At 48.6% G+C, this 71,868-nt stretch overlaps 1 long non-coding RNA gene across 1 annotated transcript; it reads right to left on the bottom strand.

Annotated features, from left to right (window-relative positions):
- Window positions 1-51,502: 51,502 nt before the first annotated feature.
- LOC115341899 lies at window positions 51,503-63,533 on the bottom strand. Its single transcript, XR_003923566.1, has 4 exons — window positions 63,490-63,533; window positions 58,102-58,110; window positions 54,086-54,098; window positions 51,503-51,557 (listed from the first exon to the last, which is right to left on the bottom strand). It is a non-coding gene; the product is annotated as an uncharacterized LOC115341899 (long non-coding RNA).
- Window positions 63,534-71,868: the final 8,335 nt, after the last annotated feature.

Below are 71,868 nucleotides of genomic sequence, written 5' to 3'. Positions count from 1 at the left end.
AGCACTGCAGGTGAGACCTTCCCTGGAGAGGCTGAAAGGTTAAATACACAGAAAATTAACTTCTAATGGGAGTGTTATGTACAAATTGGAAAGGAAAGCTTGCTGCTGTGGCCAAGGATGTGCCCACCCTGTGTGCTACAGTGGGATGCAGAGTTCCCTCATCCAAAGTGGCTCTAAAGCAGACATGGGGTAAATTTGATGGAGGTGAGCTCCAGTCTCCCGGAAAGAAGACCACTCCTTATGCCCAGAGTATCTCCAAAGAGGCTGCTCAGCATCTCTCTGCCAGCCCACTCTGCACCAGGTGGAATGGCAATGCAGAAGGTCTTCCCTGGAAACCTGTGCGGTATGTAATTTAGAAGAAGGACAGACATCACAAAGGCTGGTGTAGCTCACTACCCTGTGCTGCTGTATTTTGACCACCATGGTGAATGTAGGAGATCTTGGAGGTTTTGTACCGAGTGGCTACAGAACCAGAGAGAGCTCAGAGATGTGAGGTTTGGGCCAGGTGAGAGGGATCTGCCCAACCCTGATCTGCAGCATCTGAACTGCACAGCAACACGGAAAAGGGACCCAAAAAAATTGTTGCCTCCAGAGCTTGTGAGCACCCTGCTCAGGAGTCCCATCCACACCCTGCACAGACACTGTCTGACCTTTAATCCAGGTGCTGTGCAAAGGGATGTCTGAGCATGTCAAGGGAAATGACAGTTGGAGATCTGGGGACTCTCTTGAGCCCACAAAAGCCATAGACTACCATTGCAGGGAAAAGGTTTGAAATGCTGGAGCTTTCTATGAAGTCTCTGTGCACTCAGACTGTGTTATTGCAATGCTATAAGGGATTTCTGCTAAAGAAGAACCAGACCCTGAGGGTCTTTAGTAGGACAAGGACCAAGGCCTTTGAGATGTCTGTTGGCTACAGTATGCAAGAACCAAAATCCATATCCTGGATGTTACTGGGATTAGCTATACTGAGAAGAGAAGTGAACTAGAGGGTTGGGAGTTGGGAAAGAAAGGAGGAAAAATGGGAGGAGACGGGGATATTTGGCTCCTTTCTACAGGATCTAGGCTCTTGTGCTTTCAAGCAAGCCATCCAAACACTGCTGTTCCACCACAGCCTTAGCTATGGCCACCGAGCTGCTCTGGCAGGAGATGCAAGTCCCTTCAGCATCTCCTCTATTAAGACGTGGTCCTGGGGCTTGAGTGCTTCTGACAGGTCCTCACGCCAGTAATGCACAGCAGCTGCCTGGTTCTGCCTGGCTGCACACTGGGGATGGCTGGAGGAGAGTAGAGATGTTCCCTTTCACACCTGAAGGGACATGCTGGGCACCGCATGCTTCTTCTGACAGCTGCTTCCCCTGCCTCTCTCCCTGCTCCCCCTTTTCCCCCTCTTTCCATGGGGAAAAGCTTTGCAAGGTACGGGATACTGTGCTGTGGAAGATGACATTTGCTGGACTTAAATAGGTTGTCACATCAACAGGGCATGGGGGAAAGGAGCCTGCACCTTCCAAGCAGGGCTGCTCTCTTCAGTAGCATGAAAGGGCTCCTTTCTGGGGGATTGGTCTGCGAAGGTCAACGGGGAAGCAAAAAGGGGGAGAGCTTATTGGTTGGCTGCTTTGCCCAAATACTTCAGTTAATGAGGTCACTGTCTTGTTTTATTTAGAAATGGGGCTTGAGGAGGCTACTTTCTGCAGTATCACCAGACAGTGCATTGTGTTACTGTGAGTTTTGTTGGGTATCTTCACCCCTTCCTCCTTATCAAGTACGGGAGACAATTTCTCAGAGAAGAGTTTATTTCCATTTTGTAGAAATTGAGGCTTATCCCTCCTTTTAGTACAAAGGACTTAACTCATACCTGGTCGGTGCCTAAACACTGCTCTGGGGAACAGATAATTTAGAGTTATCACCTGCAGGTGACACCTCCCCATTTGAACACAGAAGCATGATACCCTACCGAAAAGCCACCATCCGCAAAGCTCACCTTCTCTCCAAAGGATGCTGAAAGCTGTGAGAGAGTGCCTCCGTTGAGGGCTGCCACTCAGGTTTTAGCGATGAGCAAATGCTGCCCTCCCTCCGCAGCTGGGAAACTGGGATGTGCAAGTAAAGTCACTTTACCCAAGTTTCAGAGCGGAGTCAGGAATAGAAGTGATGTCCCTTGGCCCTTTTTGGGATGAATCATCCTTGTAAATCCGCTTGCCTTGACTGATCTGGTAAATATAGGGTGTGAGAAAGGGTGATTAAGTGACTTATCTGAAGTCACATGTGGCATTTATGGGATTTGAACACAATCCTAAACCAGCTCCACTGCTTTAACCACTATGCTTTCCCTGCTGTAGCTGTGACCCTGAAAGCATGGAAACACCATCGTGTATTACAGCGGCAAAGAATAAATTCGCAGCCAGCCTGGAAAATCAGCTCCCTAAGGAAATACAAGATTAATCCCATACGGGAGAAGATGCAATCTAAAGCAGGCTGTTAATTAATTATTATTATCTTAACCAACCCAAGTATGGAGTCAGGGACACAAGTAAGGTTACAATTTTTGACAGATGCAGATTGATTGCTTAGAGCATCCACACCAGGCAGAGCAGCTAATCCCTTTCACAAAGGTGCAAATTGTTAATCTGATTTGCATGCTTGGCTGGCTGCTTTTGTCCTGCACTGGGCAACAAACAGGAGGAGCTGGAAGCCATTGTGCAGCAGGAAAACTATGAAATAGTTGCCATCACAGAAACACGGTGGGGTAACTCACACAACTGGAGCGCTGCAATGGGTGGCTATAAAAACTTCAGAAGGGATAGGCAAGGAAGGAGAGGCAGTGGGGTAGCCCTGTATGTTAGAGAGTATTTTGTCCAAAGCTTAATGATGGTGATGATAGGGTTGAGTGTTTATGGGTAAGAATCAGGGGGAGGGCGAACAAGGCAGATATCATGGTGAGAGTTTGTTTTAGAGCACCCAACCAGGATGAAGAGGCAGACAAAATATTCTGTAAGCAGCTGGGAGAAGTCTCACAGTAGCTACCCCAAGTGCTCAAACAGGCAGCTCACACAAAGACACCTACAGAGAGACACCTAAATGTGGGTGTCTTCATCTGTGAGCCAAGTCTTAGCCCTAGATATCAAAACTGCAGATGCTTACTGTGGGAAAATAATGGGAGAATGGCAAGGAGGATTGTAAACACACGCAAGTGACTTGCAGCTCGGGTGTAGAAAAACATATATGTCATACTAATCATTGTTTAGTCTTGTGTGCTTGATAAGTAGAACATCTGTGTTTAGATAACATAGGCCTGTGATAGAATCAGAGGCACCTTATTGAACATGCTTGAGATTCCTGCCCTGCTGTGGGAAAGATGAAAGCACAGTGGTAAATCACACCTGCATGAATCCCTGAAAAACAGGTGAAAACAGCAGGTTCAGTGATCCTCTAACACGGACCGAGCTCTGTGGTGCCTGCATTCCTGCTTGTGTGCCTCTGCCTGGGTGCTGCTTTGGGGATCTCCCGGTTGGAGAGGTAACAAAAATAAATTTACTCTTTGTATTTCATCCGTGGTTTTGTGGTTGTTCCTGCGTTCTGCCCGTGTTGGCTGACACACTTACAAATGAGCTTTTCTCCTCAGGCTCCTTCAATAACCAGTCAGATGTGACTTTCTGCCTTCTGGAGTAAATTCCTATTGTTTTTTGGGGTGATCTGAACCCTGCTGGTGATAAAGGGGTCTGAAGGAAACAGATCTGCGAAGCTAGTCTCTTGTGGCTCCTTTGTCAGTGGTGCAGACAGCCCAGGAAAGCACCAAGACCTGACATGGGTAGGGTTTTGATGCTGTATCCAGACAGCTGGATTGCTTGTGCCAGAGCTTCTGCTTTCCTGCATGCTTTTAGCTCTTGGAGAAGAGTGGTACGCTCAAAGAGTTGCCAGCCGGCCATGGAAGTATTTCACTCTAGACCAAGTGTTTGGTGGTCTTGCAGGACTGTGTGTAGTATCTTGGCGGTCATTTTCTCTTGGATGCGATTTGTGTTAAATTCTTCTCTGTGATTCATTCCATCCCCAGGTTGTCAAGGCAGAGGATATCTGGCAGCTATTTGGTGGATATCTGCCCATTCATCCATTTTTCTACCTTTCTGTGACTATCTCCTGGTTCATCCTGTCTCCTTTTGCTTTACTTAGTGTCTTGCTGTCTTCCCATCTCTCTGTCTTTGCCTAGATCTTTTAGTGCTCCTGGTGCTGCTGAATCTGAGCATCTCCCAAAGTATTTAACATCTTAGTCATTCTTTCAAGTAGGTAAAAGCTACTGTCTGTATGTTATAGCTGGACAGCCGTGACACACAGTATGTCTATTCTAGTATATTTAAGAGTTCTGTGCCATGGCTCCCAGCACTAGGAAATTTAAACTGTTGGCATAGGCCAAACACCATTTGTGATAGCCAGTTTGGATGAGGAAACCTTGTTTTGGAAGCTAGGAGAGTAGCAGTACAAACATAGCCCCACAAGTGTTCAGTTAGCATGAAAGTATGAATTTGTCACCACGGTAGTCACAGAGGCATGGGAGGGCAGTTCAGAACTAACCACTACTGTTAACAGGGCGGTCAGCATCAGTTTGGCTGTAGTCTGTCCCTCAGGAGCTGTACATGTGTAATTTCAGGCCAAACTTCCCTGAGGACCGAGTTGCCAGTGGAGGGTTTGCACCCAGTTGGATTTGGGAGTAGGCAGTGACACATCGAAGTCTGGGTGAGCAAAGGTAGGCAGATCCTTTGGAAGTCAAAGCTCCATGAAGTAGAGACACCTTCATGTCTACAGCATCTTTCGAACTGGGAGGAACCTTGCAGACATCAAAACACCTAACACCCAGGGCTTCAATCTGCCCCAGTCCTCATGCAGCCGCAGTTGTGGCACTACGGAAAGGTACAAACGTCTTAATTGATTTGCCCAAGGCTATGCTGGAGGTTGATTGCAGAGCGGAGAATTGAACCAAGTTAAAATCCCAAGCCATGGACTTGCCTTCCTTTCCTATGCAGATCCAAAGTTGATGTCTTTTTGTGATAAAGCAATTAATCCTGTACGACACCTGGTTACTGCAGCAAGTTTGATGGCTGCAGTTGGTGACACTTAGGTACCCAGAAGTGCTATCAGCTCTGTAACACAATTTGCAATAAGTCACCATTAATTAATGCTAAGTTATGAAACACTTCTAGGGAAAGTGACACACCAAATCGACATCAGTGCAAGAAGAGTTCATTAAGGCTAATGTTACGACAATAAAAGACAGAGGAATTAATGATGAATTTCAATGTTAAGTATCACTTTTCTCATGCTTTAATGCATTGACTCAGAGAGGAGGGGGCACTTGGAGAGGAATTGGAAACGGATAGCATAATTGTAGCTTGCAAAAAAAAAAGCCTATTCTTCAGCTTTTCCATATTTCTGCGTACAGTGTCTGAGCTGTGTCCTCTTTATACAGTCACACACCTTTGGATGCGCACACACCCTACTGATACCCAGCCCTGTAAACACATCCCAAAGTGGTCCCTCGCAGTTCACACACTCTCGGGTACGCATCATGCCTCTCCGCATGGAGGAGGTTTGACATTGATAGACCTTCCTCCAACTTACAGCCTTGCTTTGACAGCTTGACTAGTCACTGTTTACTCAAGGGCTGCTTGCACCCATCCTACCCCACTGCAGACAGACCTGTCTTTCTCTCTGTTCCTCCTCTCTTCCCTCCTGCCTTTTCCCCTCCAAAGTTTCTGCTGACTCTTTTGTGCCAAATTCTGGATTGATTATTTGTGAAGCTGCCTGCATGAGTGGAAAACCGAGAAAAAAAGTGATGCTTTTAGGGGGTTTATTATTTTTTTTCAAATCTGTTCTCAGTTGGGTTCACAAGGCAGCATGAACTCCCCCTGCTATATCTCTCTTGATCAGCACACATGCACGCCCAGTCCTCTCTTGATTCCTCTTTCTTTCCATACGTATATGTGTAAAAACACATACACACACCAACTCTTGAAACACACAGTATTTTCTACCTCCATATATACATGTGTTTCTATATCACTCCACCCAAATGTTCCTGGTGACAGCTATGCATGCACAGCACAGATATGAGCACAGACACACAGAGCAACACAGCTGCCCTGCACAGCCATGCTTCTTACCCTTCTCTCAGGGATGACCTCGATGATTTCAAGCCCCCTTTTCTGTCATCAGGCCCTTACGCAGTACAGAAATGGATATTGTTTCTCCCAGTTCTTGTCCCACATGACTTGACCAAGTTGGTGGCAGTTCAGTGGTGCAGTTTGGTTACTCCTGAGCTCTGGACCATCCCTGCTGTTACTCAAAGACCACAGTCACAGAACACCAGACTTAAATAAAACTTCTACTATGCTAGAGTAGCCACGTGGGCTAGTTAGGAAAATATCAAAACAATGAACTCTCAGAAAAAAAACCTCTCTAATGTTTTACTACAGTAAGGCTGGTACTGAACTCATGACAAGTTTATGTCTTCATATGGTTTTAGAAGAAGAAACTAAATCACTTGATGAGTTGAACGTTGACTCACAAACATTTGCAAGATGCACATGCACAAATGACTACACTTATAAACTCTGAAGCTTTCTTATGCCATCAAGAACTCTAGAGAAATTAGTTTTAGGGATTAAAACATCTCAAAATGATAAAGCCATATGTTTTATTTTAAGGAGAGAAGGTTTTGGGGATCTCCCATTTTAAATTCTGGCTAAACTGAGCTTACCTCTATCCCTGCTCCCCCAAAATTGCAAACCAGCATGCGCCCATTGTGTAGAAACTCTTCCACAATGGGCTACAAAGCCATGCCAGAGCGATTCCCTCAGCTAATCAATATACAAAGTGCTGCTGCGGTTCTGATCTCGGTCAAAGCAACACGCGCTCCCCTCATCACAAAGGCCTGCAAGATCAAAACCAGAAATTCAATAAAAAACTCACTCCACTCCTGCGTAGCTGCACTTCTGAGATGAAGCAACATTGATACTGAAGTGCTTGATGCTGGCAGCCCCACTGAGCAACAAATACGCTTGTGTCCTGGGAGCAGGCCCTAAAAATAATAATAAAAATCCAATATGCGTGGTGCTGGGAAGATCAGATTGGAAACAAGAAGTTGGGTTGTAATGGATCTGTGCTCAGATGCCTCACTTCTACAGGCTTTATCTCAACAGTGAAAAACATGACCTCTTCCTTTGTCTTCACCCCAAGGACACAAAACCAGAAACTTGGAGATGAATGACTGTAATGGTCCGTCTCTCAGGAGGAGAGCCTGAAAGAGAAAAATATTTTCCTCTACATTGTTCCAAATCTGGTGAGATATGAAGAAAGCTCCTTTCTCAAATTATCTGAAAGAATAAGAGGGAACAAAATCTCCAGATAAAAGAGAGAAGGAGAAAAAGAGCATTTTTTTTGCAGCAGAGTCAGTGGTAGAAATAGCTGAATTCAAGACTGGATCTCTGTCACTGAATTAGATGGGAATGGTAGGGTTGGATGGGCATCTGGACACCAGTGTTTAATTATATGACTTTGGACAAACTTTCCTTTTTGGCCATCAGATCAATCAAATTATGTTGCCTCTTTCCCTAATAGGTATTCTGGGCATCACACAGAGTGACCCTAACCCCAAACATCTCTCTCCCAAACTCTCAGATGTGCTGTCCTCTGGCCCACTCATATGCCAACACCTTTCCATTCCTGTAGGACACCTCCACAATCCGTAGGTGAACCACCATCCCTGTCTCCAGTGATGATCTTGAAGGTCATTGGACATCGCAATGGGTGATTGTCAGGCAGCCTCGTGCAGGGATTTTTCTCCTGGCAAAACTGGTAGCTGGAAAGGAATTAAAGCTGATAGCGATGTATAAAGTGGTACTGGTGGCTACAGGAAAACATTCAGATGCTATTAGACGTGAGATAATTAAGCCATGGGACTAAGCTCTGTAGGAAACCAAACTTTATGACTTTTGCTCACAGAAGTGCTTGTCAAACTGTATTAAGATTGGAAGCTCAACGACATATCAGGATAGTGATTTACCCAGGCAAATTTGGAAAAGCGATATAAAGTCTTTTCTTTTGTACCCACTCTGAAACCTCCACTCTCCTGTCATCTGAACACACCAGCTCCTTTGGTGCACTTCTGACGTGTGTACTGCTGTCTCCTGCACCTATACAGACACCCATACCCACACTTGCACACTGCTACAGTGGCAATGAGATGGAGATTAAAGCCACTAATTGCACACAAACAAGCAATTATGGGGACAATTGCAAAGCACACCCCACCCCTGCACTAACGCTTCATTCCCTGCATGGAGTAATGCCCTTTTGTTTCCCTGGATAAGTTCCTAATGATGTTAGGGGGCATCCAAAGAACACCGTGGCACCAGGGTGAGCCTGTTAATGAGATTAGCCAAGTTTTAATTTAGATGAAAAGCAAGCAAGGCAGGGAACAAGGCCTGTTACTATTTTGCATTACAAAAGATGGGTTTTGGGAAGCAGAGAGGAATGGAGGCTGCAGGCTGAGGGGTGGGCTGGGGACCTTATGTAGTGAATGACAGCAGATGTCCTGATGAGTCGTTCTCCTACACTCCTGTATGGACTTGCTGACCATCACGTTTTTATTCACACCTTCAGGTTGAGATGAGATGGAGGGAAATTTCTACTTTATTTCTTTTGGGTAGAACTGTGATTTGACTTAGCTTCCCCAAGAAGTTGCTAGGTGTGGGCATGAAGCTGGTCCATATGCTCAATGTGATGCCCATGGTTTTAACCATTCATGGTTTTGACCTGAGGGAGTTTCTGGGGGAGGTTTGCCTTCATGGGTGGGCAGTGACTACTTTCTGCCTGCAGCCTTTTTGCTACCAAGGCCCTAGTGGCAATCCTGATCCCAGTGTCTTGTCTGAAGTCATCACTAGCAAGCTACCCTATGCTCTGTCCCACCACTGTGTAACTTCTGTTTGCCTGTGCCACCATCTCCTTTGAAGGTCTTCTCAGAGTCCCCTTTAGACTGCATTGACATTTGCCTGATGAAATATTATGGAGGAAACCAAATCCCTCCTGCTTCTTCAGCTGGGGCATAGGGTTTATAGTCCAGCCCTGTCTTTAGAGGATACCAGGTGTTGCTTTGAGTGCCCATACTCAGCATGAATGGGGTGAATGGTGGGTTTGTTGGAACAGCAGGTCGAGGAAGGTGTGGAGGAGCTCTGAAGACCTCAACCAAATAGCATCATCCATGTACCCACCTGTGGATGTGCTCTTGTGTATGTTAGATCTCAGACACACTAGCTGAGTCACACGAATCCCAAAGGGAGGTGCATGAGACCCTGCCTACAATGTCTTAGCATAAGCCCCACTCACAGTAGGAGGAAGGATCTAGCCTGAGTCAGGCTGAGCAGAGGGGAACCACAGCTCTTCCTAAGCAGAGTGTGGGTGCTGTGAGCCTTTGGGCAAGGTGAAAAAGATCATGGAGCTTGGTGTAGCTGAGCTCCCTTGTTCTCCAGGATGACGTAGTCATTGAGTATTTGATGGGGAAATGGGTGAAGGAAACATCTCAGCCTGTCCTGTGAGGCACAACCCTGATTTGACCTGATAATTTTAAAAGTCCCCATGTGAACCCAGAACCTTAAAGACTGCAGCTTCTGGTGAAGTTTGGTATGAGGGCCCAGTGGGAAGGAGCAGAGATGAGAAATAGAAATGATTGAAAATGGCTGGCAAATTTCTGAGTCATCACTCATTTCTGGGGCTTTGTTGCAACCAACGCTAGTTTAGTTAGTAAAGCAGCAGGCTGAAGGGTATCTCAGCATGATAAGGAAGGAATCTCAGCCTGTCTGCATAGTTGTGCCAGAGAATCTGGAGTTAGTTGTTTTAGGCTCTAGAACAACTTCCTATTTCTGGTCCCATGAGAGAGAAAACAGTGATGTGTGAAGCCCCCATTTGGAGCAAAAAGGGTGAGGAGAGAACACTCGGTATACTCCCACTCACCATACTGTGCATACCCATTGATCTGCCTTACCCTGCCAAACCCCCTCGATGTTTCATGTTCTCTATTCTCTCTATTCTCCGCACATAATCCCCCCAAAACCCAATTCATCCCTTCCAGCTTTGCTTCTTAGTCCTCCTCTCTGACTGTCCTCTCTCCCTCCTAGTAGGAACTCCTTCCTCTGCCCCTGAAGCTGTTCCCTTCTCCTTACCAGTATTCCTGTTGAGATATTTGCTTTGGCTGCCGGAGGAGCCAGAAAGAGTGTTTGGATGGAAGGCTATAGACAACAGTATATCATGTGGTTCTTCCAAGGTCTAAGCTCAGAGAAAATCCCCATAAAGGGTTTTAGGCAAAAGGTGATGGCTGGTCGCCCCAGGACCTTCCCAGACCTGTGACCTGATAATGAGACAGTGGTTGGCAAAACAAAGAAGTGAGATGATGGGCTGTTGCCTTACCATGAGTTTTGACTGAGCCAGAGCCTCTCTCTGCCTGTTTTCCTAATGCACCTAAATTTCTTCTCCCAAGCCAGCATTGAGGAACATCTCCAGAGCGAGTCTCAATGCCAAATTAACAGAATCTGTCATATCTTCTGCTCTGAGTGAGGGTCTATCTCTGAAGTGTCTGTGGCCAGGGAAGTTGCATTTAACTGCAGCTTACTCACTCCAGGACCTCCATGCCAGCATATCTGAGGGATGTACTGGCCAGCCAAACCTGGTGCACGGGGTCCTGAAGCAGGAAAGAAGCTGTGAACCCTCAGGACAGTATCTTCTTTTAAAAGTATTCCTTAAATGAAGAGGGCAAGACCATCTGCTTTCCTCTCCCGGCTGAAAGACAACTCGACTTCCCAAAACAAACACTCATGGCGCCTTTCCCAGCAGGCTTTGCTCTCTCTATGCCTACCTCCTCATCAGCTGTGGGGACTTGTACCCTTACACAGATCTGGGACGTTTTTTTAAAACATGTTGTCCCCTTTGCTTTGCAGTGCTGAGAGTTTGGACACTAAGGGAAAAGTCCAACCTCTATCAAACTATTCACATTTGACAGATTTCTGAGCAGGTCATGATACTTAGAGCAAAGCAAAAGCAATAAACACTTTGTAGGTGAATAGTGGGACATTTGAGAGACCGACCAGAATCAAAACTCTTGGAAAATGCAGGAGAGAGAGAGAGAGGTGTTAAGGAGTGCCGTTCCTGCACCTGCAAATGATGGATACCAGCAGAAAATGGAAGGAAGTCAGGAGGTGGCTTTATTTCTGTCAATTGCTGGTTGTGAATCATTTGATACTTTTAATGGTTTTCAGTTAGCTCAGGCAGAAGAGGCTAACTACAAAACATTGAGAGAGAAATCTGAAGAGCACTTCTCTCTGTGCAAAAATTAAACCTAGGAGGGAAAGATGAAGCATCGTCTCCCTTTCCTGCCATAAAAAGGGACAAAGAAGAAAAGACTAATGGGGAAAAGACAGTGATTTGCTCTAAAGATGAACAGCTGATTTTGGGAGGATATAAATTAAACAATGGAGGTATATTGCACAGGGATCTGGGACTAAAAAAAACCCTAGGAAGAGCCTCCTGAAAGATCCAGAACCACCCCTGACAAAGCAGCTAGAATTCACTGAGCAAAAGGGATTTTCATGGTCCAAAATGGAGACATTAGATGATTTAAGTGCATCTAAGACCAGAAAGCATGAAGCAGAACATCAGACTCATGCTCAAACAGTTCTAGAGTCAATAAACCTCTGGTTTTGTGCGAGAAGTAGTGCCTGTGAAAACAAGTAGTGGAGTGCCTAAGAAAGATGCACGCATGTATGGAAGGATGATTGGTGACCACCTCCAACCCACCTTTGCTTGTGAGGTTTGGCAAGCCCAGAACTCATCACTTGCTTGTAGGTAATAGGCTACCTCATCCACTGGTGCCAGTGGGATTATGTCCTTTTACACCTGCTGGTTTCTGTGACCAGCAACAATGTTGGAAACACATTCATCCTGGAATTCACCCTATTCCTGCAGGCTGTCATACCCCAGAGGTCACACAGGCCACAGGAGGACTTACAGTGGTCCAGTGACTGGAACTAGACCATGACCAAAAAGGAAAACCTGTCCATCCACAACGAGGGCAAAGGAAATATTGAAATCCCCTTACCAGCCACGTCTTATGTATTCTCCACCTTCCAGCTTGGCTGCAAATCTCATGTACCAAGCTGTGACAGCACTCGAGGTGGACATCAGCTGGCAGCTCTGACACCCTTTGCAGTCAGATTAGCATTAGTAGCTGCTCTAATTACAACCCCTGCTTTCAGCCGTGGGAAGACAATAAAGTCCTGCTAGTCGTTCTGTCCCCTTTGACTCCAAGAGGCTACAGGAACCACAGCATCGCTGCAGTAAGTATGAACTACAGAGACAGGAGAACCATGCTTTGGGGCTGACATTAATTTTAAATAAGCCTCTGTCTCCTTCCTTCTGATCTTACAGACATATTGGTGTTTACAAACTTGATTTCTTTTCTCTTAGAGCCATCTGTTTCACAGGAACAGGGCTATGGGAAGGGCTATCCAGTTTACTGGGAGGTGTCTGTCTCTATTTGCAGGGAGCAGAGCGGGTTGTAAAGGGTGTGTCAGATAAGGGGGGTCAGTGCGGATCTGGAGCTTAAAGGCATGAAGTGCACTGCATTGATTTTTGTGCCTGTCCTAGTTAATGGCACCTATGTGAACATGATGACTTTGGCCTTTGCTCATGCCATCTCTCTGATGATACAATATTGCTTGCCTGGAATAAGGAATGAAGATCCTTTGTGAGGTTAGCGGTATTGATGAAGAAATGAAGTCCCAAGGAGGTTCAGCAGTGTTTCTGATGACCCTTGAAATCCCCACAAATCTCTGTGTTGATGTTGGTGAGAGCTGGGAAAAGCCATAAAGGATTTGTCTGTATTGATAGAAGAGATGGGAATAGCACAAGGCCCATGCCTTAGCCCCCAGTCATCCATCTGCAGAATGGCAGAGGATAAACATAATTTGTAGCACGAGTTTCTCATCTGGAGACAGATCCATTGCCTTATATAATGGAGACCTTCCTCTAGCAGAGTTGTTTAAATCTCAAACTGAATCTCAGCTGGGAAAAGTTTACCAGTTCCTGTTTCTCTTCCTGTGGTAGCTGCTGCAGCTCTCAAATTAAATAAAAATCTTGAAGACACATGATTTTCACATGTCAGAGCAGACTTATTCTGAAAAACACATGAAAAGCAGACTTGCTTTTCACCTATCTGCAAATGGGATTTGGGAAGAAGAATGGAAAGTTGTTGGGGCAAGGGCTTGGTGGGACTAAATAACTGTTGGGATGAACAGCCTAGCACAAAGATGTCCTGGGATTTATGGTTTGAGGGTGATGCTTGGTGACTATATTACCTGGAGCAAGGAAGGTTCCAGCTCCCCCTAATTCCTCTGTCATTGTCTCTTGTGCCTGTGTGGTGGCTCATGCAGAATGGCTCATCTTCAGGAAAGGGAAGACAGTTGTCTTGACTTTGATGAGCCTTAGACAGAGTAGATCTCACCACAGATGGACAAGCTAGAGTAGTTTAAGAGGACATAGCACCCGCTGTTGGAAGCAGCTGCCTCTCAGGTGAGATGAAGCCACGAAAACAGCCTCAGTCTGTGGCAATGAGAAATAAAAGAGAATCCTGGTTCACTTCTGATGGTGGTTAAAGCCACGTCGCGGAGGAGTGCCTGTATGCAGTTAGCTATTGTGTCTCATTTGGATACATTCGTCTGAGCCCCACTCACTTCTTCAATGATCTCAACTTGGTCACTTATGAAGGTGCCCTACAGCAGTGAAACAAAGCTGAAAGCCAGCACAGCCATGTTAGGTTTTGAGACATATAATTTGTCCTGCTACAACTGATGTCAAGTCTCCGTTTTGTCTGGAGGCTTGGACTGGAGATATGATTCTCTGAAGAAAATCACTGGTGTGCCCCGTCTTCCAATAATGTCAGCACCATTCTCTACAAAGGTCTCAGCTTCTCTGATCTGGTTAGTCCTCCACCCTGAAAGGCTCCTTCACCACCTCTCCCTAAGTACAGAGGCTCTCTTAGAGACAGCCACAGGATTAAAGGCTTTCTCTAAGAAACTTCTTTCCTGTCCATGTTTTTCCCCATTGCTACATTTTGCAGCTCCTCTGAGACATGTGCCCTGCTGGAAGATATGACTAGCTGCGGGCTGGAGTAGATGTGACACAACACCAGACTGCAGAGATGTCAGAATAGCTCCCAAGACTTGATGTTGTCTGGACGTGAGGGAGGAACAAGAGCACAGAAAAAAAACCTTTCAGCATTAAATGGATTATGGAGGCTGATTGTGATGTGAGAGTAACTGGATTTCTCCCTAAAGTGATTATTGCCACAGTAACTTACAGCACACACTTTCTTTGAGACCTCATTTAGACATCTTTTATGGTTAAAGCCCTTTGACTGTCACTGTGCCATGCAGACCCTTAGCAGAGGGAGATAACACTAACAGTGCTTTTAAGGAGTGTTTACGCCGTACTGAAGCAGGCATCCCGCTATAGCCTTAGTCGAGCTGGGGAAATCAGGACCTGCCCCTGGCAGCAGTGCAATTGCAGCAGGATGCTGAGTCTGAGTTCAGACTGGATCCAGTCCTGAGCGAGGCACTAAGTAGCACCTTCAGTGCTAGCACAAATCTTGGCCAAATGATGTTGCCATAGGTACTTGGTGGGATAAACCTTGGAGTTTTGTAAGATTCCAGTTTTGAGGTGAGAAAGAGATGGCTCCAGGCAGAGTCATGTTTTACTGGCTTGGCCACCACTCAGAGACCAGCAAGGATTGAAAAGGCCTGGAAGAGTCAAATAGACTTTTCCAAAACTCAGGGAGAATCTCAGCTTTGTCATCAGATGGATTGGCACCCATTCGACCTGACCAGCCAGTCCTGAAATACACATCTTGGAAGCCAAAGCATCTTTTGGATCATGCATGAAGGGGAAGAAGAATAGGGACCACAGTGTGGTGGAAATGCTTGGAGAAATGCCCAGGGCAGTGATACCAACCCCGTCTTTATCCTGTGTCTTGTAATTGGGTGCTACTTCTAATGGAGGGCTGCCCTTCTCCCATGGAGGGTGTGCAAATGCGTAATGATGGGGACCGTGGGGCTGGTCCTAGTTTACAGGGGTGCACGGAGCACCCGAGATGCTGGTTCTGCTCCCCAGGGAGATAAGTCTCGCACGGTGCTGCCAGGGGATGATGTGGGGAGTGCTCATATCTACCTAACAGCTTGCTGCTGGCAATAGTGTAGGAAAGGAGACTGAACCAAGGAGAAGAATCAAGCACATGTATCTATCAATACATGCTTGTTGTCTCTGACTTTCCTGTGAGTATTGCAAGACTTCATGACTTGCTCTTTTATTTTGAAGTTCTCTGTGGTTCAGGGATAATCCTTGCATAAGAAGGGGAAAAAAAAAAAACAAACCAACCCCCCAAAATATTCAGATTGCCAGAAATTTTTAGGATATCTCCATGATTCATGGTCTGCCCCGTCCAGTTTCTAGAAGCCAGAAAATACTTATCCTAGTGTAGCCTAATGGTGAAAACTCAGGATGTAAATAAAACAAGCCCATGTTATCGCTTTGAATCTTTATTTAGTCAATTTTAAGCCAGTCTTTTGATGTTGAGGAATCTGACCCTTAGTTTAGGATGCTGGCCAGGCTACTGAAGGTGGAGGAGTTGGCAGTTGGCCTGCTTGCTCAGTTGGCAGCAGACTGACCTGTCACACCGGGTCACCAGGAAGAGCAAAACACGGCCAGGCTGCCTGATGTAGTTTGAGAAAATGCAGTTTCTCTGGAGAGGACCGGTGGGATTTTAAGAGACAGAGAAAAAGGGTAAAGACAGCTGGGAGAAGATTCTTCTGTTGAAGATACCTACATAACAACTCTGCTTTAATAGCATTAATTGGTGTTTGACTTTAGTCAGACCAGAAAGATAGAGATAAATGAACAAGCTGTAGAAAGAATGATCCTCGCTGGAGCTGCCTGGTAGGGAGAGACAGGGAAAACACGAAGGTTAAAAGTCTAATGACAAGCATCCTTAATGATTGCTCTTCCTGTATTCCCTCTGGGTAACATTTCCTGACTCTAAATTGTCTTAAAACCACTCTAACACGGCTGAAACATTTCTAAATATAATTCAGCTCAACTACTGTTAAAGAATATAATGGAATTTCAGGAGAGAAAATCAAGTGCAGTAAGTTTTTTAACCATTACATGTCATTCAGAGCAGGCCAAATGGTGCATGAATTTGGCTAAACAAGGGAGACAAAACTGGCGTGTTAGCTGGAGTGGAAGTTCACCCGACTACAGCAGCGCGTGGTTTCCCTGCAGGCTGTATCTCCACAGATAGTGTGAACCTCTGCACTGTGACAGTAATAGAAACTCCGCCCACACTGCCGTGGAAAAAATCAAGACAGCTTCCTGAAACAAAATTAGGAGTTGTCACAGGCAGTGACTTCTCAGTCCTGGGCAAATAGATCTCTCCTTTGGTAGTCACAGGTGGATGCTGGAAGCTTGCATTGCCTCTTCTGCAGCAGCCTGAGCTCGCCGGCTTCTCCAAAGTGACACGGAGCTTGGCTGCAGAAAATGGCTTAAAAGCACAATTAGCTTTCTGTAACAATAGCCTCTTTATTCTTCATTATGAAAAGGCCTGAAAGGGAATTTGTTTTCCAAGATAGATGTGAAATGAAGCTCTATCAGAACAAGTAACCTTGCAAACCAGACACAATAGCTGGTATCTACCCATCGCTTCCTCCCTTGCCCTCCCGAGGCAGTGCACAGCAGCTCATGAAAAGCGTGGTTTTGTCTGCTCCCCTGCTTATAAATTACACTCATTAATAATATTTTCATTTCTTGTGAAAGCAATAAAATAATAAATGTGCCTCCACAGTTCCTGCTTTGCTCAGGGCCAAGCTCCCTGCCTCTCTCGGGCAGGAAGGTCAGTGCAGTGGGCTGGATTCATGCCCGTTGTTTAGAGGCTCTTTTAGCTGCCACATTCAGATAATGTCATTTTCTCCCTTCACTGACCTTCCTTGGTCCAGCCCCAGAGCTGATCCATAACTCCTTAAAGCGACTCTCCCAAATAGCGCAGACTCACGCTCCAAGTACAAAACCCACATGATGAACCTATTTGTGCATTTACATCACCCAGCATTTGAGCAGTTAATGAAGCTAATGGCCAGGCTCATGCTTTGGCTCAGTTTCCATGTAGGAGATGGGAGTGAGGACACCTGAGACAGCTTCTCCTGTCCTTGAGGGTCTCCAGACCCACGCCTGCCTCTAAGCATTGCTGCTCGGGTCTGTTTTCACTTTCCTATCAACAAATGTAAGGATGATGCCGTTGCTTTTAGTACCAGGCAAATACTTTTCTTATTTCAGTCACCTTTGAAAAGTCTGGAAATATAAACAAAACCAGAATGAGAGGGGTACACACACAAGGTGCTGGAGAATAAGAATTGGAAGTGCTATATGGGTTTTAGAACCAGGAAAAAAAAAAATCACTGCAAAGATATGAAAAAACAAGAACAATAGAAACTAACCAATTCCCAAATATTGTCAATCAGGAAAAACTGATCTGTTCTGGTAGCAGAACGGTAGAGGAACCTTGGGCACAAAACCTAGTGGGGGAATCTCTAGGCACCAAAGCTGGGTGGTAGGTGCTATTTGAAGAGTAACTAAAGACTTTGAGTGCATCAGCAGGTGACTGAACTCTTTGGAGCTTCCAAGTAACAGGTTCAGTGGAATTCAAAGGGAAGGACACAGCTCCTTCCCCCTGGTAAAAATGCCGTGTTGCTACATCCCATGTCAATCTCTGGAAAGGTTTTTGGGGAGCCTGTTGCTCTTTCAAGGCAGTAAAGAGTCACATCTTTTGACTTCAGTATAATATAGGTCCTGATGGCTGCTGGCTCCCTGTTTCCAAAGGCCTCTTAGAGATCTGACCTGTGCCTGGAGGTCAGTATAGAATAAGAGTTGCTCAGATCCAGTGCTAGTCCCTCCAAGTGTGCTCACTCTCCCATAGAGAGTTGTGCTGTAGAGAGGTGCAGCTGGGTGTCCAAGCCCATCTGGGGGCACAACTGGAGCTCCGTAGCTGAGGAAAGCCCAAGGCTGGTGTAGCAAGGCTGGGGACAGCCAGATGGCGATGGGCAGGAGAACAGGGCAGAGCTAGTGTACACCGAAGCGATGCCTATACCAGCCAACTAAACGGGGCCAGAGCACTGGTCCAAGTGCTGTTTACAATCATCCACAGGCTTTGAGGGTGTGCTCGTTGGCACTGTTTTTGACCAAGGTCAACTAAACACTGTCACAGTCAATGTCCAAGCATGGTTCAAGGGATAACACCGGCCAAAGGCATCCCAATAGTCAGGATGGGCAAGGCTGCCCGGTTCTGGTATGGGGAAAAAGGTTTAATTGTATGGAAGAGATCTGTGCGCCCTGCACCAGGAGGTGATCTTTGGACTGCTTTATTTAGTAGCACAGACATAGCCTGATAATGTCTGTGCACTAGCCCTGGGAAGTCAGGGCATACAGTAATCAAGTCACACTGCCTGCGTGACTGCTCAGCTCAAATGACTGCAGGCATTACAGGCAGTGTATTTCTATACCTAGGAGGAGTTATTAAATCCTTCCAAAGCCCATGGGTGCTCAGATCCATCTTCTACAGGCACAGAAATAAATCCCCATTCCCTTCTGCAGGTAATTACTTGCCTGCTCAGACTCCTTGTACATGCATGTGCGTATGAGATTTGCATGTAGCAAAGGCTGTCAGTTTTCTCTGTGACTGTGCATGTAAAAGCAGCAAGGAAGCGTTCACTGTGGCTGTCCCCAGGCTGGTTTCCTACTTCTCCAGAGGCAGCTGCTCTCTCAAGGCTCAGGAACAGCCTGAGGGCAAGAGGTGATGAATGCAAGAGGGTAGGACTGAGCTGGTGATCCCCAGCCGACAGGTAAAAAAACATCTGCAGGAACTTAAATGGGAGGGGAGATCTCAGAGGATACAGGGGAGGCGAGACAGGGCAGAGAAAGATGGGGATGAAGGATGGGGAACAAAAGGACTCATTCAGCAGAGTCTGTGGATTCAGGCAGGTTTCTCACATATAGCTGTATCTAGGACCCCAGTTAGTGGACATTTGCAGTTTCTTCCCTGAATCTTAGACCTAAGCTAGACTAAATGGAAATAAATAAAGGTGTGTGGATTTACCCAAACTACATGCTAAGATGTTGCCATATACAAAAAATTATGAATCCTACTCCCCTTGTAAAGATCATGGTGGATCTTACAAATTGTTTCTGTAGAGAATCCTGCAAACCAAAAGCCTTCACTGCAGATAGCCCTGCAGGACCCCCATCCCTGCAGGGTGTGCATGGGGAAGTTGTCTTGGTTTCTAGGCTGGGGACTACTTATCTGAAGCAGGATGGCCCCACCAACGTTTTTGCAATCTGCATCAAGGCAAAGAAAATTGCTGTCATATTCAAGCTGTCTTGGAGATAAACTGAGTGGGTTTATTATAAAACTCCTGGGTGATAGAAGTATTGCAGAAAGTGTCTCTCCTCTCTGAAGAACAGGCACACATAACTTGTTGCGGCAACTCTTCTCTCCAGGACCTGAAGGCTGCCACAGGTCTTCCCAGTGCTCCAGCAAGAGCCTTTTCCTGGCCAGGTGGAAGACTTTCAGTGGGCAAATTGTGAACATCCCACCTTATGCATTTCTTTTTGCTGCTCCCAAGTGGGTTGAAGTGCTCGCTGGGCTGATCTTCGACCGCTTCATCAGTTCTGTTTGCTGGCTCCAAAGCGAGTGCTCACCTAGCTTCAGGATCAATACCTCCAGGCTGTTTTCTCTGCTGTCCCACTATCTCTCAAGTGCCACCCCATTGACAATGCCCACAAAAGCTTTTGCTACTCTCAGATAAAAAGTGTGAGCTGGAATGGATCCGCCTGGGGACAGGCGAAGAAGAACGAGCCTGAAGTTTGGAAGTAAAAGCATTCAAGGCAAACACAAGTTGTCCCAGCTGCTCCCACCACCACTTTGCAGAGCATGGTGGCGATGTTTCTCATAAGGTCACCCAGCCTGCAGTTTAACAAGCGCAATGAACAGACTCGCTGGGCTCCCTCCTGCTATAACAACATATGGCGGTGGGAGGGTGATTGACTGGTACAATGTGATTTTCAATAAAATGTCTTCAAGCCAGAAAAGTTCCAGGTGACTAGAAGTAAGCAATCATTGTGCCAATCTTTCAGCAAAAAAGGGTCATGCGTTGAGTATGGCAACTTGAGGGAATAAGGCAGCTTTTTATAGCGAGTAATATCTCTTCTGACAGTGCTAGTGAACTGCTTCAAACCACACTTGGCTGGGATTGTGCTAAGATGAATAGCTTTGTCTTTCAGTAAGTATTACCGGGAGCACTAGGAAGAATGAGAAATGGTCTGTAAAGTAAGCAATAGCTAAAAATCCTTTTCTCTCCTGACCTTATTGTAAAGAAACCCTTGCAGTGTGGGGAGGAAAAAAAAAAAAGTGTAAGGGGGGGCCCCTGAGGAGGAAGAAAAATCTACCCTAAAGGGAAACCTGGAAGCATTTGTTAAGGAGCGTTAGGGATTAGGTGTGATGAGCTGGAGTATCACAGTCCACTCTGGCACTAGCCTCATCATTCACTCCTGTTTACCTTAGTGTTACGGTGGTGGACTGAGACCTTGGCTGGGTCTGGGTGCATGGTATGATAGGTGGTGGTTGTCCCTGTGGGGAGAGATAGCTGGAGAGAACTGTCTAAATAAATAAGGCAGGTACAGGGGGAATTTTATCCCTTTTTTTTTCCAGCCTGACCAAAGTTACACTGAGAAACTGGGGCCATGAGGGGAAGTGACCACAGATCTCCTGCACCTTCACAGTTCGACCTGTTGCTGGTCATTGCATCTTATGAGGGTTCAGGATAGGGAGATGGGGAGGCTTTCCTGGTGGGGGCCTCATCCTTCGTAACCTGGAGCTCAAACTAAGGGACCATGTCTTCAGGCTTTCAAGGGAGTTGCGGGCTTCTTCACAGTTCTGGGGCACTGGAGGGAAAGGCATGTGAAAATGCTTGCTTAAATTGTGATGGTTTATTTCTGAGAAAGCTGCACTGTGGCTCATGTCCTCCCAGATGTGATCTTGTAAAGACTGGAAAGCATGCGAGGACCTACCTTTACCCTCCCAAACACCGAGCTCCCAGACTGGCACCTCTCATCGAATTAGGACTGGGAGCTGGGTTCCTCCGTGGCAGCCAGTCACCTCGGTATGTGCCAAACCTGCTCGTTGCTCTAATTCAGCCCGAGCACATGCAGAAGAATTAACATCCCTGTGAGTCACCACCTGTAACCAGTCCTCCTCTTTGGAGAGCCATCAACCAGTACTCTTCCATAAATCCTTCCTTTTGCATATGGGTCTATCAAGAGACCTCTTCTTTGCATTAAAGTGTTTGTATACTCAGTATTTTTTGAGAATTCTTCAGGAGAAAGCCCTCCTAGCACACCTAGGCATGCATTACTAATGCACAGTGTTTACTAATTATTATCGTAATGTAAACTGGCTGACTCACCATGCCATGGCTCAATCTGCTAATACGGATAAAATCTTCGGTGATGCTATTTTTCCAGATTAAGCAATAGGAGAAAAAATGAGAGAGAGGAATTAGAGACACCCCCAGACAAGATTCGTGTGCCTCGTACTGTGGCTGTCTGAGCATATGGTCTTTTATGGGACTGCAGGCCCTGTCAACTCAGAAAGCAAATCTTTCCACTCTGTCTAGGCTGAGAGGAAGTCTGCTCATCTCTGACCCTGTCACCAAAGCATATGGCAGGAATTATGAACTCTCTATCTGCTTGTGTTAAACCTGAGGTTATTAGTTGTTTTGGTTTTGTTATTATTTGTTTCTCCCTAGGGGAAAGAAAGGAGCAAAGATATATCTAAAAGAAGTGATAACCAGATGTTTGGCATTTCCATTTCAGCTCAGGCTTTTCTCAGATGGAGCTTCCCCACTGATTTAATCAGAGAAATAATCCCTTCCACCCCCATCTCCAAAACCAGCTCCATGTAGCTGTAGGTCTGCTTGCTTCCTTTTCTGCAAGTGCGTCCCAGATGTGCCCTTGCTCTGCACACAGAGGCAGAAGATCTGTGCTGGACTGAGGGAGGAGAAATGCCGATGTTATTCAATTGTCTTGGATGCTGAGATCCCGTCACATACGTAGGGCAAGGGGCACCTGTGAGAGACTGAAAGGGTTAACGTCTCAAACATTGTGGTGGGGCAAGTTCTGCATAACGACAAACTCTGGATAACGACAAACCACAGGTGAAAAGCAGCCGATCAGCACGGGACATCAGGGACAGGACACGGAGGTTGTGCCGGAGGGTGTGCAGCTCCGTGTTCTGATATGCTGAGCGGGGCGGCTCACCATGCATGGCCAAAGATCAAACAATGGTCATGTCTGCAGGGAAGGGGAAGGTGCTCCCCAAATGACCCCCCAAGCCCACTGACCCATTTCCTGAAGGTTCTGAAAGCACAAACCGCGCATGACACCTAATTAGCCTAATGAGTTCGAGTGCCCTCCCGAAGGAGTGGCAAGGAGATGATTAAAGGACACAGACTGAAACCCCACGCGTGCGTGCCCACCGGGACTGGACCTCTGGGCTGGCAGGACCAATGCTGGACCCAGGACCAGTGAAATCTTTGTCTTTCCTTTTTTCTTTTCTTTCTCTCTCTCCTTCTCTCTTTCTCTTTTTCCATAATCCCTACACCTCATCCGTTTAGACATAAACTGCTGACCAAGTCCGGGACTAGGAGTGGATCCAGCAGCCCCCGGGCCCTTCTCTGAGAAGGAGTCTAGAAAGCAAGGGGGTCTGCTCCGAACCTTGTGACCTAACGGGACAAATCTCCTTATTCCCTGAATTGGTGTATATGGTTACCACGGGTTACATGCTTTACTGAGGTAGTTTCATGCCAATTCTTGTTGAGAGAAACCATGCCACCTACTGTTATGCCTCCCAAGTTCAGGTTGCTTCTGCCACGAATAAAATGTTTAACTGATCGTTTGGTGTTGTTTCACCTCAATTTAGCCTGAGGGAATTCCAAATTCACCACAACCCCCTCCCTGGTCTGTCCAGCCCAGGCCTTGACAGCACCTTTGTGGGTCTGAGTTAGGGGGCTGAAGGACTCAGGGGAGCAGGAATCACTCACAGCTTCTGTTTTACTAATTCCCACTCAGGGACAGAGCAATAAGCTCTAAAAAGGTGGATGAAACCCCATTTGGGGCAGCCAAGAAGTGGGGGAGGAATGTGAATGATCCCTTGCTCCTTAGCTGGTGTCATGGTTTAATCCCAGCAGGTAACTAAGCACCACGCAGCCGCTCACTCACTTCTCCCCACCCAGTGGGATGGGGGAAAGAATTGAAAAAAAATAGTAAAACTCACGAGGTGAGATAAGAACGGTTTAGTAGAACAGAAAGGAAAAAAACTAATAATGATAGTAACAACAACAATAAAATTACAATAATAATAATAATAAAAGAATTGGAATATACAAAACAAGTGATGCACAATGCAATTGCTCACGACTCACCAAACGATGCCCAGTTAGTTTCTGAGCCCCCCGCCCTGCCCCAGACCAGCTCCCCCCAGTTTATATACTGGACATAATGTCACATGGTATGGAATACCCCTTTGGCCAGTTTGGGTCAGCTGTCCTGGCTGCGTCCCTTCCCAACTTCTTGTGCCCCTCCAGCCTTCTTGCTGGCTGGGCATGAGAAGTTGAAAAATCCTTGACTTTGTATAAACACTACTTGGCAACAACTAAAACTATGTGTGTTATCAACATTCTTCTCATACTGAACCCAAAATATAGCACTATACCAGCTACTAGAAAGAAAATTAATTCTATCCCAGCTGAAAACGGGATAGCTGGGATCCCCATATGGTTCACCATAAACCAGTTGGTCAAACCTGATCAAGCAGATCATTTTTCCCCAATGCCTTTTTGCCAGAACAGTGAGAGTAGGACATGCTCTTCCTCTCTCAGCCCAGTGCTTGGATGATGATGGTAAAAGTGGTTGCCAGAAATCTAGGAATTGGGGCGTGTTGCAGCTGTCAGGGGGATGTGCAGAGCTGCAGTCAGGGTTATCGGCACAGAAGGGCTCAGCCAGCATTCACGTCTGTGCGCTTCCTTCTAGAAGACACCTCCCACAGATGTGTGGCCAAACGTCTTCAAGTCACTTCATGATTCTGGCCAGGGTTTATCTCAAAGTAAGGCCTTTGGCAAAGGGTTAAACTGTCCTCTTTTTATCCTTGATTATCTGAGTCACATGCCACCAAAATTTCCTCCAAGCTTGCAGTATTATAAATGATTTCTATTCCATGTTAAAAAAGTCTGGGCGGATGTTTGAAGAGTTAATGGTATATTTTTCTTCGGCATAATTGATGTTTACTCCTTTTTTAGTTTGAGATAGAAAAGTGCCTAGAAGGCATAGGGGACTTTAAGATCTCCTTTATACCCTTAATTCCTGAAGATCATTACAATCAAGGAGACTTTAAATCCCCAGATAAGTCTCAGCAAAGGGATGATGAATAGATAAGAAGTAGCGGCAGTGTATTGCAATAATATTCATCCAGAGATCTACCATGGTACTTATACTGAAGAGAAGAGCTTGCAAAACAAAAGTGAGGTGGGAGGAGGGGTGGGCATTTGGCTAATACAGAAGTGTGAGCAGTACCATGTGGATGAATCACGCTTCTCTCATCAAAAACAAGTAGCCCCATGACACCAGAGCTAAAGGAGTTTGGTTTCTAGCAGAACCGTATGACTTTGGGGTGAACCAAACACTTTTTATCAGTCTTTCCTCCCCTTGATTGCTCCTTCTCCTTAAAACTTGTCTTTAAGATGCTTTGCATCTCAGTGATATTTGGTTAAAATCAGCCAGTGGGTTTCATAGCTATTTAAAAGGAAGATGCAGAGACAACTCAGCTCTTCTTCCTCAAGAAATCAGAGAATCAAGGCTGCCTCTTTTTCACCCCCCTCCCTTTTCTTTCCGCCTGTGACACTAACCTCCCAGGCTCAAAACACACCAATTTTTTGCACAAATACAGTAATAGAGCTCTGCTTTTAAGACTATTATTATGGGGTTGTGTTCTTAACGTGCTTCCTGAGGCATACGTTGCTTACCAGCATCAGAGGGAAGGCGGTAGGCAAGATGACCCTTGGGTCTGACTCCATATGCCTGCTCTTGTGCTCTTGTGTGATGCTCTGCCCGCTGTCCTGTACCCAGAAACATCGGTTGCCTTCCAGGAAGGTTGAAAACAGGCACCAGCCTTAAACCCAGGTATCTCACGTTAAAGCATCAGGCATCTCCTTGTTTCCTCTGGAGCTCTAGCGTTGTCCTGTGCGGGAGATTAGGAGCTGGTCCGGAGAACTGTGTGCTAGCTATGTTTTCAGAGACGTTGCAGAACAGAGAACAAGAATAGCTTCTTTATTCAGCCTCCGTGAGCCCTCAAACCCAGAAGAAGTGTGTTTGCAGCCGTAGGTGGGTCTCTCAGTTGTATCTTGCTTGGCCTTGTGAGGCTGGTCTTCAGGAAGAAAGGCTGAGTCTCCTGGGGATGGCACAGCACTGACTAAAGTGACATGCCAGCATATTTGTCTGATATAATCTGGGATTTCAGGATCAAGAAAGCTGGTGCTGACTTATTGTTTTGTCTAATAAAATACTGGAGTGAGAAGGCAGCTAACTGAAAGATAAATCAGTAAGGAAACCCAACAGGAGAGTTTGATTAATAGTGATTCCCTGTTTTTTTCCTGTCTTATAATGCAAAATCTAGCTCTCCCAGGGGCAGAGAATGACTTGCCTCAGCAAAATTAGTATGATACTGTATATATGAAGTCCAAATCACCTGCGTGTGTCTGTCTGTCTATCTATCTATCTATTTCATTAACACCTTTCTTTTCCACTGTTTTTGGTGAAGCAAAAATGACCTTTCAAATCAAAAACTCCTGAATCCTATTACAGAAAGCCTTCATGTTTCAAAATTATTTCAGCTTTATAATAAAGACTTTTTTCCTTCCTCAATCTTCTGCTTCCTGCTTAGCACAAAAAGTAATGTTGTCTTGACTTCCCACATCCTTTTTAAAATTTTTATTGTATTAGATTTTTCTTTTCCATGTTTTTCCCCATGCTGTTTCCCATGCTGGAAATAGCTAAATAAACAAATGAACAAACAAACAAGAAAGTGAAATTGTAAGTCTGCTAATCTAGAACTTTTCCAAAGATGGAGATGTTCAAAAATTTTAGAAGGTGTTGCAAAAGATAAAATGAAAGAGAGAACATGAAGAAAAATTAAAGCAAGCAAACAAACAAGAAGCTTAAAGTGTTTGAAGTATTTTTAAAAATAAAATGTTTCCCACTATCAACACTGAAAACAATGGAAACACATCTGAGCTTTTCTTCTGGTAATTACAGTCCCATCTTCAATGTGGAGCACTGAATAAATATTCGGGGACCTCCTGCCAGTATCTGGTCTATGATGGGAAACATAATACTCAAGCAAGTGGTCTGAATTCACCAAAACCTTCTGGATAGACATCTGAAGGGACTGTGATAGTTAGCTATGCAATGTCTGTTCTTTCTCTTGCTTTTTTACAAGCTTTGAGAGAAGAAAGGGAAAAGAATTTTTAAGCTGAGAAGGGAAAGCTTGTGATCAGATACTGCAAAGACTGGCTGTGAGTGTGGGGGCTGCTTACTTTCACCTGGGTAAGACCTTCATCTTATATTTCCCAACCTTCCTGTGAATGTGTCTGCAAAGTTGGTAAGCAATGTCTAAGAAAAGCTAAGAAAGCAAAGTAATAAAAAGGAGACCACTGGCATTGATGAACTTGTGTACTCTTACCACACTGTAATTTATAATTTACAGAATTTGATATGATTCTAGAAATGTTGTTGTAGGCCAGAAGGAGAGAAAATGGCTGAATCCAAAATGAAATAATTATTTGTAGGAGACAGAAAATGAGTGTGTCAGTTGTTTGAAGAGGGTATCAGAAGCATGAAATATAGATCACCAGTGCTCTGTAGCTGCGAGCAAGTTGTCCCTTCAGCGTATGTCAGACTCTTTGAGAACGTACTTGAAATCTTTTCTTTCCAAAAGGCAACAAAAGTTTCAAATCTTTTACTTACACATTCAATCTCAAGATACGAACCTTTGCCTCCTTCAGTGATGAAGGTGCTTGTATCAAAGAGCAAGCTGGGTAGGGAGCAAGTCGGGGCAGAGGAAGGGAGTGTACAGCATCTTCAGCAGCAGTTGACCACTGCATGGGAGAACGTGCAGTTGGCTTGGAGTGCAGGTGTGCATGGAAAGCCCAGGAGATAACATTCAACCTTTGATCTTACTATTTTCTGAATAGAATACCAGCCTAGTCCCCCTGGCTTTAGATATCTACCGTCCAAACCATATGGGAAGCAGGCATAGGTTTGTGACCAGGGCACATTACCACCATCAATCACATTTCCAGGTAATTGAGTTGCTTTAATGCTACCTGGGCTATTGCATAAAATTTAGCCATCTAAATTTGTAGGATCGTTGACTTTTTATACTGAGCTAAGAGATGCCATTCTGGTGAGTGATGGACTAGAAACCAAACGCAGGTGGATGAGCTTTACAAGACTTGTCTGAGAGCACTACACTTAATATTTCTACTGGAGGCATGAGTCATTTTCACAGCAGCTGACCTTAAAAGTGGATGCCTTGCTGAGGATCTTACAACTTTAGCTAATCACTGGCAATAACATAAATGTCGTGGCATGGACTGATGGTTTTCAACCGTGATAGGAATTATCTGTAGGTGACACTTTTGCCATGAAATGAGGATGCTGCATGTTCTGTCTGGTTGCCTATGTCCTGGCTGCTTATCACAGGGTCTAGTTTCTGAAGGGCTTTTACATGAGGATTCATTGCTCTATACTCAAATGCATATTTAGGTTAGTCTTCTGCTAATAAACTGCAAGTATTTTTTTTTTTTTTGTCTCCAGCTGTTAATTTCTTTAATGGAAAAGGTAACACCAGCAAACAGCACTGAATGAAGAGGTGAAATACATTCCTTCAGGCTAGTTGGGAGTTATTTGGTCGCTGGATTTGATGGAGCCAAAATATTTCACCCAAGAACTTAAGGTAATAGAAGAAGCTTCCCAGACACTGCACCCTTTCTCCTGACGTGACTCCTGATTCCGAATGGAAAGAAGAAATTTTAACCATTGTGGGCCATGGGCTGTGGGCCTTTCTGCTGTGCCAGCTAAAGAGCTGCCTCTGCTGATGCCTTTTATTCCTAGAAATTCCTACCCATCCTAGTTGCTGTTTCATTTTATAGAGGATCTCTGAAGCTATTTTCCAGTCATTACCAGGGAGAGATGCTCTCAAGCACAAACTAAAAGCAAGAGAGAACTCCATACCCAAACCCACAAGCCATTGATTTCTGCAAGAGTTATCACAGAAGAATCCCAGCACTTAACGGACAGATGAGGAACTAATGAGGAAAAAAACCCCAACCCCTATCACAGTACAAGTCAAAACATGTTACTTTCATTTTCCAAAGAACTGAAAATAAGATTAACTTTCCAGCAAAACTTTCTTTGAATCTAAGGATAGCTTTTGACCCAAATGTCTATTGACGTCTTCCTTTTTGCTGGCAAAACAGAGGTCATCACTTTAGGGAGCCTGTGCTATTGAAATGAATATAACAAATTACCATTAAATCAAATGAACTCTCTCAATGGCTTTGGACAGCAAACTGCTGGGTCTTGATCTTAAACCTCAATAATGTTTCCAAAATGAGTTTTCATTGCGGAGCTCTGTCAGCAGGGCTGCAGCTGTAGAGAGCTGGGGAATGACTTAATCACCAAGAAGAGATTCAAAGAGCCACCAGGAGCAGGGCAGCATGGGGATATTTGTCTCCTGGGTTGGTACAGGCGGTCTCGCAGTGAGCACCTATTAGCGATGCAGCAAGACATTGCATGGTAATTACTTTGAGCCCTGCTGCAACACTATAAAGCAATGCTAAGTATTTGTGTGTGGCAGCACTTCTTTGTCAGAAGTCTTGCACATCAGATAAGAAATTAAGGGCTTCTCTTTCTGCTTCGTGCAAAGGGAGGTGAAATAACCTTCTTTTGTGTTTGGTAGTCAAAACTGAAAAGTGGATATCCTGCTGTGAAATCATGGGTGATATATCAGATGTTGCAGATACAAGATGTTCTGACAAGTTCCCTTGTGTCACGCAGGTGTGTACGAACCTACTGGACCAAATATGTGTGAGAAAAGTCCTAGCTGAGACTGTTGTAGTTGCTCTTCAGACACATAGCAAAATAGGAGTACACCTCTAAGACTGAGTTAAATTGGTCAGGCAAAAAATGTTTATGGATGAAGAGGAAGGGAATATCACTTTCTTCTTTTTACTGATGGAGAGCTGAGGTCCAACTTTCTAAGCTCTTAGTGAAACGTGAGGTTGGATTCTCAAAACAGCTCGATCCACACCACACATTCAGACAAGCCTTCTCAGTTGTACATATTGAGTTATTTGCAAAATTTTCCTTGAGGTGATTTGTTCAAGGACAATGATATTTGTACATTAAATCTTGTGAATCCTTTTACTTTTGTAGCTCTGTCCATAAACCAAAGGAGGATGCTACTATCTATCCCACTGTCATCAGCAAGTAGTGTCAGAACCACACACAGGGATCTGGGTTGCTAATTTAACTTCATTAAATCCATCAGCCTATTGCAAACCTATACATTACAAGCCTCCCTTAGCATCTGGTCATTTTCCAGGTACATCGGTCAGGCCAGATCTGGGCTGGAAACAGCGTGTTCTGTAATCAATGGCTTGGTAAAGCATTGAATCCACCCGGGGAAAGACAGCTGCTCTTTCTACACCATGCAGTAAACCCAACCCTAAAGACAGACACAGCATGTAAGCTCCATTGCCCACAAGCAGCAACGGCCAGTTTTTGCCCTTCAACTGAGAAAAAGCTTATGCTGGAATGGAGTTACAGGAGATGTACGAGACCGGCACGAGCATCACCTGATGGAGCTGAGCCTCAGCCCACAGTGGGCATCTGGGGTTGATCCATGTTGATCCGCAGTGCTGTGATGGTCTAGTTGATGGCTGCCTACCTTTGCTTCCATTTATCTTCTAGTGCAGGTTCAATTCCTACTCCTGATAAGGAAAAATTCATAGTCTAGCTCTGAGAACTTGCATGAGAGGTTGTGAAATTTTGCATTTCCTGATAAGCTTTGAAAACCCTGTCAATCCCTGTCCTGTGCTCTTGTTTCTGTTTCCCACTCCACAATAAATGCAGGATGAAACAAGAGGAAACAGCAACCCCTGGAATGGTTTAGAAACCTTTGACCAAGAGGAAAGGTTAATGGACTAGAGTTAATGCAGCTGAGTTTATTCTTAACAGAAGAAAAGAGAGTTTGAGATGACTTGGCAGAAATCTTCAGCCTTAGGAAGGAGAAGGATGAGAGTGGATAGTTTTCACTCTGATGTATGTCATGGTTAATAAACTCAGGACATAATTTAAAACTGAGTTTATTTGGGAGACATGCCACATCAGGCAAAGGAAGAAGATATAAGCAGTGAATTACTAGTCAAGTCCAGAGCTTGTACATAATAAGGAAAACAGTCCTCTCGATTTTCTAGTTTGTCTGTTATCCAGCAAAATCCACAAACAACTGACCTTAATTCTTCAAGTAGTTGCATTACTATATTGTTGAAGAAAGGCAGCTCTGTGAGTTATGCCAGAGGATACCTTTATGCAGGTAGGTGAGTACCTGGTACTCGGGATGGAACAACAAAACTATCTCAACAGTTTTGGGGAAACATTATGGTTTTACGTTTTCCCGTGGCTTAGCTTTTTCCCTTGGTAAATAGGTGGAATGTGGTATGCCTCAACACACATACAGCATCAGTTGTTGGTTCACAAATATTTACAGAGAGCTTGGATGGGAGGGGCTGAATAAGCACAAAACATTTTCTCAACCCAGCTAATGAATTTGTGACTTCTGGCATCTTTTTTAATGTAGCCCCCATTCAATCAATTTGCAATTAACTCTAGCCCTGACACTTATGACTGTTTGAGCAAGCAATACATCTGTGTGCTAGAAACCAGTCTGCTTGATAGGATCTGTGTGAAAAATTGCTACTTGTTGAAAGATAATGTGGGAGAATGTCTGCACCTCTTAATGAGTTGGAATGAGGTTTATTGTGCTGAAGGAAAATTGTGTTCTGTCTCAGGGACCTCATTATCTGAACGTATACCCTCGTGATCCGTCTTGCAGTTCGGTAGGGAAGCCTCCCAGTGAAGTGCATTAGCAGTTTCTTCAGCACTTAATGTGAGCACTATGGGTCTGAAGTAGGGTCTGGTGGTACCACTGTGCTTTAAGACACACTACTCACTAGGTAATCTCAAAAGAGGTTGCAAAGCTTTGAAAGTTAAATTAGCTCTTAATTAAGAGGACTTAAAGAAATCTAAGGGCTCTTAACTCCTCTTGCCACTCAAGCCATGATTAAAATCCTGCATCTAGGACTCAATAACCCTGTGCAACTATGTGGGTTGGTGCCAACTGGCTGGGAAGCAGCTTTACAGAAAAGGAGCTGAGGGTTTTGGCAGACAGCAGGTTGCACATGATTCAGCAGTGCATTCTTGTGGCAGATTGCATACAGGGTAGTATTAGACAGTAGGTCAAGTGAAGTGATTCTTCTCCTCTGACCAGCACTCGTGACACCACTTCTGGAGTACTGTGTCCAGTTTTGGGCTTCCCAGAACAAGAAAGACCCGAACACACCAGAGCGATTCCTGTGGAGGGTCACCAAGATCCTGGAGCACGTGGTACAGGAGGAGAGGCTGTGAGCTGGGTCTGCTCAGCCTGCAGAAGAGAAGGCTTGGGGGCATCTTACTGCCATCTGCAAATACCTAGTGGGAGCCTGTAGAGAAGGTGGAGCTTGTCTTCTCAGAGGTGCACAGTCGAAGGATTAGAGGCAATGCACACCTGTTGGATTATGGGAAATTCTTATTAGATATAATGGCAAAACAAAATCACCTCTCCAACCACTGGAAATGGCTGCCCACAGAGGTTGTGGGCTCTCTGTTCTTGGAGATATTCAAAACTTGGGTAGAGAAGCTCTGAGCAACCTGATCTATCTGGCCCTGCTTGGGCATGGGCTCTTTTCTAACCTGTTATTATATTCTATTATTCTGTAAAACAGCCTGTCCTCTCATAAAGACAGACTTTTCCTTTTATCAGCTGATGGAGCTCTCCAGTGAGGTTATCCTAACCTGTACCAGTGAAATAGAATGGACTTAGTTTATACGGTCTAACCAGTAGATCTTTACTAATAAAGTGTATTTTTGACTGCAACAAGTCAAGAAATGAGAAAATGGATTCTTTCTTGAGACGTGGTAACCTCCAGCAGAGTGTGAATAAAGAAAATCTGGGGGAAGCGATCTCTGGATCTGGAAGACGGCTATTCTCAACAGACTCAGATATTTAATTTTTTCTCACTCTCTTAAATCAGGCCAGCTATTGCCTGGGGCTCTTTTTGAGTCATAGCATACAAATTGCTTTGGGGGGCAACCATACCATATAACTTCTGCCATAGAAAACACACAGAATGGTAATAAAGGCAGTGACTGAAAGCAGGGAGATTTTGAGTACATGGCTCCCAGGCTTTAAGCAAGGTCTCAAAGCTTGCAGCAGCCTGCCATTGCAGAAGAAACAGACAGACATTTCGCTATCAGATTTAAAACTGTGTTGCTCCATGAACGATATGAGCATAAGATGGGCTGTAGAGGGTCAGACAAAGCTTTCTGCCTCCAAAAGTGGCTAACAGCAGATGCCTGAGGAATAGTGTAAGCACGCGGCAGCATACAGTGATACTTCTCCAATATGTTCTCCCAGCCACCAGCGGGAGGATAGGGAGGTTGAACAATAGCTGTTATCTTTGTGTTTAGAAGCCCTTGATTGACTTTTCCTCTGTCAGTTGTTTTTTTGTGGTTCCTAGGAGTACCTCAGTTTAGCTACATGCTATGTGGCTGCCCTTTGCTTCTGGTCAGCCTGATAAAATCACTGGAAACCCCCTGGTTTTGGTATTATGAGAGCTCATGAACCATTGCCTTCTCTTCATCTTCTTTGTGCTGGTCCAGCAATACTCAGGAGATTGTATCGACTGGAGTTTGATCCCAGCACCAGTACTAAACTGGAGATACATCACCAAAAGCTAGATATAAACAGCTAAAGCATTCTGGGACCAGTGGATGAATGCAGGACACTCCAAAATTTATTGCTTCAGCTAGGTCAAAGCTGACAGCTTTGTCCCTGTATTAGCTCCTTCTCGAGTGGCTCCACGTTATCTCCAGTGGAATGGCTGTTCCAGGCTCCTGCTTCTCTGATGGTCAGAAACTGCTCATTTTTGTCCTGTGTTTATTCTTCTGCTCTGTCTACAACACTCCAGGCCCCTCTTTTGCCAGTTCTTACAGACATCCCAGAGCTTTACATCATTTCTTCCTCAGCTTATCCATTGTGGCACTGACCACGCTGGGTTTGCTCCAGTGCTTGATTTGAAGTGATTATTTCCTCCCTAATGAGTATTAACACTTCTTTTCCCTTCTTTTTGTTAACTTTGGTTTATGTGCTTGCCAGTGTTGGTATCTACCCAGTGCTGGTGTTGCCTCAAGGGACGTCTGGAAATGATACTCAGAGGCAGCCGCATTTGGCTCTTGTGCCGGTCAGAAGATAGGGATGTATGTGATGCTATGAGGAGCTATCGCAGATGCGGGAGCAGAAAGGGCAGAAATGTTCATGAAAGTTCATCTGAGGTTTGCTTGTAAGCACAGCCAGGAGGCAAGGAGGTCGTCTCAACACCATTTCTAGCTATGACAGCCTGGGGGCTGAGACAAATTGCAAATCACACAGGGAACAAGTGAAAGTGAACTGTCAAGAGGTGCTAAAATTTGGGACGACATCAGCCCTTCTGTGGCTAAGATACCATCCCCCATGGAGAAGAAATTAGGGAACGTCAGGCTGGAAGAGGTCTTGGAGGCTGGAGCTGACTTCGCTGTTGAATAATAGGCCACTGCCACGGCCGTGGCTATTCCTCTCAACCTTTTGTGACCCTGCTGCTGTTTAAAATGCATGGCAAGGGACTTGCCAGCTCCTGTTCCCAGTGTAAGTGCATTTGCTGACTGATTCCTGTATGCTGTGCATCCCGTGTTTTCAAAGAGAGTGCATAATTATGGGCCACTGTTCAGCTCATTGAGAGTTTGTTACATAGTTGGAGCCATTACTATGAAATTACCAAATAAAACATACATTTTCATTCCCCATGGTAATAAAAATTATCGAAGTACCTCTCCCGGGACAATTATAATGAGACAATACAGAACTCCTGACTGATTCCAGTGGCTGTAAAAAAAAAATCAGAGAGCATTCAACAAGACATTAGTGTATGCCTTGGCTCCAATCACTTCCCTGTCTCATGGGGTAATGAAGTTATCAAATTAGTTTTAAAAAGGTGAAACTTCCATTTTTCAACCCATCTGACAGGTTCTCCCCTGAATAATGTCATTACGATGAGGTGCACAGGACAGCATAAGCATTTATTGCTTTTGGTCTAGACACTACTGGACATTAAGAAATTTTGCCCTCTTGTCTTTGCAGTGTAATGTTTATACTCCAAGTGTCCAGGCCAATCAAATGATAAAGAACAGGGTTTTAGGTTTGGGGATTTTTTTTTTCCTTCTGCACGCCCCAAACATAAATACAACCATATGTTCAAGCCTGCATTTGCAGAAATGTAGCATAAATGGTCTATTGGGTTATATAGCTCATCTGTTTCCCATTACTGCTCTGTAGAAAATTACATTCTTTCCGAAGAGTGATGCCGGTATGGACAACCTAACAGCCTTGTTTCCTGGGGATCCAGGATGGAGGTCATGAAATGTATTCTGAACTGCTCTAAGGCCCAGTTTTTCAGACTGACATTAGCTGAAACCCTGCCCTGGGATGCCTCAAGTGACACTGAAGAGAGCAAAGCGCTATGAGAAGATGTTTCAACCCACTTCTGAAAGTCCACCCTCCTCCTTCATTGAACATTAAGAGTAACAGGACATCAGTGCTCCTAATTCAGGCACTTCAGTCATGTGCCAAAGTTAGGGCTTTGCCCAAGGGCTAATGCCTCCCACAGTTTGAGTCATAGGGATATTTTTCATTTTGCAAGCATTACCATCCTTCCGTTTGCTGGGAAGTGAACCCCAAACTTTCAGGAGCAAGAGCGTTAGCTCCCACGGTTCCAAACTAAATGGCTCAGTACTCTTCTTGAGAGTAATAGCAAAACCCTCATCCTGTGTAGGTCAGGCACAGCAGGGCATTAATTAACATATCCATGGAGCGGCAACCAGAGCCACTCGGTGGTTTTCACATACGATGGCTGTTTCAGGTGCAGGGACAGTTTCACTGCCTGGCCACATCTGACTGTGATAACCCAGGTAACGCTCCCCTCTCTGAAAAATGGAAATGGGGAGCAAAACTGAGCAACCTCTGCATCCTCCCAAATGACCTGTCAATACATCAGAACTGGACACCCTCCCACCGTGATCATGATTTCAGCCACAGAGCTGTCTAATTTCCTTTGTAAAAGAGCCCCACAGGCAACACACGCACACACGGAGCAACTTCTGTATTTACCTTGACACTACATGAGCCACAGCCCTCGCCTCTTGCAGAGCAGTTGTATGTATTATCATCTCTTTGGCATCTTGGTTGCTGCTTTCTCCGATTCTCCTTCTGTTCATCAGAGCAGATATGCTGTTTAGGGTACCCCCCCAGCCCCCCCATGCCTGCACTCCCCCTCTGAAAGTCATTACCCAGAATGCCTGCTTTCCTTGAAGTAGCATTGAACAAGCTGTGCTATGTTTTTCCCCCTCCAGGCTTTTTTTACAGCAGTTCTTGCAGGAAGAAGTAATTTATCCAGAATTAAAACATCTGGTTATCGTGCTTCCTGGGTAAGTTAGCATTAAAATAAGAGGAAAACATACTATCTGGCTGTCTCCATCATGTGAGAGGGGGAACATGCCCTGTGGCTCCACGCAGTCACAAGGTGAAAGCTCTCCCTGACAGCCGGCTGCGTGGGCTGTGCAGAGTGACCAGGTTTTTGAAGCGGAGGCAGGAGACTCACACAGCTTGCTGGGCAAAGGTGGAAGGGGAAAGTGCTAATTTTATCTTGCACCTTGCTTCTCTTCAGTTCTGCATTAGAGACTGATAGCACAGGGGTGTACAGAGGTCTCCTCCACTCCAGAGTCACAGAAAGAATGATGTCTGTGTTATGAATCCACCAGCATATCTCTGTCTACCCACAGGCTTTATTTCTGTAATTCAGCTGCATGGGCAGAGTATCTGGAGAAAGTGGTCTTGCGTAATGCCAAGAAGCTAATGGGGGTGGATTTTACAGTTAAGTCCCTTTTCCAAGTCTCCCCAGATTCTCCTTCTCCCCTTTTGTCAGAAACCCGGACATGGAACTAGCCAGCACTGCCTCATTGTCCCCTCCTGAGGATTTTCCAGCTTCAGTTAGGTGGGACAGGAGGAAATACTGCTTTCCAGTGACCGCAGTTGCTTTTGCACCAATCTTCCTTTACAGGTGATGAACAAGTTTCCATGCCTTTGCACAACTGTTGTCACTATTGCAGAATAGCCTCTCCAGGAGGATGTAGTAGAAGAGCCATGAATTGGGAGACTGGGCAGAGGAATAGAGGAGCTCTGGTGAATGTATGACTTTCCATTAGTCATTGAAGTACAGCCTACTCAGTTTCCTGCTAGCCATCTCTCAGTAAGATCCCTTGCCATGTAGAGATTTTCCATGCTGCCTTATTTATCGGTGAGCCAGAGGCCACAAGCCTTGCTGCAAACCTACTGTACTATCATCGTTGCTAATGGTGCAGTAGCTACACATATGCTTCGGTCACCCAGGAATGGCTTTCGTTATGGATACAACAGCCATCCCAGCCAGGCAGCCGTGAGGGAAAACAGACATTCAGCGATGACATACATGGTTGATGATCGGGTGCTCTGGTTGAACGTTTGCTACTGGCCTCCAAGGCACCCCCAGACTTGATAGTTGCTGTGCTGGGAATGGCTACGTGGACAGTGGGACTCCTGGGACCACTGTCAGCCAACTCTTAAGCTTTTCCTGTGCTTCATCTGTCTTTCCTGGTGCTCTCTTCCCTCTTTCTCTGCTTTTCTCCTCTCCTTTGAAAGCTCTCACACTTTTCCTAACATCATAGTTAAGCACTCATCTGACCACAAATCTTGCGTTTACCCTGTGACTGAAGTTCTAAGTTCAAACTTCACTATCACAGTGTACTGCAGAGCCACTGTGACTCAGTCTGGGCCAGAAAACTGTCCTGAGCGAGACAAGCTCTCTGGTAAATGTTACAGAGAAAGCTGGACCTCAAGTTCTGTGGAAGGCTAAGTGTTTAGGTCTCAAAATGGTGCTGTCTTCATTAACATCTGCCTTGCATATGGATGGTTGTGACAAAGCTCAAGCTGCTCCTTCTGCTAGTCCTGTACGGTCTCTTTGTCAGGGACAAAGCAGGATGATATAGTATAGAAATAAATATACAAATAATATAATGTAGTATCAAACGAGGGTGTGTGCTCCATAGGCAGAGGTCAACACCTCCACCTACAATCCAAGAACATGACCATTGGATAAGTATTGTACAGATTAAGACTGTGTTGTCACATCTGCTGCTGACCTGTGGAGTAACCTTGAGCAAATCACTCCACCCCTCCACTCCTTCTTTCTCGTCCCAGCATTTGCTTTGACTATTTAGGCAAGAAACTTTCCATTCCAGTATGTGCACACAGTGTTTATCACGTCGGTGCATCCTGAGGCTACTGGCATACAAATAATAAAGAGCAATAATAACTGGTTGCCAATCAGCAGAGAATCAGGTTTTCCATTTCTAAATCAGTTGGAAATTGTTTTTCTCTTGCTTTGAATAATGTGCTGGGAATATGTAAAATGTCTTGGGTTTTTTTTTGGGTTTTTTTTTTTTTTTTTTTGGCTAGCAGCAAAAAATACCCTTTATCAGCATTCCAAAATATGATTAATGCTAATCTTGACCTTTCAAAAGTTCCATGCCAGGCAGTTGATGATGCTTCTGTGTTGTAAAGAATCAAATAGAAGGTGTTTCTATCCACAATGAAGTGTTCTTTATTAATGAATGATTTGCTTACCAGGAAATCCAAGAATTCCTTTGCACTCTCTTTTTACAAACCTGGGGGAGTTTAATCATTTGGAGTGGATTGAAGGCATGAATATATTTATAAATTTCTCATCTCTTCCCCCCCCCTTTCTCTAAAGTTGGAACACAAACTCTATTAGCTTATTACTGTAGGTCGGGGATCATTTTTTACCTTCCCATGGCAAATACCTGGGTTATCAAGAAAATTAATAACTAAATCAATCAACATTTTGATGTCTAGCTTCAGCTATTTCTGAGACTCTCCATAACAAGAGAAGAATTCATACTGCAAAATATGAAATAGTAAAGAAAATAGTTATTCAGCTTCCAAAAATGAAAGTATAGAATAAGTGTCTAGCTTGAGTCAGGTCTAGGGATCTGAACCTGGACCCTCCAGGATGGTGACAAACTTCTTGTTCTCTTCTTCTGTGAGTAAAGCAGAAGACCCCCTACGAGTCTGAGTACTCATATCCTAAACAACTTCACAGACTCACATAAGTTTAGGGTGATTTTAGGTTGCGATTCACATGGGGACACCCAGCACAAGGGCTGTGCTCCACTGGGATATCAGTGTCCCTTTGCACAGGGACAAAGGGTTAATCACTTTGATGGACTCCAACATACATGATTTAGTACCAACTCACAATTAACAATAAGAGAGCAAAACCCTGAGGCATCCCACAGACCACATGTGCTTGTGTCTGCTAGTGGGCTTTCTACACCAGTACCCTGGAAAATTACTGCTGAAAGAGGAGAAGAACTGAGAGATGGAGCGTGTGCTCCAGTCGAAGAAGAGCTCCTGAGTTCCAATGCTGGACTTAACTGCTGTGCCATTTGTTACCACTCTATCCACATGTAGGGAATCCAATTTCTGTGAATATACAACAGAAAATGTCCTCAAGCCGTACTCTGAGCAGCACCAGCAGCAGTGCTCCTGGAGATGTGGCTAGCTGCATGGAACAGGGTCCTCTTCTTTCTCCCCATTGCTTGTTGGCAGTAAAAAAAAGCTAAGAATCATGTAGGTGATAGTGAAGGGAGTGTCCATACTCTTAAATGTCTTAAATACTGTTAGTCACTCTCTGGAGAAACTTACCTCTCTCAGTTGATGCTAGGCTAACTTTTGGAGATCTGAAGCTCATTTAATTTAATCATCTGTCATTGACTAAAATAAGTGATGTGACCATACAGCACTGTGTGGTTTCTACTCCTGTGTAGGAAACACACAGGTCCATGAAAGGCATTGCACAATCAGAGTGGAAAGGGCGAGAGGAAAGCAATGCAAATTACTGGGTAGATGGTCTCCTTGATGAGAACTGGTAAAGAGAGGTTCACAGATAGATCAAGATATGTCTTTGTGTATGTGGGAATGGGAAGGATGGAAACCATGGGTCACTTTGCTGAATCATGGTCGATGCTATGAAAATGTTTGAACCGTTGCTCTGAAAACCTGCTAGAACCTGAAGATTTGTCAGGTCCTTCAAGAAGTTTCAAGACCAAGGTCAGAGAATAGTGGCATTTTCATCTGCAGGTTACGGAGGGCAAGGTGCTTAATAGACAGAAATTGAGGGATCATTGGACATTCTGCCTAATTAATTCACAAATGCAGCATTTTAAGGTTACCAAAATCTTCTGCCGCCAAGGGGTTACATGGATTTATTGAGTTCTTTGAGAGTCACAGATTGGGGGTATGAAAGAACTGTACAATATATTTCTTATTTATCATTATTCCTACTTGTGAGTAATTCAGGCCACTTATCTCCAATCACACTTCTACTGACTACTTGCATTATCTGTGATGGGGATGTCTCAGGCCATTAGTGACTAACACTCTGAATAATTAGGCTGTGAAAATCTAACTGCAGGATTTATTCTTATTATTATTATTAGCTATTTTCCATTCTATTGTATTAATTCCATTTGGTATTGGTCTGTTTTCTTGGAGAACAATGATCATTCATATAAAATCATTTTTGTGCAAAATACTTTTCATCATGTGATTTAACAGACCATGAAATGTCTTACGTTGGTTTTTAGATTTTCAACCCAGTGTCAATATTACAATGACATTAATACCTTCCTTGCATTACCCCTGGAATACTTATCTGAAGCCACTATATTATTCTTCTCCTTTCCATTCCTTTTTCAGGTGTCCTTTGTGACCTTTCTTCATCTTCCTCTTGTTATGCATAACAATTCTTGCACTAGAGGTTTCAGTGATGGGCTACTTCTACCTTAAATGCCACTCTTGGACATGCCCTGGAGGTCACACCTCTAGAAGAGAAACCCTACTGCCTCCAAGAGAAACTCCTGGCTCCACCTCGCCTTGCATAAAGATGCTGGTTTATCTTGTCGACTTTCCTGGCCTGACAGCAGTGCTGACCATCGGCTGGCCATGACCCACACAGCCTTCTGCAGTCCTTCATATTTCACTTAAAACCTGATAGATTTCACTGCTGAAGGTAGATAAAGTCCATCTGAGTGAGTGGGTGAAGCTTCACTTGGCAGGATTTGGGGCTGGTAGGACCATGCCCTGGTCCAGTGCTGGTGGAGCAGTCGGTGTGGTGCCACCCTCAGCACCCATGTGCAGCATCACCCAGGATAGGTGACAAGGGGAGCAAGGGATTCCTGTTCAGGGAACATATGCTGCTGTGGGACTGTCTTGCAGCTGGGAATGTGGGCAGTGCTGCAGTCATTGTAGTCCTCTTCAGTCTAGGGCTCAGTCAAAGAGCATGATGTGTCCACCCCCCCCACACACGAGCCCCTTTGGAGAGTGCTTTACGATGCCCACGTAATGCACCTACACGTCTCTGCTGAGTCAAATTGCCTTAACGAAGCATCTCAGGGTCTTCCTTCTGAGCTATCAGCAAGCAGGATGCTGCTGATACACAAGGCCAAGGCACGAGGTCAAGCACTGCCTGGCCATGGTCTGGGTTGTTGAACTGTTGGGATGGACCATGAAACTTCTTTTGTCCAGTCCAGCCAGTGCTCCCCCAGCAGCATTTTTTCACCGCTGAGGGACTAGCCCAGACTGGGGACCATGCCTGATAGGTGTCATGGATGAAACCACCACAGCTGAGCTGTGCCGCTTGCCTCAGGGCCAGCAGGGAGTCCAAAATCTGTTTTATTTGCTAGTGCAGACAGAGCCTGTGTGTCTGCTCCTCCCCTGTCAGAAAAAGGATGATTTTAGCCTGTCCTGCTAGCTCATAAGGTCTAGCTTATATGGATTTGCTCTGCATCCATAGGATGCATGGACTCCAGTGTTTGCAAATATAACAAATAATACCAGTAAAATGCTGTGCAGTGGTGTACAACAGCCTGGAGATGTGGCTACCACACAGCCATCATCTTTGGACAAAAGGCAGCTAAGTCCCTTCCAGTTCTGGTTTGGACAAGGTGCCCCAAGGGAAAGAGGTCAAGTGGTGATCTTCTGTCATGCCCACCATGGGGTCCTGACTCCAGCTCAGCCCTCTTCCACATGGACACTTGCTGCCCTGCTCAGCATGTTCACAACCCAAAAAACATCCCTGCCAGTGGGAGATAGCAAGAAGGAAAGTACGAAGCCAAACAGTTAGGAGAAAAGCTCCTGCAGGAGATGCTGAGCCTGGGAATAGAACCAGTACTTTTTGATGACTTCTCATGCCAACAAGCTCACTCTTTCTTCAGTCCTTTTGCTTTGCCTTGCCTTGCCTGGCCTTGCATTGCCTTCCTGTCCTGTGCTGTCCTACCCTATCTCATCCCATCCCATCCTTTCTGACTAACGGTAAAGGAGATGAAGATCATATTTGCTCTGTGGCTCCGTGGCTTAATTTTAAAAATGGTCACTTGCATTTACCATTCACCTCACAAATCATTGACTTTCCCTTGCCTTCCGCATTCCCTGCACTCCAGTAAACTCTGCTCATTTATCTGCAACTTGCTAAAAAAACATTTTTTCCCCACAACAAAACGCTGTTGTCAAAAACGTCAAATCATCTCATCCATCAAGTGCCGTGTGAGTGTGTGCATGTGTGCGCGCATGTGCAGGAGGGGTAAGCGTGCGATATGTGCAGCTGACAGATTCACTCTCTCTCAAGGGTAGCTCTAAGGTTAGCTGGACTCTTTGGGGTTTATCTGGACCAGTGTCAAGCACACACACACAAAACACACGCTTCCCCAGGGCACCTCCACGTTTCTTTTTTTAATTTTGGGAATTAAATTAGGGGCACAGTAAAAACACTTTGGTAGCTGTGAAAAATCTATTTCACCAGAGCCCTTGCCCTGAAGCGAGCTTCAAATCCTCGGTCTGGGATGTGCAAAGGAAATGTCTTCCTTCTGACAGCCCCGTCCATGCCCCAATACCTGCTCCTCAGCCCATTCGTTACATACATTTATTTCTCCCCACAAAGGAAGGTTGCAACAGCTGGGCTTTTTTTTGCTTTCCTGCTGTTGCATATTCTGCAAGCCTCCGGTTCAGCTGAAAGCTAAATCATTGCCTTTTTGAGCCAGTTTCACCCGTGAAGGTCTAAATGTTGTGCCTCTATTTTGGGAGACAGATCTGTTGGTGAGAGTAGGGGACGCCGCATTTTCAAGGGGTTGTCCTGTTTCAAAAGCCAAGAGATGAAACCAGAATTAATTCCCAGAGCTTCCACTGGTTTGCCAGGCTGCTTTGGCAAAACCACTTCAACTTCTGGCATCTCTGGTTCCTACCCTGGCTCCACTCTGGCAGGCAGGGAGGGATCTGCTGAGGAAGGCTTGATGGGGTTGGGAGCCAGCACAGCCTTGAGCGTGGGCTGTGGAGGCAGATTTAGCATCTTGCATTGCATTGTCCCATCTGTGCCTACAGCTGGGGCCTGAAGGAGCTGGAAGATATCTCCCCGCAGAGCTGTGGCTCTTCTTGGGAGAAGCAGAAGCAGAGAATGGTGGTTGTGGCAGCTGGAGAGGTGAACCACCACAAATCTCACTCAACAGTGCTGTCCTGCTTGCTAGGGGCAGAGCACTTAGAGGACAAAATGAGCAGCACAATGATAATGTACGTACCTGCAAGAAGTCAACTCCTCAGCCTTATGAGTGGCACACCTTAAAAATTAGGAGATGCCCAAGTTACCTTGTCCTGGCATCCTTTGCCCTGAGTCCTCCAGCAGAGATCATTTTTATTCAACATTTCACTCTGTGACTATTCATCATACTAATAAAATGGGAGTGATTGATTGATAGGAAGGATGGGTGCTTCAGGTAGGTTTCAGGAAAGAGTCAGGTAATTGCTAAACTCACTTAACAGCATGTCTACACAGGCTGAACATCTCAGCTGACTTTTAGTGTCATTTTGAGCAATTTGCAGAGTGCAGTTTGCTCCTTCAAGGCACTATGCCCTTTTTATAGGATGTAATTCCATAATTAACAGTGAGGTCAAGCCAGCCATCAGCAGAACCTGAGTGGAAATAGGTTGGGCTGGAGGCAAGCATTTGAACTTCCAGGGCTGAGCTCACAAGCTATAAGCACTAGCTGGTAAACAAGCTTAGAAGGTGGATGAGCATCCTAGATGCTCATAAAAGGAAGGGTAGGGTTTGCTGACATCTTTCTCAACCCATCTATAACATGTTCTGCTGACCATGTTTCCATAAGCTGTAGCTATATCTGATGTCTATAAGTATATCTCCAGTATGAGGTAGACTCCCATAAGTCGAGAAAAAGTGATGTGGGAGACTTTCTCTCTTTCACTTTCTCATTTCTGAGTAATTATTTGGCCATGCTTCATTGGGACAAAAGCTATATCTTTATTATTCTTTAGTATATCTTTATTATTACCCCTCATCACTTTTTGGAAATGGGCACAACTGTTGTGTCCTTGTGGGATGACCTTTTCACTAGAAGCATCGGCCAGGTCAGTCCCATTTTCCGCGGAAAAATATAACTCTCCATCTAGCTCTTTTGAAAACTGCAGTTCTCCCCCTCCCAGTCTGTTTGTTTAAATCATAATCATTTATTTGGAAGAGGAAATGTAGGCTTTTATTTAATTTTTTAATCATATAATTCTAAAAAAGTTAGTAGGTTGGGATTTTGTTGTTGTTGTTGTTCTCATTTCCTCAGAGTATTTACTTTGAGCTGGCCAGGCCTAGAGAATTTCAGCCAAAAGGTGATGAAAAAATGAAAATGGAAATGTAATACTGAAATGTTTAAATAACGTCAACTCTAGCTGTCACCAGCAGCCAGCATTGTTCTTTTTCACCGTGGAAGGAGTGAAGAGGGGGGTCCTCTCAAACAACTGACCATATTTTTATGGGGTAATAGAAGCATTTATGAGAACTTGTGACTATATGGAAGTTTCATCAGTTCAGTTTTGGAGAACCAATGGCTTGTGATGCAATAATGAAATTTTGTGAAAAGGAATGATTTTGCCTGAGAAATGTGTTTATATTTTCACCTGTTCCTGCTGCAAATGTGTAAGTAAGTGGGAAGGAGTCTGCTGGTGGTCCTGTTCTTGTCTTTACTCTCATTCAAATTTTGCGATGTTGCTGTTGAAACCCTCTTACCCTGCTGAAAATGACCTCTTTCATCTGAAGAACATTTGCAAACATAAGGCAGTTTCACCACAGACTGTGGAAAAAAATAAAAGTGTACTTCACGTTTCAAGAATATTTAGTTTTATTGCCCAAATTTCATTCAGCTCTAGCAAATGCAATTCCTGTGTTTGCCCTTTCCCTCACCAACTTGCCTGCAGTCCCGTCTGTAGCATCTGCTCTGCCAAACCACCCGCAGGGTGACTTGCCTTACCCCCATAAACTTCTTTCCCAGTGGTTATTTATTTTCAGCTCTGATCTAAAACTCACTGGAAATGATGGGAAGATTTCTGTGGGTCTTAATGGACTTTGGAGCAAGTATTGACTCTTCACAGTGCTCTAGGAAGCAGTTTGCAGCACAGAAGCTGTTTTGGGGAGCACCTAATCCTTGCAAACATTGCTCACATCCATTTCAGACCCATGAGGGACACCTCTTGGCAGGAAAAAGGGCTAACTGAATCGAATCCAATCTCTTTTTTTCTTTCATGAGCTGAATGCCAGAAGAGGGAGGAAAGGGCACATTGCAACACCTTGTGCCTGCAAAAGCGAACCGGGAGTATGCCCGTATGCTCTAGATACCCGATTCTCCCCTCCATCTGCTTTGAGATCTGAACTGCTGCTGTCCCTGATGATTTCATTTGCAAAAATGCAGTGGGCTGCTTCTGCCGCAAGTCATGCGGACAGGAGGTGATGGTGGGGGAGGGATTTTACGTCATAAAGATAACAAAATCATCCCCGTAACGCACTGTGATTTATTGCTCTGTCTTGTGGTCTCAATAACTTTGGTATCTTTGCACAGCATCTGCTCTGGACGCTTGAGTTTTGCACTGTTTCAAGCCGCTGCAGCAAGTCAGACCTCCTCAGCCTGCAGGAGAAGTCAAGAGAGGTCTTATCTCTGAGGGTTATTCCCCAGCTTCACTGTGCCCAAGTTATTTGCTGCCAATGCAGCATCCTCCATCAATGGTGGGCATCTCGTGTCCTGGGGAGGGGTGCCCATGTAGATTTTGCTTAGAAAATCACCTCTGTGGTCTGATATCAGCGCTGATATCAGGAAACACAGAACCAGCTGTGGGTTTGGAGGTGTGGGAAGGAGCAGAGGGAGCAGTGAAGGGGGGCAGGGTGCCATCATCAGGGTGCCATCATCAGGAATCATCAGGATGCCTGCCCCAAACCCCTTGGGCAGTGGCGTACTTTTCTGTAAGTCTTTTCTCTGCATATTTTGCTCAGTTTATTGCCCAGGGAAGCATTGTCTTTCCCTTTTCCAATGCCATTCCCACCCGGGGTTAAAGCCCTCTGCCTTCCCCTCTGGGCACCTCCTCCTTCTCTGCCCCAGCCTCCACAGAGCACAAAAGCCGCACAAGGATGTTTCAGGGAAATGATTTTGCTTTAAAACCAGCCAGTTCATCTCAGCTCTCTTTTGCAGGGAAGGACCCACTGTTGCACCAACAGGGAGTTTCTGCTCACAGAGACGGTGTGTTTCCCATGCTCCATGAAAGCCAACAGTCTCATAAACCCACTCACCTGTGATGATGGAGATTCAGGGTATGAACCAGCAGATACCTTTGCTAATTCCTACAAAAGTGAATGGCTCCAGCTGGAGATATCGATCTGCAGCCTGTGCCTAGGATGGGAAAATTTCCTTGTTCTGTATCATCTGGCACAGCAGGGACATGACATTTGGCATTGCAAATGCCAGGAGAACACCTGAACACCAATGGAGGGAAAAGAGAAAGTTTTTCTCTTTCTCTCGTGCATTTCGGGAAGAAAACTTAGAGTTTGAATTCATCCCCACATAAAACAGAAACGCATAAAACAGAACAGAATTCTTACAGGATATAAAATTGTTTCCCACCCAGCTTTACCAAATCACAGACTGGTCGAGGTCGGCAGGGACCTCTGGGGATCATCTGGTCCAACCGCACTGCTCATACAGGACCACCCAGAGCCAGTTGCCCAGGACCTTGTCCAGACAGCTTTTGGTCATCTCCAGGGATGGAAACTCCACAACCTCCCTGGGCAACCTGAGCCATTTCAGGGAAAGACAGACATGAGTCTTGCAGTTCATGGCTGAAACGCAGCTCTGTCAGCTGTTAGGGATGCAGGGTTTGACACTGGACATGTCTTTCATTCCAAAGGTGTGAAACATTACCGTGGGTCAATTTGGCAAGCATTTTTCTTCCAGAATTTAGCCTTGAAATCCACAAATCTCATCAGCAAGCTGAAGCACAAATCTTTAAAATTGGGCAGTGGGTAGGACCTGCTGCTTTTAATTCTCTTTTAACCTTCCCTGAGCTTCTGTTCTTTAAATTGCTGCTACAGCTACTTAATTTCCCTCCCCAACGTTATCCATTGTTGTTTATTATTATTATGATTTTTATTTAATTGTTTCTTCTCACTTGAATGGTGGTAGAGAATAGCTGTGTCACAGGAATGCACCAGTCCTGGTGATGCCATGGCCATGTCACAGCAGGCAGCAACTTTCTACAAGGACATTGAGCTAAGGATAAGGAAAAACACACCACCCCAGTCTGTACCCCACGATGGTCCTACAGGCAGCTGGAAGCTCCCCACAGCCACAAGCAAAGGGAGGTCCTCACCATCATCCTTAACAGTGTGTGAAACTTATGGCAGAATCATGGAATCAAAGAAAAAAAGTTTCTCAAAATACATTTTCTGATTCATGAACCCATTGGCTGGTTCTTACGCTTTGTGCTATCTTTTTGGGGGGAAACTTTTGGGGATTTTCCTTATTGTCCTTTTTTCTTTATTACATTTAATTTATGTATCTTTATGTCTTTTTAAACAAAGCATTACTGCAATAGGTTTCATTCAGTTTCTAATACACTGCTGCTCAAGGAGACAATTCTCAGCTTCTTCCCAGAAGACTCCCACTAATGCCCTGGCCCCTTTCTTATGGCAGGATAAACATTCAGGCAGCTGCAGTGAGTTTGATCAATAACAAATCCAGCTTAAAAAAAAGTCCCATCCCTTCCCCCTGCAATCTGGATCAGTTCCCTGAGCAAACATTGTAGTTTGAGGCCAAGTTATTGCATTATTATTGCTGCTACAATTGCTATTTTTATTTTGCTATTAGCGTTATTATTCCTACTATTCCTACCTGGGTTTCAGTGAGTAAATTTATGACAGCTCTATTTTCTGCAAAAACACATATAAGGATATTTCTGCCTCTGGAAACAGCCAACAGTTTGGGTGTAGTACAGAGAAATTTGCAGATGAAGAAACCTCATGCTGTTTTCTCCCCCATCGTGGCTTTACTCCAACAGAAAGGGCAAGTTGCCCCTAAAGCCCTTTACCAGCATTGTGCTGGGCTGTTAGAGTGTGTCTCCCTCTAGCAGCTCATTGCAACACCTAGGAGAGCCTGGCACTTTCCCCAGGGAAGCCAGCTCCATTTAAAAAGGGAATTACAAGCATTTTGGTGCTGAAGTCAGTGGTTTGAAACTCACCATCTGCAGTCTTGCTGCAGTACTGCTATATCCTAATTCCATCTGTCAAAGCTCAGGAGAATTGAGGTGATGAGTCTGGCATCGTGAAACAGGATCGAGCTTGGGCAGAGAAGGGAACTGCTAGGTCCAACAGAAAATTAGGGAATCTGAAGCTGTCACCACTGGAGAAAATGCTCGCCCGTTTAATGAAAAAAGGGACAGCTGAAATCCTGTGCTTAAAAGATGTGAGCAACAGAGCTACTGAAAACTTCACTGTTTTCTATCTTCAAAAACCTGTCTTACATGTTGTCCTAGTTTCAGCTGGGATAGAGTTAACTGTCTTCCTAATAGCTGGTACGGTGCTATGTTTTGAGTTCAGTATGCGAAGAATGTTGATAACACACTGATGTTTTCAGTTGTTGCTGAGTAGTGTTTAGACTAAGTCAAGGATTTTTCAGCTTCTCATGCCCAGCCAGCGAGAAAGCTGGAGGGGCACAAGAAGTTGGCACGGGACACAGCCAGGGCAGCTGACCCAAACTGGCCAACAGGGTATTCCATACCATGTGATGACACATCCAGTATAGGAACTGGGAAGTGGGGGAGGGGAATCGCCGCTCGGGGACTAGCTGGGTGTCGGACGGTGGGCAGTGACCAATGCGCATCATTTGTTCATTCCAATCCTTTCATTATTGTTGTTGTCATTTTATTAGTGTTATCATTATCACTATTAGTTTCTTCTTTTCTGTTCTATTAAACAGTTCTTATCTCAACCCGTGGGTTTTGCTTCTTTTCCCGTTTTTCTCCCCCATCCCACTGGGTTGCGGGGGGAGTGAGTGAGCGGCTGCGTGGTGCTTAGTTGCTGGCTGGGGTTAAACCATGACAGTCCATTTTGGCGCCCAGCGTGGGGCCCGAAGGGTTGAGATAACGACAAATCTGACCAGAGCTCGTTAAAACAAATTTGTTATAAGCATTCATTATATTGGTCTAATAGTCACTGGTCATTATGTTGATTTATGTGTTCTTAGGGTTGTTGCTCTGGTTTTTAAAGTTCTGTTATGTATCACCTCGCTTGCTGTATGTAGTCCCTCTTCTGCTGCTTATCATCCGTGGGAGGTAGATTAAGGTTTTTGCTTTGATGTATTCTATAACGCTGGTTTATGGTATGATAAAGTCATCGGATGTGGGATTAATCCGGTACTTGCACTCAGCATTGTCACCTTTATACTGCGGGAGCCATCTGTGGGAAACTATTAATAATTACACCATTTACCTTTTTCCTCCTTGGAAAACCAGTCTATGGGTGGGGTACCTTTCTTCCCCTCTCCTTTCTCCTTCAGTCCAGTTACAATGGTGTTTGAGAATTTTGAAAAATTTGAATAATCTTGGGATGTTGAGACCAGCACGGTCCTAGCCCTATTGCTAGGAATTAGCATGCTCCTGAATGAGGTTCAGCTCTTGTTTAAGGTTAAACAACTATTTAAAAAGATCACCCAGAGATCTGCCCCGAGGCTTGATAATTATGAGTGGCAGGGTGTGTGGGGTAGTTTGGGCAAGTACCTAGAAAAGTGGGCACGAGGAAAAGATGGAGATGGGCTGGGACACGGTAGTGGCCTGGAGACATGGAGATGGTCTGGGACGTGGAGATGGTCTGGGACATGGAGACGGGGGTCACAGCCAGCACAGGAGCCAGCAGGCTGGGGCATTGTCCCGATCCAGTATCGGGGAGGGGTCTTAAACGATCCCAAGAGCGAGGCTGAGACACAAACGAGGTCAGATGCCGTACAACCTTACAAGCTTTATTTCCTATAACAACGGATAATAGCGACAGGAGAGAGGGAAGAAGAAAGGAAGAAGAGGCAGAGCTAAGCAAGAAAAGGGAAGAGATAGAGCAAGACTAGTTACCACCACCACCACGAAGCCAGCAGCGTCCCGTTGACTCGGTCTCGATGCAGGTGATGGAGGGTCCAAGTTCCAGGTTCCAGCCAAAGTCCCAGTCCCAAGCGCTGCAGGTTCTCTTCAGTTGCTTTCCGGTTGCAGTTGCTTTTCAGGTGCTTTGTTTCAGTTTTGTGAGAGAGGAGTACGCAGTCCTTCTATTGTCCCGGTCCCCACGATTTCTCCGAAAAGGCCACCCATTTCCACGGAGCTCACCGCCATACGTGCCGCCCCGTGTTCCTCCATGGGCGCGTGCCCAGGTGTCCACGGTGGTTTCTTCACCTTGCTGGTGGGCAAGCACAGCTTGGTAGGCACTGCTAGCTTCAGGCGGATATGGTGGTTTCTTCAGGGACATTTTGCGCGTACTCCCCCACAGCAACAGGGTGTTGAGGCTCTTTGCAGCAGCAATGTTGAGACAAACATTTCCAGCCAACACAGTCTCTTGCAGGCATCTCCAGCCCTGGAGACGCGTGCTGGTCCTGGACAGGCGCACCCACGGGACACACACCCACACACCCCCCCCATCAGACACGGACGCCCACCCACGGGACACACACACACACACACATACACCCCCCCCATCAGACACGGACACCCACCCACGGGACACACACACACTCCCCCCATCGGACACGGACACCCACCCACGGGACACACACACCCCCCCCCCATCGGACACGGACGCCCACCCACGGGACACGCACGCCCCCTCCCCATCGGACGCAGACGCCCACCCACGGGACACACACACACCCCCCATCGGACACGGACGCCCACCCACAGGACACACACCCCCATCGGCCGCGGACGCCCACCCACGGGACACGACGGCGGGGGACACGCGGCCGGCGCACAGGGACACCAGGGAGACGCACAGCTCATGCGTTCATTCCAGCTTTATTGGTGGAGCCAGGGCCTCAGGAGTCCGGCAGCACGGAGTCGGCGGTGGCCGGGCTCCTCGGGACACTGGCTCCGCAGACGCCCGGTGCTGGGCTCTGCTCAGCAGCGTCGGCTGCGTGTCCCGCGCCACCGCCGGCTCCCAAACCGGCGGCTGCGCGCCGCGGGCGTGCGTCGCTTCACCCTGTGGCGGCGGCGAGGGCGGCTGTGGGTGCGACGCGACACCACGCGGCGCCGGCTCCGGGTCCGGGTCTGGGTCCGGCTCCTCCTGGATCTTTTCATCCTGGCTCCACCGGCCGCCCTGCCCTGCCGCAGGGTGACGGCTCTGCGCCCGCCGCCCCGCTTTATATAGGGGCGCCGGGAGGAGGCCCTTTGTGACACGGGGCCGACCTCACCGGCGGCATCACAATGTCCCCACGGCGACGCCCGACGTCTCCGTGGCCGCCGGCCGGCCCCAGCCCGCAGGAGGGTCCGCCGGTCACTGCCCCGGCGCAGGAGACGCAAGAGGCGTCGCTGGGCCGGCCGGCAGTGTATTGGTTTTGGTGGCAAGGTTTTGGTAGCGGGGGGGGTTACAGGGGTGGCTTCTGTAAGAAGTTGCTGGAAGTTTCCCCTGTGTTCGAGAGAGAGCCAATACCAGCCGGCTCTAAGATGGACCTGCTGCCGGCCAAGGCCGAGCCAATCAGCGATAGCGGTAAAGCCTCTGTGATAACATTTTTAAGAAGGAAAAAAGTTGGGACAGGCAGATTCGGCAGCCGGAGAGAGGAGTGAGAACATGTAAGAGAAACAACTCTGCGGACACCAGGGTCAGTGCAGAAGGAGGGGGAGGAGATGCTCCAGGCGCCGGAGCAGAGGTTCCCCTGCAGCCCGTGGTGAAGACCACGGTGAGGCAGGCTGTCCCCCTGCAGCCCAGGGGGTCCACGTGGGAGCAGATCTCCACCTGCAGCCCGGGGAGAGAGGACCCCACGCCGGAGCAGGTGGGTTTCCCGAAGGAGGCTGTGACCCCGTGGGAACCCTGCGCTGGAGCAGGTTCCTGGCAGGACCTGCGGATCTGTGGAGAGAGGAGCCCACGGAGCAGGTTTTCTGGCAGGACTTGTGACCCCGTGGGGGACCCACGCTGGAGCGGTGTGCTCCTGAAGGACTGCACCCCGTGGAAAGGACCCATGCTGGAGCAGTTCGTGAAGAACTGCAGCCCGTGGGAAGGGCCCACGTTGGAGAAGTTCGTGGAGGACTGTCTCCCGTGGGTGGGACCCCACGTTGGAGCAGGGAAGAGTGTGATGAGTCCTCCCCCTGAGGAGGATGAAGCGGCAGAAAACAACGTGTGATGAACTGACCGTAAACCCCATTCCCTGTCCCCCTGTGCCGCTGGGGGGGGTTGGTAGAGAAGCCGGGAGTGAAGTTGTGCCCGGGAAGAAGGGAGGGGTGGAGGGAAGGTGTTCTGAGATTCGGTTTTTTTCTCATTACCCTACTCTGGTTGATTTGTAATAAAGTGAGTTAATTTCCCCAAGTTGAGTCTGTTTTGCCCGTGACAGTAAGTGATGAGTGATATCTCTCCTGTCCTTATCTCGACCCACAAGCTCTTTGTTATATTTTCTCTCCCCTGTCCAGCTGAGGAGGGGGAGTGATAGAACGGCTTTGGTGGGCACCTGGCAACCAGCCAGGGTCAACCCATCACAGGCGGCCACGGAGACCACCCTGGTGGGCAAGCACAGCTTGGTAGGCACTGCTAGCTTCAGGCGGATATGGTGGTTTCTTCAGGGACATTTTGCGCGTACTCCCCCACAGCAACAGGGTGTTGAGGCTCTTTGCAGCAGCAATGTTGAGACAAACATTTCCAGCCAACACAGTCTCTTGCAGGCATCTCCAGCCCTGGAGACGCGTGCTGGTCCTGGACAGGCGCACCCACGGGACACACACACACACACCCCCCCCATCAGACACGGACGCCCACCCACGGGACACACACACAGCCCGCAGGAGGGTCCCGCCGGTCACCGCCCCGGCGCAGGAGACGCAAGAGGCGTCGCTGGGCCGGCCGGCGGCCACGGAGACGTCGGGCGTCGCCGTGGGGACATTGTGATGCCGCCGGTGAGGTCGGCCCCGTGTCACAAAGGGCCTCCTCCCGGCGCCCCTATATAAAGCGGGGCGGCGGGCGCAGAGCCGTCACCCTGCGGCAGGGCAGGGCGGCCGGTGGAGCCAGGATGAAAAGATCCAGGAGGAGCCGGACCCAGACCCGGACCCGGAGCCGGCGCCGGCGCCGCGTGGTGTCGCGTCGCACCCACAGCCGCCCTCGCCGCCGCCACAGGGTGAAGCGACGCACGCCCGCGGCGCGCAGCCGCCGGTTTGGGAGCCGGCGGTGGCGCGGGACACGCAGCCGACGCTGCTGAGCAGAGCCCAGCACCGGGCGTCTGCGGAGCCAGTGTCCCGAGGAGCCCGGCCACCGCCGACTCCGTGCTGCCGGACTCCTGAGGCCCTGGCTCCACCAATAAAGCTGGAATGAACGCATGAGCTGTGCGTCTCCCTGGTGTCCCTGTGCGCCGGCCGCGTGTCCCCCGCCGTCGTGTCCCGTGGGTGGGCGTCCGCGGCCGATGGGGAGGGGCGCGCGTGTCCCGTGGGTGGGCGTCCGCGTCCGATGGGGAGGGGCGTGCGTGTCCCGTGGGTGGGCGTCCGCGTCCGATGGGGGTGTGTGTTCCGTGGGTGGGCGTCCGTGTCCGATGGGTAGGGGGGTGTGTGTCCCGTGGGTGGGCGTCCGCGTCCGATGGGGGGTGTGTGTGTGTCCCGTGGGTGGGCGTCCGTGTCCGATGGGGGGGGGGTGTGTGTGTGTGTCCCGCGGGTGCGCCTGTCCAGGACCAGCACGCGTCTCCAGGGCTGGAGATGCCTGCAAGAGACTGTGTTGGCTGGAAATGTTTGTCTCAACATTGCTGCTGCAAAGAGCCTCAACACCCTGTTGCTGTGGGGGAGTACGCGCAAAATGTCCCTGAAGAAACCACCATATCCGCCTGAAGCTAGCAGTGCCTACCAAGCTGTGCTTGCCCACCAGCAAGGTGAAGAAACCACCGTGGACACCTGGGCACGCGCCCATGGAGGAACACGGGGCGGCACGTATGGCGGTGAGCTCCGTGGAAATGGGTGGCCTTTTCGGAGAAATCGTGGGGACCGGGACAATAGAAGGACTGCGTACTCCTCTCTCACAAAACTGAAACAAAGCACCTGAAAAGCAACTGCAACCGGAAAGCAACTGAAGAGAACCTGCAGCGCTTGGGACTGGGACTTTGGCTGGAACCTGGAACTTGGACCCTCCATCACCTGCATCGAGACCGAGTCAACGGGACGCTGCTGGCTTCGTGGTGGTGGTGGTAACTAGTCTTGCTCTATCTCTTCCCTTTTCTTGCTTAGCTCTGCCTCTTCTTCCTTTCTTCTTCCCTCTCTCCTGTCGCTATTATCCGTTGTTATAGGAAATAAAGCTTGTAAGGTTGTACGGCATCTGACCTCGTTTGTGTCTCAGCCTCGCTCTTGGGATCGTTTAAGACCCCTCCCCGATACTGGATCGGGACAATGCCCCAGGCTGCTGGCTCCTGTGCTGGCTGTGACCCCCGTCTCCATGTCCCCAGCCAATCTCCGTGCCCCAGTCCATCTCCGTGCCCCAGTCCATCTCCACGTCCCAGTCCATCTCCACGTCCCCAGGCCACTTCCATCTCCCAGCCCATCTCCATGTCCCCATGTGGCAGGTACACCCCCCCGCCCCCGACAGCAAACGAAACTTCTCCGCGCAGGGAGGAGAGGAAAAACAAACCCCAAACCCTAGAGGCCGCAGCTTGAAAATGGACCTGGCCATTCGAGATGTGCCAGGTACGCTGAAGTGACCTTTTGGCCAATAGGGGTTAAAATGACCGCAGGTCAGATTCAACAAGGGTATGAACGGGGCCCCGCCGGAGGACATTTTCAGCCAGTCCCCCTCGGAGCAGCGGGTCTGCAGTCGGGGACTCTCCCCTTGGGTGGGGACGCCGCCCCAGGTAGCTCCTTGAGGTTGAGAAGCCCTCATCCCTCAGGTGAGCGATACGCGCATCTCGAGTCATCGTTTTCCATCTGAAGAATGCTTAAGCCGGCTGTGCAGTACTGATTCCCCTTACGTCATTGAACCTGTGGTTCACAAAGGTCACCGGACTTCTAACTAACTTTTGACTGAAGAATAAGTCTGAGTTCTAACACCTGTTGGATGTGGTTGTGTGAGCCTCTGTAACATTTTAAATTGGCGTAGTCGGGAGGATGGTGTTAACAGAGGAATTATTGCGGAGGCAGGGCTGTAGCCCTTTTCCCCCAGAGGTGGAACGGGCAAAGGAGAAGAGGTCCGGCGGCGTGCCCAGGCGGCCAAGGCGGCCAACGGCATCCTGGCCCGTGTCAGAAATAGCGTGGCCGGCAGGAGCAGGGCAGGGATCGTCCCCCTGTGCTGGGCACTGGTGAGGCCGCACCTCGAGTCCCGTGTTCGGTTTTGGGCCCCTCGCGACAAGAAAGACCTTGAGGGGCTGGAGCGTGTCCAGAGAAGGGCAACGAAGCCAGTGGAGGGTTGTAAGAGTTGGTCAGAAAATCAGCATTGTCTCAACATTGTCATCAGGAACATGAACAGTACGTTACCTGACAACGGCCTGTTTGGAGCGCAGCGGCCGATCCCAAGGACAGAATGTGCGGTACAAGGCTCCTGGAAGGTACCTGGCTGGAGCCCTTAGAGATAACCGCATAGCTACTGTCAAAAAGGATGGATTGCCACTGTTAACGTAACATCGATGAAGAAATCATGAACTTTAGACGAACTTTGCTTCATTATAATACCAAAACACACCTCCTGGTCGAAGGCTACCCGCCTCCAAGGCTTACCACGCCTCAGACACTGACCCCGCCCCTGCATGATAGCCTCACTCGAGAAGGGCGGAGATATGATAATTGTATTCTGAGAAGGGCGGAGACTCCTGAGGCAGAGGTGGAGCAAGGTGTGTTACTAAACATAAAAGATGACTTCTGAACAATGGGAATTTGAAGCTTCCCCACCAAGGACCACGACGATCGACGACGCAGCATTAGGGGGACCCGGGACCGTTAGGACATCTTGAGATCAGTGGTGGTAGCTACAACCTCTCTTTCTCCTCTCTCTAAACTTAACTTTACTTTTCGCCTTTCTTTCACCCATCTCTAACTACAGCGTGCCTCTTCACAGGCAATACAATAAAGTTTTACTGTGTGATTACTGCTATCCCCTTTGGTGTTGGTCACCTTACTTTTGCACTTTCGAGATCGTAGCAAACGAACCATCACGAGTCCACCGAGTGGACCGTGACAAGGGTCTAGAGCACAAGTCTTGTGAGGAGCGGCTGAGGGAACTGGGGTTGTTTAGCCTGGAGAAAAGGAGGCTGAGGGGAGACCTCATCGCTCTCTGCAACTACCTGAAAGGAGGTTGTAGCCAGGCGGGGGTCGGTCTCTTCTCCCAAGTAACAAGTGACAGGACGAGAGGAAACAGCCTCAAATTGTGCCAGGGAAGGTTTAGATTGGATATTAGGAAAAATTTCTTCACCGAAAGGGTTGTCAGACTTTGGAATGGGCTGCCCAGGGGAGTGGTTGAGTCCCCATCCCTGGAGGTATTCAGAAAGCGCGGAGACAAGGTACTCCAGAACATGGTTTAGTGGGCATGGATGATGGTTGGACCCGATGATCTTGGAGGTCTTTTCCAACCTAAATGATTCGATGATTCGATGATCGGATGATTCTATGGTCAAGGCCCAAGGCCTTTTGTCTGTTGATGCACATCAGGCCCGAGGCCTCCTGTCTGTTGGCGCCTCCAACACTGTATTGGCTTTGTGCGGCAAGGTTGTGGTAGCGGGGGGCGGTTACAGGGGTGGCTTCTGTGAGAAGCTGCTGGAAGCTTCCCCTGTGTTCGAGAGAGCCAACACCAGCTGGCTCTAAGACGGACCCGCTGCTGGCCAAGGCCGAGCCCATCAGTGATAGTGGTAACGCCTCTGTGATAACATTTTTAAGAAGGGAAAAACAGTTGGGACAGACAGAAATGGCAGCCAGAGAGAGGAGTGAGAACATGTGAGAGCAGCAACCCCGCAGACCCCCAGGTCCGTGCAGAAGGAGGAGGAGGAGATGCTCCAGGTGCCGGAGCAGAGGTTCCCCTGCGGCCCGTGGGGAAGACCACGGTGAGGCAGGCTGTCCCCCTGCAGCCCAGGGAGGTCCACGGGGGAGCAGATCTCCACCTGCAGCCCGGGGAGAGAGGACCCCACGCCGGAGCAGGGGGATGCCCGAAGGAGGCTGCGACCCCGTGGGAAGCCCGCACAGGAGCAGGCTCCTGGCAGGATCTGCGGATCTGTGGAGAGAGGAGCCCACGTTGGAGCAGGTTTTCTGGCAGGACTTGTGACCCCGCGGGGGACCCACGCTGGAGCAGTGTGCTCCTGAAGGACTGCACGCCGTGGAACGGACCCACGCTGGAGCAGTTCGTGAGGAACTGCAGCCCGTGGGAAGGACCCACGTTAGAGAAGTTTGTGGAGGACTGTCTCCCGTGGGAGGGACTCCACGCTGGAGCAGGGGAAGAGTGTGATGAGTCCTCCCCCTGAGGAGGATGAAGCGGCAGAAAATAACGTGTGATGAACTGACCGTAAACCCCATTCCCCGTCCCCCTGTGCCGCTGGGGGGGGTTGGTAGAGAATCCGGGAGTGACGTTGTGCCCGGGAAGAAGGGAGGGGTGGAGGGAAGGTGTTCTGAGATTTGGGTTTATTTCTCATTACCCTACTCTGGTTGGTTTGTAATAAGTTGAGTTAATTTTCCCCAAGCTGAGTCTGTTTTGCCCGTGATGGTAATTGGTGAATGATGTCTCCTGTCCTTCTCTCAACCCACAAGCTCTTTGTTATATTTTCTCTCCCCTGTCCAGCTGAGGAGGGGGAGTGACAGAACGGCTTTGGTGGGCACCTGGCGTCCAGCCAGGGGCAACCCACCACACCAACCTAAACCTCCCTTGCCACAACTTGAGGTCATTTCCTCTTGTCCGATCTCCAGCCACCTGACAGAAGAGACCGACCCCCGCCTGGCTACAACCTCCTTTCAGGCAGTTGCAGAGAGCGATCAGGTCTCCCCTCAGCCTCCTTTTCTCCAGGCTAAATAACCCCAGTTCCCTCAGCCGCTCCCCACAAGACTTGTGCTCCAGACCCTCCACCGGCTTCGCTGCCCTTCTCTGGACACGCTCCAGCCCCTCAAGGTCTTTCTTGTCGCGAGGGGCCCAAAACCGAACACGGGACTCGAGGTGCGGCCTCACCAGTGCCCAGCACAGGGGGACGATCCCTGCCCTGCTCCTGCCGGCCACGCTATTTCTGACACGGGCCAGGATGCCGTTGGCCGCCTTGGCCGCCTGGGCACGCCGCCGGCTCACGTTCGGCCGGCCGTCGACCAGCACCCCCAGGTCCTTTTCCGCCGGGCAGCTTTCCAGCCGCTCTTCCCCGAGCCTGTAGCGCTGCACGGGGTTGCTGTGACCCAAGCGCAGGACCCGGCACTCGGCCGTGTTGAACCTCGTACAGCTGGCCTCGCGCCATCGATCCGGCCTGCCCAGATCCCTCTGTAGAGCCTGCCTGCCCTCCGGCCTGCCCTCAACGCTCCCGCCCAACTTGGTGTCGTCTGCAAACTCGATGATAAGTTTTGAGTTCTGCTGAGTTTTTGTAATTAGAAATTGCCGAGGCCAGTTAACTAGGAGAAAGAGATGACCCACACTGCGCGTGGCCAAAGGGTGGACACAATGTAAATGATAACATGAATATGTATGACTGGAATACATATACATTTCTGCTTGTTGTAGGTAACGGTGTGCACAATAGGTGGAGCGATGCCCCGTGCACCCAGCGCTGCAATAAGGGATGCCTGCTTTCTAAACCTCCAAACCCGAGTCTTAGAGAGTTTCTTTGACCGGCTTTTTCGGTAACAGTTCGGGGGTTCCCGCCGTGCGGACCCGTGTGCCTTTCTGCTTTCATAAGGGGTCGCACATCCCTTTCCTCCAATTCGTCTCCCTCTTCGGAGCTGTTTTCATCAGAGTCTCCCCAGACGTCCCTGTCCCAATCCTCAGGGTCCGTACCCGTGATTACCTTGCGGATTTGCGTAACGCTGGGGGGCTTTTTCGCTTGCGCTAGCGTAATTTCAGTCCTTCCTTCCAACAGACGCAAACAATCTATTTCCCCTCGCTTTTTAGAATTGTCCTTTGCCAGTCTGTCAGAATCACTCTTTCGGTTTTGCGCTTGACTCAAGCAGGCGCCTAGGAGGGCACACAGAATGCCTTTCCCTGTGCCGTCTCGACTGCTTCCGCGGCTTTGTTCTACTCTCGCCACGACCACTGCTGGGTCGGTCCTCTTCTCCTTCGCCCGTTCCACCTCTGGGGGAAAAGGGCTACAGCCCTGCCTCCGCAATTATTCCTCTATTAACACCATCCTGCCGACTACGCCAATTTAAAATGTTACGGAGGCTCACACAACCACATCCAACAGGTGTTAGAACTCAGACTTATGCTTTGTGGGACATTTCATGGAAAACAGGGGACATTTCTTTTGCCTGATTATTTAGAGTTAGCATAAGTAGGCCGCAGTTAGCATGAGTGGGCCGGAGTACGTGACAGCTGCAGTATGAAAGGACTTTGAACCACCAGAAAAACAACGGACATGCGGAACTTGGACAGTGGAGCAATTCATAAACAAGATAACAGAACTGCAGAGGCAAGAAGGGGCTGCAAGAGCTTTAACACAATTAAGAAAGCTGTCATTTCGGCTTAGAGCATTTAGCTGCGGGATGGGGACTTAGCAGTTGGTTTGTATCTTTGTTAAAAATCGGGGTTTCTTTTATTCTTGTGTATTTTATTAGGTATAATGTTGCTTTTATTGTGTTTAATTAATTGTATTCATAGATCTTGTAGGTCACCTTGGCCAACATAACCGGTCAAGATTCTCTGTGCATTGCAACCGCATCACAAAGCCCATGAACCAATAGACAGTATGGCTATGACTCGTGCAGCGCGCCTGGCCAGCGAGCGCATGCGTCATAGGCTCCCCATGTTGCAACCGAGGTGGATTTTGGCACCCGCTGGCCACGTGTGCTGAAATCCGTTCCTCTGCAAATGTATAAATACCGGGATTTTCCGAAGAGCATCGGGCTGGGGTGCGGCGAGGCCATCGTTGCCTCCGTGGGGACGCCCACGTAAAGCTGGCACCTACCGATTGCTGGGCTGAGCTCGCGGAGCAAGACGGCACAAGAACGTATGGATGGTCCATCTTCCTGACAGTCCTCAGATGGACGTAGTCATGGGTACCGCCGCAAGCCAAAGAAAACGTCTGGATGACCCTGGCTGACGTGACCGGACAAGATTGCTTATGCCTCAGTACAGCAACACCAAAGCAATCCCTTTTTCACAGGTTTAATAGGGGGTTCCACTGGCATCAACCAAGTTTAAGAACTGATTGATGGAGACCCCCGTGCAGCAGGTCATGGACTCAATGGATGGGAGTGCCTGGTTTCCACGGATCAGGCATTCACCCTCATTGCCACCCCAGGAATCACAAATTCTGGGGTCCCTGAATACAGATTGGTGTAGTATTATCCGATTTACTGTTAGGCGTAGATAGTATTAGACACACAACCTTAGAAAATAGAGCTGCTCTTAAATCATTAGTTAAGATAGTTTTGATTTATCTCGTAGTGGGGTTTTTTTTGTATTTTAATTTGTGTGCCTTGTATGTTGCATGTGTTTAGAAATTAATTGATAGATCAAGTACGGCTGTGATAATTGACGAAAAACAACAAAGGGGGAATTGTGGACACATATTTAGCTAACGGTCGCAAGAGCATTCCAGACGCCTTTAGAAGGCCTTGAACAGAATAAACAAGAGGACAAAAAAAAAGAAAGATACCAAATAGAAGAGCACAGGTGCGCATTCCACGATAAAGGGAACTTGGCACAAAGAACCTCAGTTCGGCAGTTTATCTTGACCAATTAGACTGAGACAAGTTTTGCCTGTTTTAGTTAATATAACCAATTATGTCTTATGTTTCTGCGCGTGTACAGTGTTGATATAACCAATCACTAAGGGTAACTAGGCGCGTGGACAACGCATGAATACTGTGTGTAACCAAGAGTACAATAACTAAACGCATGTACGGATGTAACCAATGTATCAAAATGATGTCTGATGCTCTAGTAAAGGGTCTTCAACTATGATCATATTGATCTGTCGCTGAGTCCATTACTATGCTCCCGCAATTCTTCAGTCAAAAGTTAGTTAGAACTCCGGTGACATTTGTGAACCACAGGTTCAATGATGTAAGGGGAATCAGTACTGCACAGCCGGCTTAAGCATTCTTCAGATGGAAAACGATGACTCGAGATGCGCGTATCGCTCACCTGAGGGATGAGGGCTTCTCAACCTCGAGGAGCTACCTGGGGCGGCATCCCCACCCAAGGGGAGAGTCCCCGACTGCAGACCCGCTGCTCCGAGGGGGACTGGCTGAAAATGTCCTCCGGCGGGGCCCCGTTCATACCCTTGTTGAATCTGACCTGCGGTCATTTTAACCCCTATTGGCCAAAAGGTCACTTCAGCGTACCTGGCACATCTCGAATGGCCAGGTCCATTTTCAAGCTGCGGCCTCTAGGGTTTGGGGTTTGTTTTTTCCTCTCCTCCCTGCGCGGAGAAGTTTCGTTTGCTGTCGGGGGCGGGGGGGTGTACCTGCCACATGGGGACATGGAGATGGGCTGGGAGATGGAAGTGGCCTGGGGACGTGGAGATGGACTGGGATGTGGAGACGGGCTGGGGACGTGGAGACAGGCTGGGACGTGGAGATGGACTGGGGCACGGAGATGGACTGGGACGTGGAGACGGGGGTCACAGCCAGCACAGGAGCCGGCAGGCTGGGGTTTGTCCCGATCCAGTATCGGGGAGGGGTCTTAAATGATCCCAAGAGCGAGGCTGAGACACAAACGAGGTCAGATGCCATACGACCTTGCAAGCTTTATTTCCTATAACAACGGATAATAGCGACAGGAGAGAGGAAAGAAAAAGGAAAAAGAGGCAGAGCTAAGCAAGAAAAGGGAAGAGATAGAGCAAGACTAGTTACCACCACCACGAAGCCAGCAGCATCCCGTTGACTCGGTCTCGATGCAGGTGATGGAGGGTCCAAGTTCCAGGTTCCAGCCAAAGTCCCAGTCCCAAGCGCTGCAGGTTCTCTTCAGTTGCTTTCCGGTTGCAGTTGCTTTTCAGGTGCTTTGTTTCAGTTTTGTGAGAGAGGAGTACGCAGTCCTTCTATTGTCCCGGTCCCCACGATTTCTCCGAAAAGGCCACCCATTTCCACGGAGCTCACCGCCATACGTGCCGCCCCGTGTTCCTCCATGGGCGCGTGCCCAGGTGTCCACGGTGGTTTCTTCACCTTGCTGGTGGGCAAGCACAGCTTGGTAGGCACTGCTAGCTTCAGGCGGATATGGTGGTTTCTTCAGGGACATTTTGCGCGTACTCCCCCACAGCAACAGGGTGTTGAGGCTCTTTGCAGCAGCAATGTTGAGACAAACATTTCCAGCCAACACAGTCTCTTGCAGGCATCTCCAGCCCTGGAGACGCGTGCTGGTCCTGGACAGGCGCACCCACGGGACACACACCCACACACCGCCCCCATCAGACACGGACGCCCACCCACGGGACACACACACCCCCCCCATCAGACACGGACGCCCACCCACGGGACACACACACCCCCTCCCCATCGGACGCGACACCCACCCACGGGACACACACACACTCCCCCCATCGGACACACACACCCCCTCCCCATCGGACGCGGACGCCCACCCACGGGACACGCGCGCCCCTCCCCATCGGCCGCGGACGCCCACCCACGGGACACGACGGCGGGGGACACGCGGCCGGCGCACAGGGACACCAGGGAGACGCACAGCTCATGCGTTCATTCCAGCTTTATTGGTGGAGCCAGGGCCTCAGGAGTCCGGCAGCACGGAGTCGGCGGTGGCCGGGCTCCTCGGGACACTGGCTCCGCAGACGCCCGGTGCTGGGCTCTGCTCAGCAGCGTCGGCTGCGTGTCCCGCGCCACCGCCGGCTCCCAAACCGGCGGCTGCGCGCCGCGGGCGTGCGTCGCTTCACCCTGTGGCGGCGGCGAGGGCGGCTGTGGGTGCGACGCGACACCACGCGGCGCCGGCGCCGGGTCCGGGTCCGGGTCTGGGTCTGGGTCCGGCTCCTCCTGGATCTTTTCATCCTGGCTCCACTGGCCGCCCTGCCCTGCCGCAGGGTGACGGCTCTGCGCCCGCCGCCCCGCTTTATATAGGGGCGCCAGGAGGAGGCCCTTTGTGACACGGGGCCGACCTCACCGGCGGCATCACAATGTCCCCACGGCGACACGCGTGGTCTCCGTGGCCGCCGGCCGGCCCAGCGACGCCTCTTGCGTCTCCTGCGCCGGGGCGGTGACCGGCGGACCCTCCTGCGGGCTGTGTGTGTGTCCCGTGGGTGGGCGTCCGTGTCTGATGGGGGGGGTGTGTGGGTGTGTGTCCCGTGGGTGCGCCTGTCCTGCCTGCAAGAGACTGTGTTGGCTGGAAATGTTTGTCTCAACATTGCTGCTGCAAAGAGCCTCAACACCCTGTTGCTGTGGGGGAGTACGTGCAAAATGTCCCTGAAGAAACCACCATATCCGCCTGAAGCTAGCAGTGCCTACCAAGCTGTGCTTGCCCACCAGGGTGGTCTCCGTGGCCGCCTGTGATGGGTTGACCCTGGCTGGTTGCCAGGTGCCCACCAAAGCCGTTCTATCACTCCCCCTCCTCAGCTGGACAGGGGAGAGAAAATATAACAAAGAGCTTGTGGGTCGAGATAAGGACACGAGAGATATCACTCATCACTTACTGTCACGGGCAAAACAGACTCAACTTGGGGAAATTAACTCACTTTATTACAAATCAACCAGAGTAGGGTAATGAGAAAAAAACCGAATCTCAGAACACCTTCCCTCCACCCCTCCCTTCTTCCCGGGCACAACTTCACTCCCGGCTTCTCTACCAACCCCCCCAGCGGCACAGGGGGACAGGGAATGGGGTTTACGGTCAGTTCGTCACACGTTGTTTTCTGCCGCTTCATCCTCCTCAGGGGGAGGACTCATCACACTCTTCCCTGCTCCAACGTGGGGTCCCACCCACGGGAGACAGTCCTCCACGAACTTCTCCAACGTGGGCCCTTCCCACGGGCTGCAGTTCTTCACGAACTGCTCCAGCAAGGGTCCTTTCCACGGTGTGCAGTCCTTCAGGAGCACACTGCTCCAGCGTGGGTCCCCCACGGGGTCACAAGTCCTGCCAGAAAACCTGCTCCAGCGTGGGCTCCTCTCTCCACAGATCCGCAGGTCCTGCCAGGAACCTGCTCCAGCGCAGGGTTCCCACGGGGTCACAGCCTCCTTCGGGAACCCACCTGCTCCGGCATGGGGTCCTCTCTCCCCGGGCTGCAGGTGGAGATCTGCTCCCCCGTGGACCTCCCTGGGCTGCAGGGGGACAGCCTGCCTCACCGTGGTCTTCCCCACGGGCCGCAGGGGAATCTCTGCTCCGGCGCCTGGAGCATCTCCTCCCCCTCCTTCTGCACGGACCTTGGTGTCCGCAGAGTTGTTTCTCTTACATGTTCTCACTCCTCTCTCCGGCTGCCGAATCTGCCTGTCCCAACTTTTTTCCTTCTTAAAAATGTTATCACAGAGGCGTTACCGCTATCGCTGATTGGCTCGGCCTTGGCCGGCAGCAGGTCCATCTTAGAGCCGGCTGGTATTGGCTCTCTCTCGAACACAGGGGAAACTTCCAGCAACTTCTTACAGAAGCCACCCCTGTAACCCCCCCCGCTACCAAAACCTTGCCAGCAAAACCAATACACCGCCGGCCGGCCCAGCGACGCCTCTTGCGTCTCCTGCGCCGGGGCGGTGACCGGCGGACCCTCCTGCGGGCTGGGGCCGGCCGGCGGCCACGGAGACGTCGGGCGTCGCCGTGGGGACATTGTGATGGCGCCGGTGAGGTCGGCCCCGTGTCACAAAGGGCCTCCTCCCGGCGCCCCTATATAAAGCGGGGCGGCGGGCGCAGAGCCGTCACCCTGCGGCAGGGCAGGGCGGCCGGTGGAGCCAGGATGAAAAGATCCAGGAGGAGCCGGACCCAGACCCGGACCCGGAGCCGGCGCCGGCGCCGCGTGGTGTCGCGTCGCACCCACAGCCGCCCTCGCCGCCGCCACAGGGTGAAGCGACGCACGCCCGCGGCGCGCAGCCGCCGGTTTGGGAGCCGGCGGTGGCGCGGGACACGCAGCCGACGCTGCTGAGCAGAGCCCAGCACCGGGCGTCTGCGGAGCCAGTGTCCCGAGGAGCCCGGCCACCGCCGACTCCGTGCTGCCGGACTCCTGAGGCCCTGGCTCCACCAATAAAGCTGGAATGAACGCATGAGCTGTGCGTCTCCCTGGTGTCCCTGTGCGCCGGCCGCGTGTCCCCCGCCGTCGTGTCCCGTGGGTGGGCGTCCGCGGCCGATGGGGAGGGGGTGTGTGTGTCCCGTGGGTGGGCGTCCGCGTCCGATGGGAGTGTGTGTCCCGTGGGTGGGCGTCCGTGTCCGATGGGGGGTGTGTGTGTGTCCCGTGGGTGGGCGTCCGCGTCCGATGGGGAGGGGGTGTGTGTGTCCCGTGGGTGGGCGTCCGTGTCCGATGGGGGGGGTGTGTGTGTCCCGTGGGTGGGCGTCCGCGGCCGATGGGGAGGGGGTGTGTGTGTCCCGTGGGTGGGCGTCCGTGTCTCATGGGGGGGGTGTGTGTGTGTGTCCCGTGTGTGGGCGTCCGTGTCTGATGGGGGGGGGTGTGTGTGTGTGTCCCGTGGGTGGGCCTGTCCAGGACCAGCACGCGTCTCCAGGGCTGGAGATGCCTGCAAGAGACTGTGTTGGCTGGAAATGTTTGTCTCAACATTGCTGCTGCAAAGAGCCTCAACACCCTGTTGCTGTGGGGGAGTACGCGCAAAATGTCCCTGAAGAAACCACCATATCCGCCTGAAGCTAGCAGTGCCTACCAAGCTGTGCTTGCCCACCAGCAAGGTGAAGAAACCACCGTGGACACCTGGGCACGCGCCCGTGGAGGAACACGGGGCGGCACGTATGGCGGTGAGCTCCGTGGAAATGGGTGGCCTTTTCGGAGAAATCGTGGGGACCGGGACAATAGAAGGACTGCGTACTCCTCTCTCACAAAACTGAAACAAAGCACCTGAAAAGCAACTGCAACCGGAAAGCAACTGAAGAGAACCTGCAGCGCTTGGGACTGGGACTTTGGCTGGAACCTGGAACTTGGACCCTCCATCACCTGCATCGAGACCGAGTCAACGGGACGCTGCTGGCTTCGTGGTGGTGGTGGTAACTAGTCTTGCTCTATCTCTTCCCTTTTCTTGCTTAGCTCTGCCTCTTTTTCCTTTCTTCTTCCCTCTCTCCTGTCGCTATTATCCGTTGTTATAGGAAATAAAGCTTGCAAGGTTGTACGGCATCTGACCTCGTTTGTGTCTCAGCCTCGCTCTTGGGATCGTTTAAGACCCCTCCCCGATACTGGATCGGGACAATGCCCCAGCCTGCCGGCTCCTGTGCTGGCTGTGACCCCCGTCTCCACGTCCCAGTCCATCTCCGTGCCCCAGTCCATCTCCACGTCCCAGCCTGTCTCCACGTCCCCAGCCCGTCTCCACATCCCAGTCCATCTCCACGTCCCCAGGCCACTTCCATCTCCCAGCCCATCTCCATGTCCCCATGTGGCAGGTACACCCCCCCGCCCCCGACAGCAAACGAAACTTCTCCGCGCAGGGAGGAGAGGAAAAACAAACCCCAAACCCTAGAGGCCGCAGCTTGAAAATGGACCTGGCCATTCGAGATGTGCCAGGTACGCTGAAGTGACCTTTTGGCCAATAGGGGTTAAAATGACCGCGGGTCAGATTCAACAAGGGTATGAACGGGGCCCCGCCGGAGGACATTTTCAGCCAGTCCCCCTCGGAGCAGCGGGTCTGCAGTCGGGGACTCTCCCCTTGGGTGGGGACGCCGCCCCAGGTAGCTCCTCGAGGTTGAGAAGCCCTCATCCCTCAGGTGAGCGATACGCGCATCTCGAGTCATCGTTTTCCATCTGAAGAATGCTTAAGCCGGCTGTGCAGTACTGATTCCCCTTACGTCATTGAACCTGTGCTTCACAAAGGTCACCGGACTTCTAACTAACTTTTGACTGAAGAATAAGTCTGAGTTCTAACACCTGTTGGATGTGGTTGTGTGAGCCTTTGTAACATTTTAAATTGGCGTAGTCGGCAGGATGGTGTTAACAGAGGAATTATTGCGGAAGAAGGGCTGTAGCCCTTTTCCCCCAGAGGTGGAACGGGCGAAGGAGAAGAGGTGTGGGGTCTTTTTTGCTTGCGTTAGCGTAATTTCAGTCCTTCCTTCCAACAGACGCAAACAATCTATTTCCCCTCGCTTTTATAATTGTCCTTTGCCCGTCTGTCAGAATCACTCTTTCGGTTTTGCGCTTGACTCAAGCAGGCGCCTAGGAGGGCACACAGAATGCCTTTCCCTGTGCCGTCTCGACTGCTTCCGCGGCTTTGTTCTACTCTCGCCATGTCCGCTGCTGGGTCGGTCCTCCTTCGCCCGTTCCACCTCTGGGGGAAAAGGGCTACAGCCCTTCCTCCGCAATAATTCCTCTGTTAACACCATCCTGCCGACTACGCCAATTTAAAATGTTACGGAGGCTCACACAACCACATCCAACAGGTGTTAGAACTCAGACTTATTCTTCAGTCAAAAGTTAGTTAGAAGTCCGGTGACCTTTGTGAACCACAGGTTCAATGACGTAAGGGGAATCAGTACTGCACAGCCGGCTTAAGCATTCTTCAGATGGAAAACGATGACTCGAGATGCGCGTATCGCTCACCTGAGGGATGAGGGCTTCTCAACCTCGAGGAGCTACCTGGGGCGGCGTCCCCACCCAAGGGTGGAGATTCCCCGACTGCAGACCCGCTGCTCCGAGGGGGACTGGCTGAAAATGTCCTCCGGCGGGGCCCCGTTCATACCCTTGTTGAATCTGACCTGCGGTCATTTTAACCCCTATTGGCCAAAAGGTCACTTCAGCGTACCTGGCACATCTCGAATGGCCAGGTCCATTTTCAAGCTGCGGCCTCTAGGGTTTGGGGTTTGTTTTTCCTCTCCTCCCTGCGCGGAGAAGTTTCGTTTGCTGTCGGGGGCGGGGGGGTGTACCTGCCACATGGGGACATGGAGATGGGCTGGGAGATGGAAGTGGCCTGGGGACGTGGAGATGGACTGGGATGTGGAGACGGGCTGGGGACGTGGAGACAGGCTGGGACGTGGAGATGGGTTTGGACATGGAGACAGGCTGGGGACGTGGAGGCGGGGGTCAGACCCAGCACAGGAGCCAGCAGGCTGGGGCATCTCCAGCCCTGGAGACGCGTGCTGGTCCTGCACAGGTGCAGCCACGGGACACACACCCCTTTTCCCTCTCATTCACCATGTGTAAGCCAGTTCAGATTACTTTAGCTGGGGCTTTCTCTTTTATTATACCTGTTCATTCTGGAATAGGCCAACTGCATCCTGATAACATTAAGGTCTTGCATTTAATGTGCCTCCAAACCATCTCCCAGTTGCCTTTAGCTTGGCTTCCTAAACCATCCTAGAGGCATCTACAAACTCCTCAGTCCCTCTGATGTCCATCCTCTTCCTCCTCTGTAAAGCACACTAAATAGCCTATTTTCCAAGTTCAGGAGGGCTGAATTATTCATTGCAGAGGGATGAATGTAGCTCTTTTCATCTGTCCCTGAACAGATTCTGATCTCGGTGAATGCTTATTGTTATTCATAACTATTCTCCAGCTAGTTTGGATAAACAGCTTCAAACCAGCGGGCTGTTTCAAAATCATTCCTCGCTGTTCCCCACCCGAGGGCTGGTGGTGGCAAGTGCTTTTCTACCAAATGGGTGGCTGAAAGTTCAGAGAGGGAAGATGAAAGCTGGGAAGCAAAGGAGAAACAGGGAATTACAATTTTTTTTTTTTTTTTCACACTGCTACCCTTGTTCTCATGCATATGTGGATGTTTGCTGGAAAAATCGGCATACCCTGAACACTAGTGTGAACAAGCATCCTTTTGTGGAAATGTTCCCGAATAGCAAATGACAAAGGACATGGACACTGTCACCCAGAACAGCTGTGTGGGATTCAGAGGAGCGTGTGTGAAAGCTGCAAGTCTCATTACAAATGCTTTAGCTTTCCTGCTATTCATCTCCTGCTCCTCCTCTAAAGAGCAGCCATTCACCTACACTCTTCGTTTCTTCTCGCTGGGGAATTTGGAGGGGATTGTGGGGATCTAGTAACAAACCTCAGCCTTGGATGTGAGGATGAACATCTGGAGCCAACATTTGGCCCAGGCACAGCTCGGACCTCTTGGGAATCATGGCCAACATCTGGATTTGCATTGTGTCCCATGAAATATGGGGTTTAGGGTCTAAGTGTTGGATCACGTTTAATTTGAAATACAAAGGGGTTTTGCTCCTAGCTCTGCTTTCCTAAATTGCATCTTTTGAGAGACCTTGAAGAAAACTCCACGGATTGCCTGAGTAACACTTCTGAAAGCTACCCCCAGGTTACAGGGGAATAATCTGCCTTCACAGCTATCACCTCAGCCTAGTTCTCTCAAATATGTTTCAAGAGACTTCAGAGTTTCCCACAAAGAATTGCATGGCACACAGTGAAATGACAACATGTAATTACCTAGTGGAAATGTGTCATTTCCCATATCCATGGGGAACAGACAGAGCTAGGCAAGATGGTTAGCTGTGTTGCTCCACCTCTCCCTGCATATCACCTTGTCTGATGCTTTGGGAAAAAGACACCACTTTGGCAGCGGCAGGGGAAATTGTGTTTGCAAACAACATGTAAACCTTCAAGGGGGATGGAAGTAGAATGGGTAAGTATTTTAGGTTCCTCAGCAAAGGAGAACATTTATCAGAGCAAGCACAGGCACAGAGAAACAAACTGGGAGTTTATAAAGAAGCCACATTCAATCACTGAGAGAAAGAGAGAGATTGCAGTACTATGCTTGTGCCCAGCCATAGATCACAGGTAGAAAGCTCAGCAAACTTTTCTGCCTGCAGGCTCAGGGGAAAGATGATCCAGCGATCTGGGCATACTCAGGCGATCATGAATTTATTCTTCCTTCACCCGCCAAGCCCTCTTCTTCACTTGCATTCCCAAGTACTCTATGCAGCTGGGAAGGCAGGAGAGAACCATAACCCACTATACTGCCTCTACATTATCCTCCAGACTGCAGCTGAAGTCCCTGCTGCAGAATCTCCTCCCTTAGTGGATGCTGAATGACGGACAGATGGATTATTCACATGCCAGGTGCCATTCCCGGCACGGAGAGCAAGGGAAAAGCAACCCCTTCCTTCACTTTCCAAATGGAGCTGGGATGATCTGGAAGCCACTGAGAGAGAATAAATATGGAGCATGACCGTCTGTCATTCCCAAATGCTCTCTGTTATTGGACTATTGCCATTACCTTAAAAACAATTATCTCCCACCTGCATAAATCAGTAACGGCCTCAGCACCAGCAGGGGTCACATCATCTGAGTTATTTCAAGTTTCCTAGAGAGAGGGAGGAAAGAAGCAAATGGGGGGGAAATCCAGCTTCATTTATTAGGCTACAGCACTGGCACAGGCGTGACAGTGAGTTCATCGGAGGAAACCCATGTCCAGAGCTCAGAGTGATGGACCAAACTTTAAGGAAGCCTTGTGATTACCAGAGTACCAGCCTAACCTGTGAAAAGTCTGGTGTCTTTTATTTTAGAATTCAGCTCCCAAATTAATCTAATAAAAATCTTGACATTGAGAAAGAGTGGCAGGGTACAATGAGTTTTATGACAAGGACAGCTGTGGTGGGGTACCAGTAAGTGATAACACTTACAGCATCCCCTTTGAGGAACTGTGCGCTGGCATGGCTCACGTCTGGTACTCAGCAAGGCCAGGAGGAATTAGGCAGGGTCAAGGAGCATCACTGCCTACAGGATCTGTGTGGGGCTTCCCTGCTTGTAAGAAGTGGCCAATGCTTAAATGCAAGGAGGAATGAGGTTGGAGGTGTTGGTTGAGGCCATTGGGCTTGCTGGACTTTGAATTTCTTTAGTGCATCCAAGACTTGCAGCAAACAGTATACCAGTCTTCTGTCCATCCTCTTAAAAATGTGGGAGAAAAGCAGTAAGAGCGACCTCTGAACTAACATTTGCCTCTTTAGAAGGTACAAGGCAGTGGTTTTAATTGTAGCAAGGTATTTTCTCAGTGTGTAACCCTTACTGTCTGCTGGGGTGTGAGAAAAGAAACATCTCAGAGGCCTCAGTGCAAGAGGTTTTTGTCTTTGTTGTGCTGCAGTCCTCACTAAAGGGTCATTTTCTGGGGAACGCAGGCCAGGTGTCCTCCAGAAGTGCTATTGCTCTGGTACCAAGTGCCAGCCCTAAGCCAGGCACCACACGACAACTAGGTTTACTTTCATCTTGTCTGTGGAGCAGGCTCTCAGACTCACACTTGGAGGCATCTCTCTCTCCTGAGCCAGATGAAGGGGAAAAGAGCATTTTTACTTTTTACGAAGAGAACCCTTCTTTAGTGCCACTCATCCAGGGCTCTGCTTCGATTAGGAGTCATGTATTTTCATCACAGCTGCAGTATGCACTGCTCTG

Source organism: Aquila chrysaetos, chromosome 5, assembly GCF_900496995.4.
Source record: "Aquila chrysaetos chrysaetos chromosome 5, bAquChr1.4, whole genome shotgun sequence".
Taxonomy (NCBI): Eukaryota; Metazoa; Chordata; class Aves; order Accipitriformes; family Accipitridae; genus Aquila; species Aquila chrysaetos.
The sequence above is the reverse complement of the archived record's forward strand: the minus strand, read 5'-3'. Positions and strand labels throughout refer to the sequence as shown.